Source organism: Hevea brasiliensis, chromosome 16, assembly GCF_030052815.1.
Source record: "Hevea brasiliensis isolate MT/VB/25A 57/8 chromosome 16, ASM3005281v1, whole genome shotgun sequence".
NCBI classification, from domain to species: Eukaryota; Viridiplantae; Streptophyta; class Magnoliopsida; order Malpighiales; family Euphorbiaceae; genus Hevea; species Hevea brasiliensis.
The window spans coordinates 65890799-65959646 of record NC_079508.1 but is presented as its reverse complement, the minus strand read 5'-3'; the positions used below and the strand labels follow the sequence as shown (position 1 = coordinate 65959646).

The window sequence follows — 68848 nt, the reverse complement described above, 5'->3', positions numbered from 1 at the left end:
ACAATGAGTGAGTAGTTTCTTTATTCTGGAATTAGGAGAGTAACGCTTGTAATCATTATCATGGATAAATATTGAGTTTTATCTATTGGATTTGAGTTTTGTTCCTTGATTTAATGTTTTGTGTTTTTAATGCATGCTATGTGCCGGTACCCACTTAAACATGATATAAGATACTAATTGAAGTACTGAAAGGTGAAGATTAGTATTGGAAAATCAGAATATTTAACTTAGGAAATCTAACCTAGAGATTGGCTGAAATCCTTCGTGGAGTTCCATAATTAATCATAGATCTTAAAGGGTTTTTATTAGGACTAATCACCAACGAAAGTAGGGTTTAACTCTAATTGAAATACACTTTAGGTGCCTTGAGAGAGGATCTAGGATACCTTAGGATTAATTTCCATCAAAGCAACGATCCTCAATCCAATGAATAGACAAGATTGAATCCATAATAAGATTAAAGTGTGAAATCTTAATTCTGAAATTGTTTTAATAAATTGTTTCGTTTCAGGTTCATTATTCTCTTAGTTTTTAACACTCAAGATAAATTAGATTCACTCTCCCATTATATTTGGTAGCCTAGACAATCATAATTGCTGTATAACTTGGCACTTGCTAATTAACTTCCTCGTGGGACGATACTCTACTCACTACTTTATTACTTGTTAGCGATCCATGCACTTACGGGGTTGTAAAACCAGCAAACACTAGGCCCTCTAACTAGTTAAAACTCGCATACTACACATAAAATAATTATTTAAAAATTTGGAGTGTTACATTCTTCCCCATTTATAAAAAATTTGTCCTTAAATTTTACACAAGGCAGAACAATGACACAGGTCACATATCAAATAAATATGGGTATTTACTGTGCATATCCCTCTCTGACTTTCAAGTGCATTTCTCTACAGATTGACTCCTCCACAAGACTTTAACCATAGGGATCTGCCTTGACCTAAGCTGTCTCATCTGATAGTCTACTATAACTACTGGTTGCTCCTCAAAGGTCAATTTCTCATTTAACTTCACTGTGATCGGTTGCAGTACATGAGAAAGATCGGGAACATACTTTCTAAGTATAGAGATGTGGAATACTGGGTGAACATGAGAAAAGTTTAGTGACAACTCCAACCGATAAGCAACTGCACCCATTCTGTCTGTGATCTCAAAAGGTCCTATGTAACGGGTGCCAATTTGCCTTTCTTTTCAAATCTTATAACCCCTTTCATATAAGAGACGTTGAAGAACACATAATCACCCACTGTAAATTCTACATCTTTCTTCTTTAGATCTGTATAACTCTTCTGCCTGCTCAAAGCTGTCTTTAAATGTTCCCTGATGAAAGGAACCATCTCTGAAGTGTACTGCACTAGATCTAAATTATGTACTCTCGCCTTTCTAACTTCTGTCTAACATAGAGGGGACCTACACTTCCTACCATATAATGCCTCATAGGGTGTCATTCCAATACTACAATACTAGAATGATAGCTATTATTATAAGCAAACTCCATTGATGATAGCTGATCATTCCATTAACCTCTAAAATTCATGACACACATGCAAAACATATCCTCTAATGTCTGAATTATTCTCTCAGACTGCCTATCTGTCTAAGGGTGAAAGGCTGTACTAAAGTTCAACTGTGTGTCAAGTGCCTACTGGAGTTTCCTCCAAAATCGAGAAGTGAACTAAGGCCCTCTGTCAAATATTATAGAAGCAGGAACTATATGCAATCTGACTATTTCACGAATATACACCCTTGCATGTTGGGCTATTGAATAAGAGGATTGTACCAATAAGAAGTGAGCCAACTTGGTTAGACAATCCATTATCACCCAAATAGAATCATATCCTCGTGTAGTACAAGGCAACCCAATCACGAAGTCCATAGTAATCATTTCCTACTTCCACTCTGGAATGGGAATCTCCTGTAATTTCCCTGATAGCCTATGATGTTTAAACTTTACATTCTGACAAGTTAAGCACTTGGACATAAAATTTGCTATATCTCTCTTCATACCATTTCACCAGTATGTATATTTCACATCATGGTACATCTTGATGGAGCCTGGGTGGACATTGTAGGGTGCATGGTATCCTCCTGCATAATCTTGTGTCTGAGGTTGTCCACATCTGGCACACATATCCTAGAGCCTTGCATAAAAGCACCATGCTATATTAAACCCAAATTCACACTTTTCTCCCTGTTGCACCCTTTCTACAATTCTCATTAATTATGGGTCTTCGTGTTGAGCAACTTTAATCCTATCCTGTAGGTCTCGCCTTACTAAAAAAGGTGCCAATAGTGCACCCTCATCTGATATATCCAAGATCAGACCCTGATCCATCAACTCATGTATCTCCTGAACTAACGATCTCCTTTCTGCTGATATATGCGCCAAGCTGTCAGAAGATTTCCTACTTAAGTCATCTACCACCACATTCGCCTTACTTGAATGGTATTAAATGGTGCAGTCATAATCTTTTAGAAGTTCCATTAATCTCCTCTGTCTTAGGTTTAAATCTCTTTGTTGAAAGATGTATTTTATCTTTTATGGTCGGTGTATATCTTGCACACCTCACTATATAGATAGTGCCTCCAGATCTTTAATGCAAAAATTACAGCCACTGTCTCTAGATCATGAGTGAGGTAGTTCTGTTCGTGTCTCTTTGACTACCTTGAAGCATAAACCACCATTTTATCGTGCTACATTAAGACATACCTTAACCCAACTCTGGAAGCATCACAGTACACTATATATCCTTCTCCACTTACAGGCAATGTCAACACATGGACTGTAGTTAAGCATTCCTTAAGCTTTTGAAAACTTTCCTCACACTCATCTGACTAGAAGAACAAGACATTCTTTCGAGTCAACCTGATCAGAGGAGCTGTTATTCTAGAGAAATTTTGCGCAAAGCTCCTATAGTAGCCTGCTCGGCCTAGAAAACTCCACACTTCAGTGACTATTATAGGCCTAAACTAATCAGTTATTGCTTTAATTTTCTTGGGATCCACCTGAACACCTTCGCTAGAGACCATATGTCCCAAGCGCGAAATACTCTCCAGCCAAAACTCACATTTTGAAAATTTTACATACAGCTGATGCTCCCTTAAGGTCTGCAGTACCATTTTTAGGTGCCAAACATGCTTTTTCTCAATGTAAGAATATACCAAAATGTCATCTATGAGTACAATGATAAAACAATCTAGGAGCGACCTAAATACCCTATTCATCAAATCCATAAAGGCCGCTAGTGTATTAGTGAGTCCAAAAGATATCACCAGGAACTCATAATGACCATACCTTGTCTTGAATGCTGTTTTTTATACATCCTCATTTTGGATCCTTGGCTAGCGATAACCCGATCTTAGTACTATTTTTGAGAAAAATCTAGCCCCTTACAGCTGATCAAATAGGTCATCAATTCGAGAAAATAGATATTTATTCTTAACAGTCACTTTATTTAGCTATCTATAATCAATACACAACCTCAAAGATCTATCCTTCTTTCTCACAAACAGAACAGGAGCACCCCAAGGTGAAGTACTTGGCCGGATGAAACCCTTGTCCAGAAGCTCTTGCAGTTGCTTCTTCAGTACCTTTAACTCTGCTAGTACCATCTTGTAGGGTGGCATATAAATGGGGCTTGTACCCGGCACAGTATCTATGCAGAATTTAATCTCCTTATCAGGTGGCATCCGAAGTAGCTCCTCAAGAAAAATATCTATAAACTACCTAACAATAGGTACATTTTCCACACAAGTACCTTCAACAGATGTGTCTCTCACTAGTACCACATAACCTTGATAGCCACACTTTAATATCTCTCTGGCATTTATGACTGACACTAGATTGTATGGAGCTATACTCCTATCATCATCAAAACTAAACTCTTCCACGCCAAGAATATGGAAATACACATTTTTATTATTTCTTAATCCTAACTTAATTGCTAACTCCATTACTTTTAAAATTATAACCCTGCGATTGTTTTCCACCAGCACATTCACTATATAGTATCATACTATAGTACTAACCTACAACTCATTTTATGAAATATAGGCTATTTGCCATGGATGATTCTTTCTGTATCTCCTTCTTAACATGACCATCAAAACATTATTGTTCCCTAATATCCTTTGCAGGGAATTGCTCTTCATGGTTAGATAGGTATTCTTGAACCTATAATTTGTACCTGAACTATCATAGTAGTGAGAAATGAGTGTTGTACCACAATTCTAAACAAGATACTTTACGCATTCATTCTTCTTAATATAGCTACAATTATTGCCTACGTCTTTCCAGACTTCAGCCTCAAATTTACCCATATCTCTTGATCCTCTTCTTTAATTTTTATTATCTCTTATTTTTTTCTCTCATCATGCATAATTGAATCCATTAGGTTGAGTTTTGTTCAACTTACTACCTACTGACTTCGCTTCTTTGTCTGATTAGATAGTTCGAGTTACTGTTGCACACTTTCAGGTTACTACCTACTTTGATTGCATATCTCATTTAACTTTTCTCATACTATTAATAATCTCAAAGGTCCTTGTCCTATTGCCCCTTATTCTACCTTGGGGCAGAAAATAGACAAAATTTATTCCAGATTCTATAACTCTGAGTTCCATGTTCTGGCTCCTAACACTGCATCAACTACAACCTGCTTTGAGTTTTGCAATTTTAGCTCCTATACCATGACAAACGTTGTCCCTAATGTCATCCTTTTCTAAGCTTTCCATATCTTTACCCTTTGTTTATCTTGTTTACCTTTTCTAGAACCACATTTGCCTCCTCTATATCTTAACTCTACTCTTCCTAATCTTATCCTGATTTGGGCTTTTCAATTTGTTCTTTAGTTTAGCTCTATTTTTTTTCTTGACCTAATTGCCATGCTAAAAACTTATACATTTTCACTGTCTCTATCAATCATCTACACCTTAGTGTTATTTAGAATTGGTCCTTAGACCACTATAGCTAGCACTTCCACTGGCATTCATGTTATTTCTCCTACTACATCTGAACCAACTATTTTATCTTTTCCTTATGCACTTATTCTCTATATATATACACATATTATATGATTTATCTATGCTAACTTTTGTCCTTATCCTTTCCTTTACTTGCAGTATACTATTGTCTCGGCAATAAGAAGCTAAGGAGGAACTCAGGGAATAGTAGCCATGCATTCACTATTTGATTTCTGTTTCTGTCCTTTAAACTACATACTATCCTCTACTATCTCCAGGAGGGGATCTATTTGTAGGATTCTATTTTCCCATATCTACTCATTTAGCCAAAACTTAAGATACTGGGTACCCAAACCCGTCATTTAAATCAAAGGCTTTACATCCATCATGATCTGATCACTTATGGCTCCTACAATAAAACTTTTACCCTTTCCAAGATACCTGAATCGATAACTCTCTACCACACTCTATATATTCTGCAGGTCACCATCAACAGCAGTAACCTTCTGTCTCTCTTGAAAAGATAAGACCATACCCTACATCATAATTGACTACAAAAGAAGTATTGTATCTGTCATCTTGCCGCAATTATGTCAGGCTATCTGCTCTCTTATCATACTGTAAACTCCTTCAAGTGTCATTTCACGAGCTATGAATACCATTCATAGTATTCGATCTCCTTTTTAGGGGAGCAAAGTCATACTCGATGCCTTGCTGCCACACAAAGAAGATACTATTTTCATTAAACTTTTGAAAAACGTCCATTGTAATGCCAAAGCTGTCCAATGTTTGCTAGTTTTACAACCTTGCAAGTGCACGGATCACTAACAAGTAATAAGTAGTGAGTAGAGTATCGTCCCACGAGGAATTTAATTAGCAAGTATCAAGTTACACAACAATTATGACTGTCTAGGCCACCGAATATAATGGGAGAGTGAATCTAATTTATCTCGAGTGCTAAAAACTAAGAGAACAATGAACTTAAAATGAAACAATCTATTAAAACAATTCCATAATTAAGATTTTACACTTTAACCTTATTATGGATTCAGTCTTGTCTATCCATTGGATTGAGGATCGTTGCTTTGATGGAAATTAATCCTAAGGTATCCTAGGTCCTCTCTCAAGGCACCTTGGATGTGTTTTAATTAGAGCTAAACCCTACTTTTGTTGGTAATTAGTCTTAATAAAAATCCTTCAAGATCTATAATTAATTATGGAATTCCACAAAGGATTTCAGCGTATCTCTAGGTCAGATTTCCTAAGTTTAATACTCCGATTTTCCAATACTAACCTTCACCTTTCAGTTCTTCAATTAGTATCTTATATCATGTCTAAGCGGGTACTGGCACATAGCATGCATTAACAGCATAAATCATTAAATCAAAGAACAAAACTCAAATCCAATAAATGAAATTAAATATTTATCGATAATAATGATTACAAGCTTTACTCTCCTAATTCCAGAATAAAGAAACTACTCACTCATGGTGAGTTTAGCAAACATAACAAAAGTAAAATAAAAGAACAAAAAAAGCAGCCTAAAGAAATAGAACAAAAAATACCGAAGAGAATTCTCTGCAGCTTTGAACTTGTAGAACTTCGGTTGAGGACTCCTCCTTGACGCTAATGCATTGTTCTTCAAAACGGCTTCAAGAGAATGATGAAGATGTATGTATATGCAAATGTATGTATGAAGATGGTGGCTTGGGGATTGGATCCTTTCTCTGTTTTCTGTTGCTTCTATTTATATTCAATGTCCTAGGGTTAAGTTTTTAGAGTCCCAAAGGCATCAAAAGTCTGTACTGAGTGTAAAAACTGGAGCTAAAATAAAATCAAGAAACTAGTTGTCTGTTGATACACGGCCCGTGTGTCACTACACGGCCTAGGGCCGTGTAACTTACTGGAACTTAAAGGCTGCATCTCGTATTTGGGCAGAAGTTTACACGAGTCTTGGCTAGTTACATGGGTCCACTTACATGATTCGTGTTCTGTTGTTCTTCTGGAAATTCTTCGAGCTTTGCCAGGCAGAATCTTACACGGGTCTCCGCAGGTTACACGGGACGTGTTACATGGCCCGTGTACTGTGTCTCTTCTTTGACTTCATTGTTTATCTTCTAGCAGCAAGTTACATGGGTCTGTGGTATATTACATGACCCATGTAAAGTGTATCAGCAATAATGCTATTCTTCTTGAGTTTTTCCAAGCTTCCTTTTTTACTCCTATGCTTTGGAACTCCCTCAAAACACTTGAACATATGTAGAAAACATAAAATTTAGTGCAGGGTGATAAGATTTATAAAAGTTAATGAATTTGATGATTATGCATGAAATTACCTATCTAAATGCTACGAAATGTTATACAAATATGCTTAAAAATATTTATATAATATTGGAGACCAGATGATCTCACTCTGTAGGTGCTACCTTTACTTGTGACTATATTGAAACCTCTAATCTTATGGCAACTCCTGATATAACTCTAGCCCATGCTAAGGTAATCAAGTTACTGACTTTAACTACCATTTAACTGTGACCTTTGATATTTTAACTCAAGGGTTTTAAACCCCTAACTAAGAGTTCCTAACTCCTTTACAGATATAGAACTTTGTTCTGGTATATCTATACCAAACCAGAGGTTACTTGCAAACACTCTCATCATGGAATACCGCGGGGAAGCATGCAGCTCTACACAATAATCTCATGTCAGTATTGTAATTTGTAGCTTACAACACAAACATCGAGAACATTGTATAGTTATTATAGTAGATCCTAACAGACCAAGTTTTCCAATCTCTTATCTCTCTTGAACCCACTGGTACCAAAAAGTTACTCTGATAGGGATATCCACTGACGACTATTAGCAGTAGTACCCTTACCCCTATCTAGGGCAATTACACACTCACAATTCACCTTTATGTTCTCATGCCTTGTACTAGATAGGTACGCCACTTAGCCTCATATTGGGAGAAACACAACATCTCTTAGAGCATGCAACCCGATGGCAGACTTCAACACGTCTACTAGCTCTAGTCCACATTACCATGCACTCCACAAAAATTGAGACACTAAACTAAAGTACTCTTGTACTACCCAAGGAATAACACAGGTCTAGAAATAAGGAATTATAGAAAAAGACGAAATAAGATCCTATACTCTGTATGTGATAACTCTGTGTACACACTTTCCCATAAATCTAAAGCCTAAGCTCTGATAACAACTTTATCATGACCCAAATTCTGGGCCGGACTAGCACTAGGGCTTGGGCTAGCATAAGGCCCCTAAAGCCCGTAGTAAGCCTAACTATTCTCTAGCCTAACCTTAAAGCCCATATCTAAGCCCATTTTCAAGAAATCAATCGGAGAGAGTCCGATTATAAATTGGACTATCAAACGGGGAGTTTTTTAAGCGTTCGACCTGTGATCACAATATATATATATATATAAGGGGAGCTCAGCTCACCCTCACAACTCATAATCAATTAGTTTAATCAAATGGGAGTCCAGTTCCCTCATCTAAAATATATGTCCATCCCATTCAAATATACATGTATATTATTAAGTTTACAATCTCAATTAATAATCTTTTACAGCCCCAAATCAATAAAATATTTCTGGCACGCGCGGAGTTCTAGAGTTTAAATCAATAACATAACATAAATATAAATATAGCAACTAGTAGACTTGCGAGGAAGAAAGCAAGTAAGTCACAAAGAAAAGCTCTTCTATAGCCTGAAAAAAAAAATGGTGAACAGAAGTGAGCGTTTGACTTATAGAGTAAGATATTGATATTATATAGAATTTCTTTAACTATCTAAGTCTAGTGCATTCCTAAAAATGAAATGCAACATCTTTACACAATTCAAATAAGTCAAGTCATAATCACACCAAAGGCAATCTGGAGCACTCATACACCCGCGTGTCAAATCCATACTCACACATATATATATATGGGAGCTGACCCCCTATATAGCTCTCTTAGTTCTAACCTCTGCCAGCGAGATCAACTCAAAGTCAGACTTTTTCTTAATATCCAAATGTGGGGGGCTAGTAAGATCAAGTTGAGTCGTGCCTACCCCGACTTATCCATAATAAGAATAGGGTCCCAGTGAGTCAAGCTCCAGCCATGACTACCTGTTCTACCCATATTCATATACACACCACATGCACATCAACTCACACACGCGACTCCAGGTTGCCATAAAGCATCAACCACAATAATGTCATTAAATACAAATGCAATACAAGACATGCCTAGCCAATAAATATGTACATATATCTATAAGTGATGCATGAACATGCCTTGAATACATAATATCTACTCATTGTAATTCACAAGTCACTGTAGTGGCTGGGTGGAGGAGGAAGATTGACCCGGCTCACCTAAACAATTACATTACAAACTGATCAATATTTCATCAAAACAAAACTTCAAAAGAGTCAAATATAGCCTAGGTTTTGTAAAAAATTTGACTGAATTTTTCTTATACCTAGGACCTACCTAACCAGCAAAGTAGCTTAAATCACACTTCTAAAATTATAAGTCTCAAATTCACATCTCAACAACATCATCTGGCCCTTCCTGGGCCCTCTAACTAGTTAAAACTCATATACTACATATAAAATAATTATTTAAAAATTCAGGATGTTACATTGCCCGTCTATCTGAGAGTGAAAGGCTGTACTAAAGTTCAACTGGGTGCCAAGTGCCTCCTACAGTTTTCTCCAAAACCGAGAAGTGAACTAGAGCCCTCTGTTAGATATTATAGAAGCAGGAACTCCATGTAATTTGACTATCTCATGGATGTACACCCTTGCATAATAGGCAACAGAATAGGTGGTCCTTACCAGCAAGAAGTGAGTTGACTTAGTTAAATGATCCACTATTACCCAAATAGAATCATACCCACGGGTAGTACGAGGTAACCCAGTCACGAAGTCCATAGTGATCATTTCCACTTCCACTCTGAAATGAGAATCTCTTGTAACTTTCCTGATGGCCTATAATACTTAAACTTTACCTTCTAACAAGTTAAGCACTTGGACATAAAATCTGCTATATCTCTCTTCATGCTATTCCTCCAGTATCTATCTTTCACATCATAACACATCTTCTTAGAGCCCGGGTGGACACTGTAGGGTCTATAGTGTGCCTCCTGGATAATTTCATTTCTGAGGTTGTCCACATCTGGCACACATAGCCTAGAGCCTTACATAAGGGTACCATCTACACCAAACCCAAACATACAATCTTTTCCCTACTGTACCCTTTCCACAATCCACATTAATTAAGGGTCTCGATGCTGGAAAACTCTAATCCTATTTCACAGATCTGGCCTTGCTCCAAAAAATGCCAAAAGTGCACTTGCATCTATTATATCCAAGATCAGACCCTGATCTATCAACTCATGTATCTCCCGAATCAATGGTCTTCTTTCCACTGATATATGTGTCAAGTTGCCAGAAGATTTCCTGCTCAAGGTATCTACCACCACATTTGCCTTACCCGAATGGTACTGGATGGTACAGTTATAATCCTTTAGAAGCTTCATCCATCTCTTCTGCCTTAGATTTAAATCTCTCTGCTGGAAGATGTACTTTAAACTTTTATGATCGGTATATATCTCATACACCTCATCATACAAGTAGTGCCTCCAAATTTTAATGCAAAGACTACAGCCACCATCTCTAGATCGTGAGTAGGATAGTTTTGCTTGTGCCTCTTTAACTGCCTTGAAGTATAAGCCACTACCTTACCGTGCTGCATCAAAACACACACCAACCCAACTCTGGAAGCATCACAATACACTGTATATCATTCTCAACTCACTAGTAAGGTCAACACAGAGGCTGTAGTTAGACATTTCTTAAGCTTTTGAAAGCTTTCCTCACACTATCTGACCAAAAGCATGGGACATTCTTTCGAGTCAACCGTGTCAGAGGAGCTACTATTCTAGAAAAATTCTGCACAAAACACCTATAGTAGCTTACTAGGCTCAGAAAACTCCGTACCTCGGTGATTATAGTAGGCCTAAGCCAAACAGTTACTGCTTCAATTTTTTTGAGATCCACTTAAATACCTTTACTAGATACCATATACCCTAAGAATGAGATGCTCTCTAACCAAAACTTATACTTTGAAAATTTAGCATACAATTGATGCTTCCTTAGAGTCTGCAACACCATCCTTAGGTGCCAAACATGTTCTTTCTCTATTTGAGAATACACTAAAATATCATCTATGAACACAATGACAAAGCGATCTAGAAATGGCCTAAGCACCCTATTCATTAAGTCCATAAAGGCCACTAGTGCATTAATGAGTCTAAAAGACATTACTAGGAACTCATAATGATCATACCTTATCCTGAATGCTATTTTTGTTACATCTCCACTTTTGATCCTCAATTGGTGATAACTCGATTGTAGGTCTATTTTTAAAAAGTATTTGGCCCCTTACAGCTGATCAAATAGATCATCAATCTGAGAAAGTGGATATTTATTCTTAACTGTCACTTTATTTAGCTATCTATAATCAATACATAGCCTTAAGGATCCATCCTCTTCCTCACAAATAGAACGGAAGCACCCCAAGGTGAAGTATTTGGCCGAATGAATCCCTTGTCCAGTAGCTCTTGTAGTTGCTCCTTTAGTTCCTTTAGCTTTGCTGGTCCCAACCTATAAAGTGGCATAGAAATGAGATTTGTACCTGGCACAATATCTATGTGGAACTCTATCTCTCTATCTGGCGGCAATCCTGGAAACTCCTCAAGAAACACATCTATAAATTCTTTGATAATAGGTACATTCTCCACATCAGTACCTTCAACAGATGTGTTCCTCACTAGTGCCAAATACCCCTGACATCCATGCCTTAACATCTATCTGGTGCTAAGTTGTATGGAGCTACACTCTTGTCACCATCAAAGTTAAACTCTTTCACTCCAGGAATATAGAAATACATCTTTTTATTATTTCTTAATCTCAACTCTTTTCACTAGCACATCCACCATATAGTATCACACCATAGTACTAATCTACTGCTCTTTTTATGGAACACAGGCCATTCACTATAGATGATTCTTTCTGTATCTCCATTTTAACATGACCATCAAAACATTATCATTCCCTACTATCCTTTATAGGGAATTGCTCTTCATGGTTAGATAGGTATTCTTGAACCTACAACTTCCACCAGAACTATCATAGTAGTGAGAAATGGGTGTTGTACTACAATCCCAAATAAGATACTTTATGCATTCATTCTTTTTGATATAGCCACATCTATTGCTTATAGCTTTTGAGACTTCAGCTTCAAATTTACCCTTATCTTTTGATCCTCCTCTTCAATTTTCATCATCTCTTCCCAATTATTGTGCTCTACCTGTAGGATTTCACCGCACTAACTTCTTATTGTACCACTACTCTGCTTAGCATATAATCTCATAATTTACTATATCTGTTTACACTCCATTTTTATTTCATACATAGCATCATTATCTTATGTCCTTATCTTCTGCAGTATTCTGGAAGATACCTCTCACTTTCAAATCCTTTCAGAACTATCTCTAATCTTTCATTCATTACTTTAATCTTTGTGCTTCTTAGTAATTTGTGAGTAAAATTTATACCTGTCTTGTCCTCTACTGTTGTTCTGTTACTTATTATCAAACTGTCACTCATGTTTCCTCACAAAGTTACCCAATTGGTCACACTGAAAACACTTGCCTAACTCCTAATTACAAACTCTAGGTCTCACCATTCTGAATTCTAACATCAAATCTCTGTGCCATTATTCCTCATTCTTTTCTCTCATTAGGCATATTTGAATCCATTAGGTTGAGTTTTATTCAGCTTACTATCTACTGACTTTGTTTCTTTGTCTGAGAAGACAGTTTAAGTTACCATTGCACACCCTCTAGTTACTACCTACTTTGATTGCATACCTCACTTAGCTTTCCTCATACTATTAACAATCTAAAAGTTCCTTGTCCCATTGCCCCTCATTCTACCTTAGAGATAGAAAATAGATAAAACCTATTCCAGATCTTACAACTCTGAGCTCCATGATCTGGCTCCTAACACTATATCAATTACGACTTGCTCTAAGTTCTACACTTCTAGGTTTTATAACTTAATAAATGTTCTCCCTAATGTTGTCCTTTTCTAAACTCTCTATCCTTACTTTTCTATTTATCTCATTACCTTTCCTAGAGCTGCACTTTGCCTCCTCTATATCTTGACTCTACTCTTCCTAATCTTTTTCTAATTTGGGCCTTTCAGTTTGTTCTTTAGCTAACTCCTTTTATCTTACCCCAATCCAAACTTTAACTATTCTATTCTTTAGCTCTATTCTCTTTCTTGACTTGACTGTGATGTTAGAAGCTTATATCCCTTCATTGTCTCTATCAAGTCATCAACACCTTGATGTTACTCAGAATTGATTCTCTAACCACTCTAGCTAGTACTTTTACTGGCATTTAGGTTAACTCTTCTGCTGCATTTGATCCAACTATTTTATTTATCTTCTGCACTTCTTTTATATATATACATATTCCATGATTTATCTATGCTAACTTCTGTCCTTATTCTTTCCTTTACTTAGAGTATACTTTTATCTCGAGCAATAAGAAGTTAAGAAGGAACTTAAGGAATAGCAGTCGTATATTCACTGTGTAATCTTTGCTCCTATCCATTAGACTACATACTATTCTCTACTACCTCAATGAGGGGATCTACAGGGATTCTATTTTCTAATATCAACTCAATTAGCCAAAACTTAAGGTATTGGGTACCATAACCCGTCATTCAATTCACAAACCTTTCATCCATCATTATCCGATCACTTATGGTTCCTATAATAGAACTTGTACTCTCTTCGGAATACTTGAGTCAACAACTCTCTACCATGCTCTATAGTCCCATCTGGGACACTATTCCATAAGTCACCATCATCAGTAGTAATCTTTTATCCCTCCTGAAAGGATAAGATCATACCCTACATCATAACCGACTGTAAAAGATATACTGCATCTGCCACCTTGCCATAACCATATCAGGCTATCTGCTTTCTTATCATACTACAAACCCCTTAAAGCATCATTTCAGAGGCTATGAATATATCATTCATAGCATTCGGTCTTCTTTTAAGGAAGCAAAGTCGTACTCTGTGCCTTAATGTCACACAAAGAAGATACTATTTTTAACTAAACTTTAAGCAGAATGTCCATTGTAATGCTAAAACTATTTAGACCCCATATAAGAAATCAGATGATCTCACTCTGTAGGTGTTACCTTTACTTTATGACTACACTAAAATCTCTACTCTTATGGCAACTCCTAATATAACTCTATTTTATACTAGGGTAACCCAACTGTAACCTTTGATATTCTAGCTCAAGGGTTTAAACCCCTAACTAGGAGTTCCAAACTTTCATGTAGAAATAGAACTCTGTTTTGACATAACTGTACCAAAATAGAGGTTATCTATAACCACCCTCATCATGGTGCACTAAGGGAAAGCACACAGCTGTACATAATAATCTCATGTCGGTATTGTAATCTGTAGCTTATTGTACAAACATCGAGAATATTGCATAGTTACTATGGTACATCCTAATAGACTAGGTTTTCCAATCTCTTTGCATAGTTATTGTGGTACGTCCTAATAGACTAGGTTTTTCAATCTTTTATCTCTCTTGAGTGAGCTATCCACTGACGACTGCCAGTAGCATTACCCTCACCCCTATCTAGGCCAACTATACTGCCATAACTCACCTTTATGTACTCATGCATTATGCTAGATAGATATGCCACTTAGCCCCATTCTGACAAAAACACAGAACTTCTTGGAGTACGTATTCCCATGGTAGACCTCAACACGTCTGTTAGCCCTAGTTCACATCACCATGTATTCCACGAAAATCAAGATACTAAACTAAAGTACTCTTATACTACCCAAGGAATAATGTAGAGTCTAAAACAAAGAATTACAGAAGAGGACGAAACAGGATCCTATACTCCGCTTGTGATGACTCTAGGTATACACTTTCCCATGAATCTAGAGCCTAAGCTCTTATACCAACTTTGTCACGATTCAAATTATGGATCGGACCGACACTAGAACTTGAGTCAGGATAAGGCCCCCAAAGCCCATAGTAAGCCTAACTATTCCTAGCTCAATTATAAGGCCCACAATTATAGTATAATTTTAAAAAAATAAACAGATAGAGTCCGACTATAAATTGGGCTATCCAACGGGGAGCAATAGCTCACTGGACCTATAATAACAATATATCTCAATTTGGGGGGCTCAGCTCACCCTCACAATCCTCAAAGAAATACATATAATCCAATGGGAGCTTAGCTCCCTCATCCAAGTATAACCACATAATAACCTTTACAACATCCAACAGAATAAGTTATTATAGTCCCAAAAAGTTTAATACACTAATGGTCCATGCAGAGTTTTTAGAATATAAAAAAGGAAATAAGAACATAATAAATCTACTTTCGGTAAACCTACAAGGAAGAAAGCAGATTAAACTCAAAGAGCTCTCTTGTTACTTGAGGAAAATAGTTGAACAGGAGTGAGTGTTTGACTTATAGAGTAAGATATTGATTTTAAATATAATTTCTATAACTATCTAGGGCTAATATATCCCTAAGGATGAAATGCTACATATATCAATACATTCAACTAAGCTCAAACAATATTCGCATAATGAATAATTTAGAGCACTCACACACCTATGTGTCACATTAATCAAATATATATATATATATATATATATATATATATATATATATATATATATATATATATATATATGACATTAATCAAATATATATATATATATATATATATATATATGGGAGTTGATCCCCTACACAGCTCTCTTAATTCCAACCTCTGCCAGCAAGATTAACTCGAGGCAGACTTTCTTTTAATAATCCAAATGCGGGGGTCAGCGAGATCAACTCAAAGACGTACTCACCCGACTTATCACAAAAAAGATTGAGCCCCAAGCGAGACTAGCTCAAGCCAATTTGCCAGTCTTATGCATATCCAGTACCACACCTCACGCACGTCGACACACACACATAGCTCCAAGTTACACTAAAGCGATACCCACATCAATTTCATCAAATAATAATGCAACATAAAGCGTACTTATAATACCTATATACATATAATTATAAGTGAATGTATGAGTATGTCTTGTATGTATAATAATATTAAAATTATAAATAAAATCAATATCTACTCACAAATCCATCAGATATCACTGTGGGGGCTGGGTGGAAGAAGAATGTCGATTCTACTAACCTAAACAATTATATTAATACATTCATCAGTATTAATACAAAATAATTATCTAAAAATTTGGGGTGTTACAAAGTGTAGGTAAGTGGGATTCCTATTATCACTGGGAAATGGGAATGCACAATTTCTGCGGAAAATCATGCCCGTTTTGCCTTACTTCTTTCACAACTTTGTCACCTACCATTCGCCACAAATTGTGGCGTTTTATATAAATGTTTTTGTTTTTCCCTCCCACCGCTAGGTGGAGTTGTCTATATATGTTTTTGTTTTTCGTTGGTTTTGTGTTGTTAAGTTGGGCTTGCTTGATAAGGGATTGGGAAGACCTATTCGTCCTTCGTGAGTTGATTCATCTATGGGAGAGTTTCATGCAGATTGTAATATCTCCCACGTCGTGTACTGGCTTAGCCACTAATAATGACCCTAAAGGCTCTGAGATGCTATGGAGCTCTACCCCATCAGCCTCAAATGGTTGCAAACAATGCCTTTGCTGACTTTTTCGGCCGACCATGGTTTATGGCTCCTTTGGTCCTTTAAGCTTTTCTCCTAGTTTGGGCTTAGCTTAGGAGAGAATACTTGGTTTGCGACCTCTGCTTGACTTGACTTAGTCTGCTTAGCTTAACCTTGCATGGTCATTGTTTGGTGGAGGTCCACCGATTGTTCTTCCCTTGAGTGGCGCTGGGTTGCTTTTACTTGAGAGAGTTGGATCCTCATTCGTATGGCGATTGGAATGGTGAGAATTCTAGTGTTTTCTTGTAGGCCTTTTGTTTTGGGCTGGATGTGCTGGGCTTGTGTAGTTAGCAGACCATATTTTTTGGACCATGATCCATTATTGTATTTAACTTCTGTTTAAAAGGCTTAATGAATTAATTACCTCTCGGTGGAAAAAAAAAGAAGTGTAATGGGAATTGGGCCTTATGAACTGCCCCAAAAAACCGAACCTAACTCAAAAAACGGCCGAATCTTACACGTTGTCTCTGCTGTAGTAGCGCCAATTGGGCCCATCTGAACCTGGGAGGAGTTCCAAACAATTACTAGTTGGAAAGGTTCGCTAAATAATTAATTTTATTATAATATGAGACTAAGTAACAATTTTAATAAAAAAGCCGTGCACTAAGACGCATGTCATATCATGCACCCGCACGTACGGTAACATTTTCACTAGGGTTTTTAAGATTCGGTCGGGACTTGCTCTCTCTTCTCTGCCGCATTGGCTAGGGTTTTCGACTCTTTCTCAAAATTCTCACTTTTGTCTTTCATTTTTCTCATCACTTCCTCTCCATTTTCTCTCCTCCCAAACCTAGCTTACCCAATACCATTCTGAAATACTCTATCAATCTTAAATCGTTTCATCACTAATGGGTTTAAACAAGCACTAGAGGGTCGTGGTTGCTGTTTTTAACTTGACAAAGTTAAAAAGAAGAGTTTCAATCTTCTGTTTATTTATCAAACTACTGAAAGAAATGGCAACCACGAACCCTTTCGATCTCCTTGTCGACGATGACAATGAAGACCCCACTCAACTCCTTGTGGCTGCTCAGCTCAAGTTTGAGAAGCCTAAGAAACTGTCCGCCCCTGCTCAGCTTCAAGCTCAGCCGGCCAAAAGTGCTAATCTTCCGACCAAACCTCCTCCTCCAGGTCAGGCTGGTGAGCGTCGATTCACTTTATATGCTCGTCTTTTTTCGTTTGTAAATTTCATTTTGGCTTTTAGGTTCAAAGAAAAGGTTGGGCATTTATTTAGTTTTTGACATTTTGGGGTTTTTTTTATTGGTTTTGTTTTATTATGTAGTGAAGAAACTGTTTGTTTAGCTGTTTTTGAAGCTCATGCTGTTGAGATATTGATTTAAGTTGACTTTGGTTGATTTTTATTTTAGTAATCTGTTTAGGTTGCTGAGAAAATGAAAAAAAAGAAAGAAAGAAGATAATAAGTTCATAATCCTCCTCATTGTTTTACTCTTTTTTTGCGGTCTTTCTCGTAAGATTGCATTGATAGAGTCAAACTCCCATGTGTCTCATGTTTGTTTGTTGAGTTCTAATTTTAATTGGAGCTGTCTTATGTGCGATTTGAAGTTCTGTGGTCCATTATCGCAGTAGCGCTGTAATTTCTGGAGATGACTTTTAGGATACTTTGTGTTTTATGCTATTCAAAGCTGCATGAATATTGTTCCATACTAACGAGACAAAAATCCTCTCTGTTTCTTGTGCTTTTGTTAAATTTTATTGCAATTGAACTGAGCATGCACTTTATGGAATATTTGTTTGCCATCATAAGTGTGGGTTGGGTTTAATTTTATATTTGTTTCTAATTTATTTAGCGTATTTTAGCCCCAGAGTACTAGACAATCAGCAGAGGCAAGGCAAAATTACATTGAATAAAAAGCAATTTAAAATATATTTTAAGACAAGTTTGAACTTTGAATTACGTAGCTTGTGGTTTTGTAAGCTTTTGTTGCACATTTTGGTGCCTTGTGGTTTTGTAAGCTTTTGTTGCACATTTTGGGTTATTGTATGAAATTATTGCATTATTTGTGGAAGAAATTTGCTGGAGATTTATGTTGTATGTATTATGTTTTTTCCAACATAATGTGTTCATGTCATGAATAGTGAGGGAGGCAAAGAATGAAGGTGGACGTGGGGGGGCCCGAGGTGGTGGACGTGGCTCTGGCCGTGGGCGTGGAGGTGGCGGTGGATTTAATCGAGATTCAAATAACAGTGAGACTACCTTTGGCAGCAACAATGGATTTTCTAGAGGGTACAGACCATCTGAAGAGGGTGACACTGGGAAGCCATCTGAGAAGCGTGGCTATGGAGGCCCTCGTGGTGGCTTCCGTGGTGGTCGACGAGGTGGTTTGAGCAATGGGGAAGCTGGAGAAGGTGAACGCCCTCGTAGGTTGTATGAACGTCGCAGTGGTACTGGTCGTGGGTTAGTATTTGTTGTTGAAATAATCATTTTGTTGTATGGCACATTGCACATGCTTGTTCATTTATTAGAGTGAATAATGATTTTTCTTTGTCCTTTTAAAGGAATGAGGTCAAACGTGATGGAGCTGGCCGTGGTAATTGGGGAACCCCCACTGATGAAATTGCTCTGTGAGTAATTTATAATTTTGGCAATCCAAACAGTTCCTGCAATTCTTGATGTTGTACTAGAGCTAATATCTCTAGTGCTAGGCATGTGTATTTACATCTATGATTACTCTTTTTTAAAGGGAAACTGAAGAACCTGTGGTTGAAAATGAAAAGGACATTGGTTCTGAGAAGCAGCCAGGAGAGGAGGATGCTGCAGATGCCAACAAGGACAGTCCTGTAGATCAGCCTGAAGAGAAGGAACCTGAGAACAAGGTACAGTTTCTTTTCTGGACCTTGTTTTGTGTTTATTTCCTGAAATTTACTTTTTCAGTCTTATTTCAAGAAAATTTTAAATTATTTCAATTGTTATTATGATTTTCTTGATGTCCATAGTACTATACCATAATATCAAGCTGACAGTTGTCAGCTAAAGGAAAGAAAGATTGGTCAAAGCTAGATTATCGTGCTTTTCTTGGTTACAGGATTCAGTGAATTTGGGTATGATATTACAGAAGTTGAACAGACTTTTTATGTCTCCTTAGTTGGGGGTCAAAATGTGCTAGATTGGTGGATGATGAAGCTGGGGTTTCATATTTGAATTGTTTTACTGCTTATTTGATTTTTTTTTGGTTGGATCTAGCTTTTGTCTTGGTGTAGCATGGAAGCATTTCTCTTCAAGCTTTTGTTTCTTGTCTCTTGGATAATTTATTCTTATTGTGCCTATTATTTATTTATTTATTTATTTTTTATAGATGCGCATGTATTTTTATATCAAAGGATATAAAGTTCATACAGGCAGGATCATGACAAAAAATGAAGGAAATTTACTATTTACTATTGCCTTTTGGTTATAATGTGGATTTTGTGTGAAGATATAAAGTTCATACAGACAGGATCATGACAAAAAATGAAGGAAATTGATTACTTACTATTGCCTATTGGTTATGAAACTATGAATGAGGATTTAGTATTCTGAGTGAAGTAACAGATGTTGTTTTACTCTGATATGCATGTTATAATGTGTTGATAAAGGTTACTGAATGTACATTTGAGTTATACTACATTTGGATACTTTGTTTTGCTGTGGTTGAATGATCTAATTGATTAAACTCTTCAGTCTGCCTAGGGCATAATTGTGCTGTTGTTTAAAAATACAATTGCGCAGTATGATTTTTCCTCCTAATTGTAAAGTTTTTAAAAAACAGTTGTGTATATTTCCTATTCTGTGCTAATGTTTGGTATGCAAGTAATTGATTTTTGTTTTATCTGATAGGAGATGACTCTGGAAGAGTATGAGAAAATTCGCGAAGAAAAGAGGAAAGCTTTGCTTTCTACAAAGCCAGAGGAAAGAAAGGTTGATGTGGACAAAGAGTTTGGCTGCATGCTTCAGCTTTCAAATAAGAAGGGCAGTGATGACATCTTTATCAAACTGGTATGAACAATATTTCATGATACTTTTGTTTATAAAGCATTAATAGACGTATTGACTTGCTCTACATGGTTGTAAGGGTTCTGAAAAGGACAAACGAAAGGATGCTGACAAAGATGACAGAGCAAAAAAGGTGTGCATCTTTTAGTGACTCTTTCATGCATTGACCGGTGTCACTGTATTTTTTACCATGGCCTGAATGTTGTGACTGCTTATGTGCTTCTATGTTGTGAGTTGCTCTGTTTTTAGCATATGCATTGGAATGTTTCAAGACTTGATCGTTTTGGCCAATCCAGAGTTTATTGCAATGGAAAGGACAGTAATTGGTTGTGTGTACAATTTCCATGATGGCCAACATGTGTGAATTTTTTGAGTAGTTTTTGACAAAATCTTTCATCTATTGCCTTCATTTTCATAACAGTAACTATCATTTCTGTTCTGGTTATTCATCTTTGGGTAAGAGGTTGGTGTTTTGTGCTTTGCTTCGGTTTTATTGGTTTTTTTCATGCGAACAGTTATTGGAATTCCCACTATGTTTTTGTTGGCATCACAACATGCTGTATCACTATTGATCAGTAGTATGATCATTTTGGACAGGGAGAATGTTTATCATGGCCACAACTTTTTGTTACATGAAAGACAGGAGTGATGGCCTAATGTTTTGGGCCCTTGGTTCAGTCATGGCCAGAGAATTTTCTTTTTTTTTTTTTAATGTTTTCATTCATGTTACCATTATATAGGGAAGCATCTACTCAACCTTTGTTTTTTTTTTAAATTTGCAGTTGGTTGCTTTTAGGTTCTTTTATTGATTGGATTGCAAGTCTCTGTCATAATCATTGCATATTATGTAATTGAGTGCTTCAAATATCATTTTCAATAAATTGGTATTTGCTTTTAGTCTGTCAGCATAAATGAGTTCCTGAAGCCTGCTGATGGGGAGAAATACTATAACCCTGGTGGCCGTGGTCGTGGACGCGGCCGTGGTTTAAGAGGTGGATATGGTGGAGGTAACATGCGTGATGCAGCAGCCCCCTCAATTGAAGATCCTGGTCAGTTCCCCACCCTGGGTGGCAACTGAGATCTTACATCCATATTTCAAAGTCGTAATGGTTGGAATTTCTTTGCAATCTGCTTAAGAGTAAAAGTTGAAGGTCATCAACCGGAAATGTTATTTCCTGCATTAAAAAACCGCCTTTTAATATTTAGTCTTTGGGTGTAAATTTTAGATATTCCTCCATGGGTGTCTCCCTGTGATTCCTTCTCGACTTTGACATGCATTCATACTCCTTTTTATTTTTGTTTTTATTTTTTATTTTTGGGTCTAAGTTAGGGAATGTGGAGTCATTATTGTCTTGGACTGAGTAGTGGCATCAGTTTTGGTTTGTAGTAGGTGAAGAGTAATTTTTAGTCTTTGTGATTATTATTTTTTTTTAATTCTCTATGTTGTGTTTCTTATAGCTATTTTTCATTAATGCTTCAAGAGAAATGAATTTGGTTCGTTGTTGGTTAAAAGCAAAGTTCTCGCTTGTGAAGGTCTGCTTTGGCATATGAACTTGTGGCATGGTTAACTTGACTAGATTGGGAATGATGAATGCCATACCCTCAAGTCTCTCGAACGCAATTTGGTACACTTGCTTTGGGGAGAAATTATATCCTCATCCGGTGATTTTATGCAGGTTTGCGTATGGAATATTAAATCAGATAAAATGCCAAATAAGTGATAATGAGTCTATGTAATAACTGGTAATGGTTCTTATAAAATGCAGTTATGTAAATGTATTAAAAACATGTAAATGTATTAAAAACAGTCACTTTATTTTGACAGAAGCAAGCCTTTTTATGCATCACCAAAGTTAATCCATTTATTTTTATAAGTAATTTTACTTTTATATTATTTATAAAAAAAAAAAAATCTAAATGGATAAATAAAACGAATGGAGAAATTGTTATGCTATACTCGATCTATGCCTGAAGTACCCCTAAAAGCAGTGTAACTGGTTGAGCTCGTTTGTTGCTTGACAGGTAATAGTGAAGATTGAAGAAATAGCCAAGTAAATAATAATTGACAAATAAATTTAATTCTTTGATTTGCGTGTAATCGTAATATATTGTCATTAAACTAAAATTATTTTTGAGTGAAAGGTAGAAATACAATATTCAAATTTTGATCCATATCAAAATGGGTAATGTCATAATGGGTAAACTTATTTATTATAGTAAAAAAATCTACAAATGCATGAGAAATGCGATTCGAATTTTCTTCCATTTGATCTTCTTGCAAATGAATGAACTGTGGGTAAGTGGGATTCCTACTATCACTGTGAAATGGGAATACACAATTTCTGCAGAAAACGATGCCCACTCTGCCTCCCTTCTTTCACAACTTTGCCTCCTACCATTCGCCACAAATCTCTTCTTTCCTCCTCCACACTCCAAAACCCAGATGCCAGACCAAGCAATGAGTTCAGTTCATCATCGCCTATAAGTAAAACCCACATGGTTTCTTCCGCTAACATATCCCACAGATCCACCTTTTTCAACAAATCTACACCACTTCATCGCCGTAAATGCAATGATGTCATTTTATCAAACCAGATGATTTCTAGTTATATCAAGGCCGGTGATTTGGATTCTGCTCTCAGTCTGTTCGATAACATGACGGTTAAAACGACAGTTACTTGGAATTCAATTTTGGCTGCCTTTTCTAAAAAGCGCGGGAAATTGAATGAAGCCCGAGAACTGTTTGATAAAATTCCTGAACCAGACACAATATCTTATAATACCATGTTAGCCTGTTACATGCATAATTCTGATATGGAAACCGCTCGAGCTTTTTTCGATGTGATACCCAATAAAGACACAGCTTCTTGGAATACAATGATTTCGGGTTTTGCCCATAAAGGGCAAATGGACAAAGCACGGGAATTGTTCTTGATAATGCCCAACAAAAATGTTGTTACGTGGAATGCCATGATTTCAGGGTACATAGCACGTGACGATCTGGATTCGGCTGTAAAATTGGTTGAAATAGCACCTGTTAAGAGTGTGGTGGCTTGGACGGCGATGATTACTGGATACATGAAGCGTGGGAGGATTGAATTAGCAGAGAGATTGTTTCAAGAAATGTCGACAGAGAATGTGGTTACATGGAATGCTATGATTGCAGGTTATGTTGAGAATTTTAGAGCCGAGGATGGAGTGAAGCTATTTAGAACAATGATGGGCTTTGGCATCAGGCCTAATCCATCAACCTTGAGTAGCCTATTGTTAGGGTGTAGTGAGTTGTCTGCTTTACAGTTGGGAAAACAAGTTCATCAGCTAGTTTGTAAGTCTCCCTTGTCTAGTGATACGTGTGCAGGCACTTCGTTGGTTAGCATGTATTGTAAATGTGGAGATTTGGAGGATGCTTTGAAATTGTTTCTTGAAATTCCAAGGAGAGACGTAGTCACTTGGAATGCGATGATTTCTGGTTATGCTCAACATGGAGCGGGTGAGAAAGCTCTTAACTTGTTTGATGAGATGAAAAAGGCAGGAATTAGGCCAGACTGGATCACCTTTGTTGCAGTATTATTGGCTTGCAACCATGCAGGTTTTGTAGATCTTGGGGTTAAATACTTTCTTTCTATGGTGAGCGATTATGGGGTTGAAACTAAGCCGGAGCACTACACATGCATGGTTGACCTTCTTGGTCGAGCTGGGAAGTTAGATGAAGCTGTAGATTTGATAAAGAAAATGCCTTTCAAACCTCATGTCGCTATATTTGGAACTCTTTTGGGTGCTTGTAGGATACACAAGAACATAGAGATGGCTGAGTTTGCTGCCAAGAACTTGCTTGATCTTGATCCAACAAGTGCAACCGGTTATGTTCAACTTGCAAATGCTTATGCAGCTCAGAACAGATGGGACCATGTTGCCAGGGTTAGGCGTTCAATGAAAAGCAGCAGGGTAGTGAAGACCCCTGGGTACAGTTGGCTTGAAGTTAACAGCGTAGTTCATAAGTTCAGATCAAGTGATAGGATTCACCCAGAATTAGCTTGCGTACATCAAAAACTGAACGAATTAGAGAAGAAAATGAAGTTAGCAGGATATGTGCCAGATCTTGAATATGCATTGCATGATGTGGAAGAAGAGCAGAAAGTGCAGCTTTTGCTGTGGCACAGCGAGAAGCTGGCAATTGCTTATGGCCTTATCAAATTGCCATTAAGGACACCAATACGGGTGTTCAAAAACTTGAGAGTGTGCGGGGATTGCCATCGTGCTATAAAGTACATATCTGCAATAGAAAGAAGAGAAATTATTGTCAGAGATAATACAAGGTTTCATCATTTCAAAGATGGATTTTGTTCTTGTGGTGATTATTGGTAGCAAATATGATATACATAAGAACCAACTTTGGTGAATAGATCTAGCATGTTCGAAAACATAAAAGGGAGCACCATTTCATAGTTTTATGAGAAATTACAAATAAATTGATTTACATTACAATAAATAGACTTTATTACAAGAATATCCTGTAGTAAATTTTTAATATCACTAAAATTAAAATCTTTTTTGAATATTTTATTTATAATAAGTTAATAAATGTATAAATATTTTAAGAGATTTTTTCTTCTCGATATATTTTCTTCTTTAAAATAAAATTATACCTATTAAATTATTATTTTAATTAACTTTAATATATATATATATATATATATATATATATATGTAATTTAAAATTTAATTAAATATTCTCAAGTTTGACTTCAACTCATTGTGGGTTGTAGCAGCAAAAGAATTTTTTTTTGTTTTACATGAGAACATGTTACTTTCCGAAAAAATGACAGCCCCCACTAACCTATTTATTTATTTATTTAAATATAGTATTTTATCTCATTAAAATTTGAAATTTGCCCCACTCAACTTTCAGGTTTGCCGTCTTGCTTCCACCAACAATCTTGGATATTTCACATTAATAATAGTTTGCCCTATTAAAATTTTAGGTTTATGCTAATAATTTTGATTCATTTATTCATTTTTTTTAGTTATTTCAATTTAATAATATTTTCTCACTAAACTTTTATATTTATCTCTGCTGAATTTTTAAATTTATCCCAAAATAATTTATGCATATAACCTCGTTAACAAATAGTTTTGAATTTGCCAATGATTGCGTGGCAACTAAATTAAATGAGTGAAAACTGGTTTAACTAGTTGAACTCAGTCCAAATCAACTAGATTACTAGATACTCAACTGATTTATCTTCTGTTTCGTGCGTCTGAAAAAATAGCTTCTTCGAATGCCTCTGTCCTATCTTCATTCCCTAGTGGTGGATTTGAATTTGACTTCCTTCTCGGATCCTATGACCTAAAAGAAATTTTCTTTGAATGCAAAACCTACCCCAGTTTAAGTTGAAGGCTCAAGCCTACAACATGAAATCCTAATAGAGATAGCTTCATGCTTGAACCTGTGACTCGTAGGAGGAGAAACCTTCACGTTGTAAATTGAGACTAGAGAAGCTTGTATCACCGCAGCTTGATTGGCAGGATTGACACTGGTGGAGATTTCTTCTTATTGACGCACGAAAGGAAACCAAACAATTGAATCACCTGATAGAAAGGTACCAACCCAAGGGTTCAGGTATAGAGTCAAAACCAAAAATCATAAGACAGAGGGGTGGCAGTACCGCAAATCCACAGTCGAACCTTCACCTGAGGAAGAAAAGCCAAAAGAAGCATCGAAAGGGACCAAGTCACAGCTTTACGCCTTAAAGGAAGAGACCCAAGCCAAATGCACCCATAATCGGGAAGGACCAAAATAGCATACCAAAAAAGTAAGGATAGCACCAAGGCCATGTCTCCCGAAAAATAGAGGATGGAGGGCATTGTTTGACCATCTCACTCTCATCTATGCTTTAAGAGACGGGGAGCCATATGAACGCCTTTGAGAGATACCCCTCCTCTGCAAGAACCAACAATTGAACAAGAACACACTTAGCAAGTCACAAGGATATATAAGATAATTTATAATATATTAATTATATATATTATATTTATATTATATATAAATAAATATAAAAATAATAATAATAAAATTTAAAATATTATATTATTTTTATACTAAAATTAAAAAAATATATATATATATATATATTAAAATTATTAATAACCACATATATAATAATTCTTGTCTGACACATGACACTCTTTTATTGTCTTTTTTAATATTATCATGTAATATGTAAATTATAAATTATTTAATAATTATTTTATTAATATTGTAATAAGTAGTTATTATTATAAAATAATTTATAATATATTAATATATATTAATTATATATATTTATATTTATATTATAATAAATAAAATTTAATAATTTATATTATAAAATTTTTATTAAAAAATTTAAAAGATAAAAATAATAAAAAATAAAATTTAAAATAATTAATAAAAAATTAAAACATCACATTATTTTATATATTAAAATTAAAATATATATATAAATTAAAATTATTAATATTCTCTAAAACAAAATAAAATGAGAGGGTTTTCTTTCTTAAAAAATGAGAGAGAGAGAGAGAGAGAGAGAGAGAGAGAGAGTTAAAAGCTGGAAAGAAACGATTGCGCTAATCTGACAGTCCGATTTGACGACGATGCTTTAAACAATTAATTTTGTGAATTTATTCCGCGACCTCTGGTCGTATGTGGAGGCTTGCGTTTTGCGGCCAGAGAATTTTCTTACCAATTTTTCTTTTTTTTTTTTCAAAAAGCTTTTTGATGTACAAGGTTAGTCCATTAGAAAAGTTTCTCAATTAACACCATTCAGGTCCTGCCAATCTATTGTACCTTTTTTTTTTTTTTTTTAACTATCCCCTAATTCTTTTCTAATCAGTCAGACTTCAAAATGTCTGGCGCATTGACAAGATATAGTTTTTAAGGAAGAAAAATAAACAAAAGAGCGAATCATAACATGTGGGAGATGGACACAAACAGAATAAGATAAATACTGGTATTCACCAATATTCCTAGTCTGTACAAATGTTTCTTTAAATAAAATTACATTTAAAAGAATGGAGGTTTTAACAGTGTTGAACAACTGAGAAGAACAAAAACCACAACAAATAAATTTCTTATCTAAGCATTAAAAAAGAACTAGTTTTACATGCCGCAAAGAACATGGTTAATATCATAAGCCCACTAAAACATATTCCCCTTTAAGAAGAGCAGCAACCAGACTTCTGATTGACAGGCTGTCCTCGAATCTGCACAGTTGGAGGCCTTGCATTGTTCATTGCCGGTTGGCTTGCCATCCTGAAAACAAGAATCGATGCAACGAGATTAAAGAATTAATATTCTAAAACATGAACATTAATTAAAACTACATCAGCAACACAACTAGCTAAAAAAAAAAATCATCATAGGAGGAACATGTGATGTGTGAGCGCTTCAAACTAGTAAAAATGTGACTCAATTTGTATGATCAGTGCTCCAAACTCGTAAATATGCGTCTCAATTTCACTGTCTTCAAACCATACAAACCATATAACATAAAAAAGAATGTTAAGAGCACCTATTCTTGATTTCAGCAGCCATGGCCATGAAAGCCTGCTCAACATTTGTGGCGTTTTTAGCACTTGTCTCCATGAAAGGGATGCCAATTTCATCAGCAAATGCCTGAAGAATGAAAAAGGCAAGTTTGGTGATATGCCTTCCAGGAAAAAAAAAAGCAGGCAAATGAAAGAATCTACAAGGCTGATGTTACCTTTGCAGTCTCATAAGAGACAACTTTGTTTGCTGTGAGGTCACTCTTGTTACCAACAAGTAGCTTATTCACGTTTTCACTTGCATAGCGATCAATTTCACTCAACCATTGTTTGACATTGTTGAAGCTCTCTTGGTCCGTGACATCATAAACAACCTAGCCAAAAGGTCATAAAAATGAGATACTACACAAGAGAAGCAAAAAACAATGACACTATATGAGTAAAAGAGAAAAATGAAGAACTTACAATAATACCGTGGGCTCCTCGATAGTAGCTGCTTGTAATTGTCCTAAAACGTTCTTGCCCAGCTGTGTCCCACTGCATGTTTAACATAGGAGAGTTTAGGAAACTTCTGGCACATTAACTTACTAATGCACCATATTATTCGGGGAAAGGTCAACCAAAGGCATTTCAAATAACTAACATTTACATTATCAATAAAGAAATTCTCATAATCACTCCTCCATTCCCCAAAAGAAAACATTATATGTTATATACTATATGGACACTGGAATTTCAAATCATTATTGCCATCAAACCAACCTAGATGCTGAGACTTAAAACTAAGAAAAACATAGCAGATTTGAACAAAATAACTTGTAACAAAATAACTTGATAACTCACAATTTGGAGTTTAATAGTTTTCCCATCCTGCTCCACAGTGCGGATTTTCTACACAATGCAGGACAATACAAAAAAAATCAATTATGCAGGTAACATGAAATGAAATGGCAAAGTCAAAAATGTATATAACAATTACTTACAAAGTCAACTCCAATGGTACTGATGTAGCTCTCCAGATATGAATCATCCTTATTACCAAAACCATAATGAGTATAATCAGAAAGTATGTTGAATCATCTTTACTACTAACCATTTCATTCAATAACCAGCAACCTCAATTATTTATTGTAAACTCAAATTCATGGTTTTCTTAAATAAGTTAAGCTTCAAAAATAAAAGCATCACCAAACCAAGCTATAACTAATTAACTATCACTCCGCTCCAATCTTCTATGCAAATATCATGGATAAGAAAGTTATCAAGAGAAAAAAACAAAAATAAACATAGATTACATGACAATTGACAGAAACTTACAGCAAACCTCAGAAGTAGACAAGATTTGCCGACTCCCGAATCCCCAATTAGCAAAAGCTTGAACAAATAATCGCTGCAAATTAAATAATAAAAAATGATTATAATTGAATTCCTTACACACCAACGAAACCAATAAATCACAAACGCGGTGGAGAGGTCAACTGATCTAAAGTCAAAGGACCTAGATCTAAGCAATCAAGCCAACAACAAAGCAAACAAGTAATTCAATCATCAAGTTATTCAAACAAAGGACCAAACAAAAACAACTAAACCACATATTAAGAAATTACAGATATATAATTAATTAGCGAATTAATTTATTCCAGATCCAAGTTAATTACATCTATATTAGACATAATTTGATCAAGATGCAGAAACTGAAATCTAAAGGTGAGAGGGAATCAAGGTGGATAAGATTATAACTTACTATTCAGGATTCATGATTCTGTCGTAGATGGATTGATTAAACCTCGAGAATTATGATGAGATGCCAGAAAGTGAGGGAAAAAGCTGATTTCTCAGGTGATAGATTGAACGGATGAGAAGCAACTCGCTAGAGAATTTGAACGAAATTAAGGATTATCGCCCCGAAGGAATAGGGATTTTTCGTAAAAACAATAGACAAGAGGAGGGATCGGGAGTTGAGCAGGTATTTAAAAGGAGCCGATTTTGTCGGAATTTATGGGAAGTGGCTGTGACGTGTCAGCAGTATCAAATGCTTGCCACGTGTTCTGCATTGTGTATAATAAAAATTACGAAATTTACCAAAACAAAACTTGAATTCCTATTTCTTTTCGATTGAATGTTGTGAAATTTATGAAATTTAAGTACCGTTTGTCGTTGTTATTGGAATTGTTATTAAAAAAATTAATTTTATTAAATATATTAATTAAAAAATATTAAAAAATAATTAAAAATTAAATTTAATTAATTTTAATTATAAAAATAAAAAAAATAATAAAATAATTTTTTTTAAATTATTTTTTTTTAATATCATATAAAATAATATTTTTATTCAGAAAAGTAATTTCAAATTCTGAAATTTAATATCAAACGAAGCTTTAATTGTAATTAGGGTTGGCACACTTCAAAAATCACCTATTGAACTCTCGATTTAAAGTTAATGAAATTATGGGTTTAAATTAAATTATCTTGAGATGATTTAAAAGATATTTTATAAATCATTAATTTCGTATCAAGTCTCGATTTAAAATGATTTGAAGTATGACTTGAAGAAGAATGATTCAAAATAATTTAAAACAATTTAAGAGTGATTAAAAAGATTACGGAAAAAATTTTATTGGTTTGAAATGAAATTATATTTTTAAAAATATTTTAATTTTTTTTTAATTTTTTGATAAAATAAAATAAGTAAAAAAAAGAAAATTTAATTTATCTTTAAAAAAATAATAAGAAAAGATTTATACTTAATTAAAAAAATTAGAGATGAAATTAATTTTTTTTAAATAAATTAAAACAAAAAGTGCTTAACTTAATTTTACCTGTGTTTTTTTGAGATTTAAAGGAATTAAAATTTTCAATTTTATTGCTTGTTATTTTTTTAAAAATCGTACAACAAAAATTGATGATTAAAAAAACATAAAAGAGAAAAAAAAAGTAAAAATAGAGGGTATTATAACTTTAATTGAGGATATAAAATAATAATAATAAAGTAAATGAGATATTATTAAAAATTTTAGTGAGGGTATAAAATAATAAAATAGAAATTTTTAGAAAGTATTGAGAATTAAAAAAAAAGTAGAAAATAGTTATATAGATAAATTAAAAGGATATTGAAAATTAAAAAGTGTGTAGAAAATAATTGTGTAAAAAATTTATTATTTATATAAAAAATTAAGGGTGCAACAAGGTATTTATTGAGTTTTTTTTTTATTTAAATAGTATATTTGATCTGATTTAAAATTATCGATTTGATTCGATTCGATTCTTAAAAATATGAATAAAAAAAAATCATAAAAGGGTAATTCCGATTAGATTTGAAGCCGATTTCGATTTTAATGAAGCCGGTTCTGATTCAAACCAAACCATTGCCACCCTTAATCGTAATTATTTATTTCAAGCCCAATCTTAAATCAAAACTCCATTGCTTTTCAAACTTTATTGTTAATTTTTTTAAAAACAAATTCAAGCTTATCCAGGTGGTTAATCAAAATTAAATAATTTTAAAACTATTTTATTTAATAATATATATAAATAATGATTTTATATATTTAAAGTTTATTTTTATTATATAGTTATTTTTAAAAATATTAAACTAAATATTTATATTAACATTCATTTCGATTAATTTATGAGATTTTAAATAAAATCAAGGTAAAAAATTATATATAAAATTTAATTAAGCCATAAAATCAGGGTAAAACAAATTATACACATATACAAAGATAATATATACTCAGCAAGTGCATAATGGCTATGAAAATAAATACATATCAGTGTAGCTATAAAAAGTTATTGGCTCAAATTCATATAGAAATGAGTTTAATAATTATTAAAATAAATATTTATATTTAATTTTTTATGTTTATTATATATATTTCAATTATTTTATATAAAATTTAATATAAATATTTAATTTAATAATTATTAATATTTATATAAAATTAAATTTATATTAAATATATTTATGTCAAATGCAAAAAGAAAAAAAAAAAACTTCCTTAGTTTTTTATATTTTCAAAATTTTAAAATATAAAGAGAGTTGAAACAAGGGAGATTTTATTTGTTGACCTGATCACAGATCAAAGAAGTGAATTAGTAGTGGACTTGCAGCGGAATAGAAGTTTCCATTGAGTTTGGGCTAAGCTGCTTCGTACCTGCGTCTGCGCGCACATGTGTACGTCTCGCTAAATGACACGAGACGAAACGCCGCTTGTGCCTAAAAAGCGCGTTTGTAATCGCAAACTAATCATAGACAGAGATGGCCACTCGGATTCCAATTCAGTTCCGAATTAAACGATTTCGTTTTGTGGTCTGAGACACTAAATCAAAGAGGCAAATTTTCATTGTTTCTACACCTATTTAAATTAAGAAAATTTAATTGTTAAAACAATTTTTTAAATTTCGATCCAAATTTATAAATTTATTATTTAATTTAATTTCAATACGAATTTTGACAAAACCGTTTTTAAGTTTGAAGTTCAAATCAACTCTCGGCCGCATCTACTCACACAGATTCTAACGAGGACAGAAAGGATACCTATCAATGGCTTATCATTAGAAAAGTTTAATCCAACGCGCTCGTCAAAGGCACGTGACCGTAAAGCCTTCTTCAAGTTGATTTATACGGGTCAAAAATGGTGGCTTCAAATGGAAAGTTCGAGATCCGTCACGTTTTATGGGTGGGATTCCAATGCCGAACCCATTTATAAGGCATTCTTCATTAATTTTTCTTGCGTCACCTTATTCTATTTCATTTTATCATCATTAACAAAAAATTACTAATAATTATTTCAATTAATAAAAATAATTATCTTTATGGACCATAAACATGGCTTATAAGTGAAAAACTTATTTTTAATCCATTAAACACAAAAAGCATAACTAATATTTAAGAAGAGAATTGAATATTTTTTATGTGAATTTTACGATTATTAGTTTAAAGGTTAAATATTAAATTTTATTTTTATCGATTTTAAATAATAATAATAATTAATTTCTTAATATTACATAAATAATAAAATAATATTATGCAATTAATTGAAATAAAAAAGAAAAAAAAAATATTTTCCACATTCTTTAAAACTAGAATAATATTAACGCCTTGCGCATTATTAAAATAAAAAGATTATTAAAGAAATAAACGAATGAAAAATAATAAAAAGACAGCATTAAACTATGATTAAGGATGGCATCAAAAGCTTAGCCCCGCGTAGCTTAGTGACATAAGACAATTCTCGAAATGTGGCTAGGCCAAGTTCGAGGCTTCCTCTCCTTTTCCTGTGCCTTGACCAAAAAAAAAAAAAAAAAAGGATGGCATAAAAAAGATAATGCGTTAGTGGTTTCTCATATTAATTAGCCGAAGAATAAAATTATAAACAAAGGACTTGCGTCTGGGGGAATCGTCGCTGAGAAAGAAAACGCACATTTTTGTAGTGAAGGAGGAGAAGATGCAGAGATCATCGAGCAGTTCTTGGGTGCCTGATGAGTCCTTCAAGGACACCAACACAAAGTACACAGACAAAGACCAGCAACAACTGCCCACTTACGATCCTCTTTCCCACGTCGCCAAGAAGGAGAGGTCTCGTCTTAGATCTGCAGAGAACGCAATCCATCTCATACCTCTTGTTCTTGTTCTCTGTGCCATCATCCTATGGATCTTCTCCAGCCCAGGTACTAAATATGCTCTCTGCTTCTCAATTGCTTCAATTTTTATTGACTTCTTGGTCTAAAAGCTTGAATCAATTGATTTACCAATATGTTTATAGCGGTCGTATTTTGCTAAATAAACACATCCTTTTATAAGTTTTGAAGTGCAGAAAATTAGTGTAATATCGTTTGTTGAACAACTTTAATTCATGGCTCTTTGGTAGTTGGGAATATGTTAAATTGCTACGTCGGCTAACTGGGTAAGGATAGAAAAATTTTGTTTGCTGATGTTCTGATTATACTTTTTGGTTTCTACATCCGAGGCCTAAAACGGGTAGTTTGGGATGGATGCAGAAATCTTTCATTTTGAGGCTTACAAATAAATGGGATTTAGTTCTGTTCATTAACTTTGCTTTCTTTCTACTCAAGTGATATCATATGTGATTGGTAGAGGAGCTAGATTGCTTAAACTTATTGTTTTCCAGATGCTTAATATCTATATTGTTAGGTGCTTTATCCTTGGATGGCAAACATTTAAACTCGGTTAGACCTTTTATTATTATATTTTCTACTCCTTCAGATCCAAGTTATGCTAGCATCTTCTAGATGATCCCGTTCGATGAATCTTTGCCCTCCTCTCTCTCTGTCAGGGTGCCTTTTACTAGATAGATTGGATTCTTACATCTTTTTTAGTTCAAAAACACAAAATTATTTGTTCCATCGAATCCAACTGCTCAATCTTTAAGTTGCACATTATTGGCTTACCTATATATATGGGCTTTGGTTCTTAATCAATTAATTTCCCAATGCCTGGTTCACCTGTTATTTATTCTAATGATGTGAAAAAGGCTTTGAATAATTAGATCTCGAAGATATGCAGTTCTCACCTTACTTTATATTGCAGATTTGTTGTCAGAAACCTACTTTTTGTTGATGGCCCCATTTCAATGTTATTTTTATGAATTGATAAACTATGTAATCGTTATATTATTAGATTCCGTGTTTTTTCAGAGAAATATATATTGGTTTTTACCAAATGAAGATGATATTAGATTTAATGAAGAGATTGTTATTTCCCAACTCATATGCCATTCTGAATATGATGTTAGTTAAGGACAGACTGATTGATACTTACAAAATTTACTTACTTGGATTATTTTCTAATCACATGGTTCAACAATTGTTGGCAGAGTCAAGGGTTTGAAGTTTGGTGGAAAACCTATTTTAGCATCAGTTCCTAGAGTGGTTCGCCATAGAGCATGAAAGCTAGAACACTTCAATTCAACAAAAGCAACTGGTTTATTACATCTCGCCAAAGGGATTAGCATACAATACAAGCAAAAGCACTACTGCTGGGCTCTTCTGTTAGACTGATTTAGTTTGTTAATATGGAAAAGCAGTTAAATTTCTTTTTGCACATTTGACCCATTGTATGTAGAAGTTTTATGATATAAAGGGATTTTTTTAAACAACATTTCAATGCATAAATTAGTTTTGATTGAACGAGCAAGGATGATATGTCTTTGGTGTAGGCTGGAGAAATTGTTTTGTTGTATGTTTCATCAGGCATGGGTCTGGTTTGGTTTATCCATTTGAGGGACTCAAGCTTTAGTAGCTTCCTAGTGAGGAAAATTAGAGGTAAGATGCGTAAATGCCATTCAGTGACCCACGAGCTACGCAACTAATCAGGGGAGAGCAAAAGAAAGGTTAATTATGTAACGCTAATAATACAATTTATATTTCTATCACTGTTAGAATTCTGAAATAATAAATTTATCAAGATCTCTATACAATGACTTAAAGCGTGGAGAGCGGCTTCGCATTCACTAGCAATTCGGATCCTTGACATCTCATCGTTGCCCTAAAGTTTCAGAAATTTGTCTTCATTAGAGATTCACAATCAAAATTTGTATGTTCCATAATTGGTCCAAGCCTAACTAGTTTCGGTATAATGATATTGTTCCGAACAGAACAAACAATTGGGTCCTCCCACTGCAAAAGCGATCCGACGAGATTTGCACGTATGGTTAATGGGAAGATACGGGGCCATCGTTCACTTCCATATGACCTGAAAGCATCTTCTATAGATGCAGGTTCAGAGTTGATTGCATTTGCAAGCTTTCTTGCTAGAACTACAGAATCCTCCAATGCACAACAAGCACCTTGCCCCAGATTGGGAGTCATTGGGTGCCATGCATCTCCAACCAGCACAATCCTTCCCGTTGAAGCAGAAGGGCTTATGGCTGGCCACAGCCAACGATCTACGAGGGGAGTTTTACTGACTGTTTCATCTGGGGATAGATCTATTAAGTTCAGCAGCTCAGAAGGCCAGTTCCTGATAAGTTCCTTAGCTTGCTTCCTCAACTCAGATGGATTGGTAATTTTTGGACCTACAATAATACAATTTCTTCGATAGTCAGAATATATGTTAACATAGACCAAAGTTTTCTTAGCCTGGAATCATATCATGCAGGATTAATTAGGAGTGCAATGACCTGGAGATGGGCTGTTGAAGCAGATAAACCAGTACACTTTTGTTGGAGAAACAGGAACATATCCAGCACGTAATCCCCTTCCATAGACATAATTCACTCTTGGTTCGAATGGATGCCCATTGGAATAAACTCCTAGCCCGCGGAATGCACAATGCCCTACATATTTAGGTTCGGAGAATCCCATCCACTTCGCAACTGGAGATCGAATGCCATCACAGCCAATAACAATCTATAGAAAGATAAGTAAGTGAGGATGGACAACTCGGACAATAAATTGAATCAGAAAAACTTGACATTCCATTCGACCAATCAAACCTTCGCAAGTAGCTGGTTTCCATCCTTCAGTTTCAGAAGAGTCTCTCCATTTTCACTTGTCTCAATCTTTTCCAGCCCTGAAGAGAAATGGACTGCTTCTGTTGGCAACTGATTGGCAAGAGTTTCCAGAAGTATTCTCCTCTCCACTGCACGAACTTCTTGGCTGTGATATCACGTAATTAATCAGAAAGCAAAAAGTAGTACACATTGAAAGCCTAAAGAACAAATTATAGAAATCCATGCTAGTATGGAGAGGCAAAATTCTATACCTTTCATCTTCATCTTTAAACCTGAAGGAGCGAAGCTCCCTTCCATCTTCCGACTTCACCACCATCCTGCACAGCTGATCACATGAACAAGTTCAAGCAGAAAAAATAGCGTATGGTTAATAAGCACAACAAGACCGTGTAATACGAAAACATATACCCTTGAATTTCAAGAAATTGGCTCCTGAGATGACTACCAACTCCGATTACGTCCAATACCCTCCAACCATTTTTGAAAAGGGTGAGTGAGGTTCCACCAGTTCTAAGTGATTCTGCCTGCTCCAGCACCATTGATCGAATTCCGAGCCTAAACATAAATAGTTCCGCTAGTGTTAGGTATATGATAAAAGAGAATGCTGATGGCTGAGGGTTTAAGCTAATCTGACCTCTGGAGAGACGCTGCAGTGGCAAGGCCAGCAATCCCAGCACCCACGATGACGATGTCCTCCTTGCTAACATCAGATTTTACAGCTCTAGTAATTGACAAAGAGGTGGTTCTGGTTCTGGTGCGGAGAAGAAACCAAGATTGGGCTTTTGGGAATTGTGGAGTAGGAGGAAACTGAAGAGTAGATGATGAGAAATGGGAGTTGAGGAAGGGAAGCGAGGAAGAGGCTACCGCCATTGATGATGTTGGGGGCACAGCAAAAGCAGAGACCTGAGAGGGAGAGGAAAAACAAGTGGTGGAGATGAAATGGTTGGCGTTCAACTAGATTTTACCCGGGAATAGAAAGATACTTTGACAAGCTTTTCTGGTTATGGTTGGCAATTCAGCCCATGTTTAGTTCTGCTCGGCTAAATTTTGGGATTCGAGACACCCAAACATTGGATTTGGGCCGTGGAAATTAAAATTTTGCCTGACATATTTTTCAAAGATATATATCTTGTATGTAATTCCTTTATATTCTTATTAATAAATAAATTGATTTATTTATTAATAAATTTTAATAATTAAATTTATTTTATTAATGTTTAGTTTTATTATATACTTTTTTCCATTAAAATATACTCAATTATTTTTATTTTTATATACATTATTATAATATACATTATTTTTATTTCTTTACCATTCGTGTTTATAAATCAAATGAACTCAATATTTAATTTATTAATTAATGCATAAAAATCATCCAAAAGGTGAAACATGAAATTCAATAAATTGCTAATATACTTCTTTCTAGTCAAAGATAGAACCATCTCTTTAATTTGCAAGCGCAAACCCCTAGAGTTTCTATTTCTTTTATCATTCTATTTTAAAAAGCTTCTTCAACACAAAGCAATAGAACTAGTACAAGTAATTAATTAGCCGAGTCTTCGGTATGAATTGAGTATTCTCATAAATTTTAATTTCTTTTATATAATTTATTAAATTTCAATTTTAATGGGTCTCACTCTAGAATTTAAATTGGCAAACCAAAAATCTAATCATCAAAGAAATTGGCAAAGCTTGTTAAAATTATATGGTTTCTTCAATGTGAGGTCAAAATTACTTGCTTTGTTGTTATTTTTCTTAATTTTTTTGCCTGCTACTTTATTCTTGGAGATTAATCATGGAATAAGTGAATCGTGTGATGGAAGAAGCCTTGGATGCAAACTCAAAATTCTTCGATGTCCCAAAGGAGGAGAAAAGGGAGGTTGTGTCTGACGATGTCTTTAAGCCAGTCAGATTTTGGAAAGTTCGAACGGATAGAGGAAATGAAAATTACGAGTAACTTTCTGAAGCTCTATAAGCACACCCACTTGAAGATTAGATTGGATTCACTCTTTTCCTTCATCTCTTCAATGCTGTCTGCTCCTTGTGCTAGGATCAATAAAAGAACTACCATTATTACGAGCTTGTGAGCTTCTATATTATGGTGATCATTAAAGATGCCCTTTTCTTTCTTTCCGTTGTATATAAAAACAATTTTAAAAAAAGAGAGAAAGAGAGAGAGAGGGATGCCCATATCTGACCATATCCATACCCATGTTATTGCATGTTTCAAGGAATGAAAATTAGGCAACTAGGAAAAATGGCTCTAGCTGCACCATGGTCTTAGTCTGATACTAAGTTTGAGACATCTTTCTCCCCTCTTTTCTAACCAAAAGTAAAAATGGCTTGAGCTTTATTAATCTGATTAGTGGATGAACAATTAATTCATAAAAAATTAGCTTCCAGGAAAGTAATGGCAGCTTATTGTATGGAAGTAACGAGACTAGCCATTGAAATATTTGATGCTAAAATAGACAGTTTGAACGTGAGTGCAACATGTTGGAAACCCAAAATGGAACAAGGAATGCAAATCATGGATGTATATCCTCGATCAACAATCCAGTTAGGGACAGAACCACATTCTGACTATTGTATAATCACTATCTTTGTACGGTGTAGTCCTGGCCTGCAGATCATGAAACCCAGTGGTGTTAGAGAGAAGACTGTTCCAGAGCTTAAATGTTCCTCGCAAGATGAGTATGACAGTATGACAAAATTTTCTCATGGGAGAAAAAAAAAATACAAATATAGATAATTAAAATATTCTATTTAGAAATGATGTGAATAGAGTAAAATAGTTTTTCAGCTAGTAATCAGTCTATTTTGATTTTAGACGAACAAGGAAAACTTCTGCAATATTGTTTATTGGGGAATTTGTTACCTCTAGCCCACAAAAGATATTAAATCACTAAATATCAATGGAGGAAAGCTTTATTGATAGAGCAGTATTACTCATACTTAAGTTTCTAATCAAAATTTATGTTGTATTATAAATTATCAAATAACCCAGTCAAATATTAAAAAAATAAATAAATAAATAAAATCCTACTAAGATGAGAAAAATAAAACTTCAATAATAAAAAGAAACAGGACATCATCATTAGAGAGAGAACCTCATATCTGCATCTAAATAATAAGAAACTCAAATTTATTCTAAACGGATATATAGATATGATAGTTTATTAGAAAAAAAAAACTAGTAAAAAATAATAAAAGAATAAGAAATTCGATTTAGGGGTAGCCAACGATAGCCGCCTGAAAAAAAAAAAAAAAGAAAGAGAAAAGAAAAAAAGAGAGAGAGGAGAGAGTAGGAGAATTGAGATGAGAGAGTTGGAGACGATTTCTTGAAAGTCAAAGTTGAAGATCACCTCTATGATATGGTTTTGATAAGGTCGTGATATTTATGATAAGATCTATTTTTTTCTATTTAATTTAATGGAGTATAAAATGAATATTCTTAAAAGAGATATATAGAGATGTTCAAATTTTAAATTTTTATAATTTTTAAGATTAATAAAATTATTTATAATTGACAAATAAGGTCTATTTCTATAGAGAAAAATAATTTAATTAAATGAAAGATGATATTATAATTAAAATTAAAATTAATTTTTTTATATAATTTATTGATATTTTAATTTTAATTTTCGATTCTTAAAAAAATGTTAGGTACTACAATAAAACTACACCATAATAATAATAATAATAATAATAATACTTAATCACGAATAATGTCTAAATAAAGATAATTATAATATAATTATGTGTGTGTGTATATATATATATATATAATGTGAAAAAATATGTAAGTATAATTAATTATGATTATTGTTAGCTTTTCCGACAGTAAATTGTACAGAGACATCGTAGCTTCACAAACGCTGTCTTGCTCAAATCAATTTCAATTACAATTACAGCTAGAAACGACAATCAAATTATCACTTGTTGCCTCTTTGCCTTTATGGAAACCAGAAAACGCTGCATCCCTAATAAATGACCCACCGCCCATAAGTACATGCATATACTCAACTTGAATATATATATATATATATACAATTAATATGGTGATGCTAATGTCAGTGATTATACAGATAATACCTGAAGTTTAGGTGGCAATTGAATATTGATTATATTATAAATATTATAATAATAATAATAATAAGGATGATTAGTTCAAATGCTAATTGAACACACTTGCTTTCAACATAATAATATACCTAGGAATCTAGCTTATAGGAAAAAAATTTGAAACTGGCCATAGATCGTGGCTTAGTTCCATTTTGGCCGCCATATTTGTTCAAGATCAATTAAGATATGCCTTCCTTTTAACCATTACAACTAACCAGGGGGAAGTTAGGTACACCAGCAAACCAATCCTGTGCAACCTATATTAATCAACGAATCGAATTTCGACACCTAATTTGCTAATAAATAATAACAATGTCCAGGTCATCTATTTTCCTCATTTTTCAAACTAGCGTGGACTTTTTTTCCTTTTTTTCTTTAAGGTAAAAAATAATTTTTTAAATGGGCAATTATTAAATAAGGAAAATATTATAAAAAAAAAAAATATTTTTGTTTCACATAGTAATTAGTATATCCCTATAAATACAGTATTAATAAGCTTTTGTGTCCATATTTCCAGAGATGGCAATGCCTTACTTCACTAACAATGGTGTCCCTAAATCCCAAATTGAAGCCATCCAAACTGTTCCACCCTTCCAGGTGACTGACCCACGAGAGTTTCGCCTGATATCGGTGGCGGAGACTATTGGGTCAGGGATTTTCACGGGTTGCCTTAACATAGTCCTTTATTATAATAAAGCTATGGAGAAGGATTCAGGCTGGCTTGTTGCTGGATGGATTAAGGAGTCACTAGGGAGGGCTTTGAGGGAGCAGCCAATGCTCAGCGGACGTCTAGGGAGAGGTGAAAATGGTCGTGGAGAGCTTGAGATTGTGTCCAACGATAGTGGGGTTAGACTTGTGGAGGCAAAGATTAGTGTCACTTTGCGAGAGTTTCTTGATTTGAAGGAAAAAGAAAAGGCAGAAGCTGAGCTCGTGTTTTGGAAGTATATTGATGAACAAAATCCTCAGTTCTCTCCGCTACTTTTTGTTCAGGCAAGCGAAATTACTTTTCTTTTTAATTTTATTGTCCATATATTCCAATAATATTAGTAAGGGTTTTTTCAATTTCTTCTTCTTTATTTTCCCTGCAGGTAACCAATTTTCAATGTGGTGGATACTCAATTGGGATCAGCTGTAGCCTTCTTCTGGCAGATCTTCTGATTATGGATAACTTCCTTCTGAAATGGGCAAATATTCAGAAAGACATGCTTTCCAAAAATGATGAAGTCAAGCTGCCCTTATTTTACCTTCCTAATCTCAAAACAGCTAGTTTAGCTGCCAATCGCACCTTTAGCCCTGCTTCAATAGAAAGGTGTGGCCAAACTATGATCTTTAGGATCACAGGGGAAAATGTGGATTTGAAGAATGAATCAAGCAAGAAACTTGCATTGCTCTGCATGGAAGAGGCAGAGCAAAAACTTGGCAATAAAATAATTTCATCTGAGTTCTCTTTTCTAATGAAAGAATCTCCTACGGTTATGCAGGTAGAAAATTTCAAGAAAATTGAGCGTGTGAATTCCCATTTGATGAGTGATCAAGTGATGATAACTTCATCAAGCTTGAAGGATTATTTAGAGATTAATGAGATTGCTTTCACAGAAGGCAATAAACCTGCTCAAGTTTCATATTGGGCTGGAGCGGTTAATGATGGACTTGCAGTGGCAATTCCATCTTCTAATGAGGGTGTTTCTGAGCTCAACTTTATAATCACATTCCCCATTGAGAAGGGGATTTAAGTGAGGTCAGGTTTAGCCATTGTTCATTTCTTAACTTTGATTTGGAAAATATGTATTTGGATTATTGCATGGGCAAAAAGGAAATATGGGTATGTACTTGAGAAATCAAGGATTTGCTTTTATTTAATCAATCCTTTCTTGTCTTTCTTCAGAAATTCATTTACTTCAACACTTAGCTTGATGCACAAATTCTCGTGCTCATACCAACATGGAAAATGACAATGATGAAGTCAAAGATTTATTTTCGGGGTTAAAAAGGATACTTCATATATATCTATTTATAATACTTTTAAAGGAAAAATAATTTTTATATTTTAATAAAATTAATTATTTAATTATTATATTTAAAAAATATATATATACTATTTAATTCATATATTTTTAGTCCGTTAAACCTATTAATTTTATTGTTAGCCAAAAGATTTTAATGATAGTCATCCTATTATTTAATACATTTGTTGTATACTGCGGAAGCGTATAAACTGTAAAAAAATAAAGCAAACACACAAAACACCAATATTTATGTGGTTCATCTTCTCAACATAGGGTTATATCTACGGACATATCATATTCCACTATCATCAATAAATAAATCATCATAGCTCCTAGCTATACTAATCATTAACCCAATTACACTCAAGAGAACTCATATTATATAACTGCTCATAGCAAATATATTAGTTAGTCCCTCTCAGTCTTCTCTAAATATAACCCAATATATTTACTATTTTAACTACTACACCATAAAGGGTGTTTTCAACTATATGGGCAAGAGTTTTCTTACCAATAGATAAAATTTCATTCATCTTAGAATTTTATGTCTTTTCTTCACCTCAGGTCGAAGTCTCTCTTCACTTGCAATGAGCAAAAGCTCATCTTCAATGGGCAGAGCCAAATCTGTAGCAATTGGCAAGGCTCCTCTCTACAATGGGCGACAGCCTCACTCTATAAGCTGAAAGCCAAACAACCTTTTTCACCATTCTCCTATTTATAGTATTAATTCCCTCAATTCTAATCTAATTAGGAGTCCCACTCAATTTAGGAATAACACTAAAATATGAGTTTTACTTTATATAAGAAATATTCATCTATATTATTGAGGAATATTTATCATACTCAAATTAGAAAAAGATCTCTTCAAATCTTACTATGATTTTGAGTTATAATTCTAACAACATCTATTTTAATAAAATTAATTAATTAATTTTTATATTTTAAAAAATATATTAGTTAATTAGCTTTTATAATTTAATTTTATTATCTCTTTAGTCCCTTCAGTTTTTTATTCAAATTAACTCTTTAGAGTATACTGTCAATTTTACTCATATAAATGATTTCTATAAGTTTAATTTAATTGAAAATGAAAATGTAAGCAAGAGTTTGCGTCCTTTAGTGACGATTATATATAACTAGTCTTAATAATTATTTATCTAATTTAGCTACTTCATTAAGAGCTTTGATGACTAATGCGTGCGGATGCAATTATTGGTTTCAGGTGTGCGTTGCTTGTCACATTTACAGCAGCCAATGAGCCGCTCAACAAATTGCACTAAATATACTTGTGACACTGCACCGTTTGATGGATACTTGGCCATTTAAAAATTAAAATTGGCAGCTTGCTAAAATTTATGTGTATGACTTTGGCTTTATTCCCGTCTTAAACGAGGCCAGCTTTACATTTTTGTTATGTACCAACCAATTCAGTTTTAACCATTAGAGAAGCTATTATTAAAAAAGTCACAGGAAATATCACGATGAGTATAAAAAAAAATATTATATATGAAAGAGAGTGAATATTAAGAATTTAATTTTAACTTTTTATATATTATAAGATAGAAATTTAATTATTAAACTATTAATTTAATGTAATTTTTTTTCTTAACTCAGCATTAAGCAATTACTTTTATCCTACATGGTTGTAAGCTATCGACTAAATAGATTAATCTTCTGAGAATCATTAAAGTTATTGGTTGGCAATTAGATTTATTTATTAAAGTTGGTATATTAAACGACAAAACATGCCTTTAGCTTGTCCAGAGAAGAAACTTCAAAGCGAAAAAGACTTGTAATGGTCCTTGGTTGAGTTGTATGATATATTAACATGGTTTTTCAAGAGTTTATTTGTGCAAAGATATGTTCATTATTTTGGCATTTTCTTTTTTATTTTTATAAAATCTGATAATTTATTAATAAGAATAGATGAATACAATATAATCTTTTTATAATATATATATATATATATAATTAAAATTTTTTATTCAAAAATTATTTGGATAAAAAATCATAACTTTACACGTAGTGATTGGTTCTTTTTCATTTTAGATGAATAAAAAATATTTTTGTAATATTAAATTTTTGAAAATTTATTTCTGTAATCTACAAAAGAAATTAAAATACCAAGCATTAATAAAAGAGAAATATTGATAGAAAATTATTACCTGAATATTCAAAGTCTTTAATAAAAAAAAAATTCATATTGTATTTCAAACGGTTAAATAGTCCATTCAAAAGAGAAAACAAAACTCTAATAATGAATAGAACAAAACTTCAATATTGGAGATATAACTTTATATTTATTCTTTACGCACACAAATTTAAAGAAAAAAACTTAAATTTATTTCAAATTAAACAAATGTCAGAGTTTTTTATAAAAAAAAAAAAAAAAAAAAAGGGAAAAGTGATTTGGAGAGAGTTATCTGTGAAAAATTCACTGTGGCCATTCAAAAGAAAAATTTTAAAGAAGAAAAGAAAATAGAGGAGAGTAGGAAAAAAAGAGAGAATATAAAATTTATTTTCAAAGTTACATAAAACCATAAACTGTATTTTTAGTATTTTCAATTAAAGCTTTCAACCAATAAAACGTCATACATTAATGTTTGATAAGGACCCACTGTGGATTGATCCTCCTCCATTAATTGGCCAGTTAGGAGCTTGCCTGCATTGGTTGTGCACATGTGGCTTATATTTTCCAATGCAAGTTATGGCATCCACCCATGCTTTTTCTGAGTGCACAAAAGCAAAGAACCGCATAATTGATTGTCAATTTGAAATACCTGAGATGATTCTCTTGTTTGCATGTTTTGTTTGGGCATTTGAAATACCATTTCATTGAGAAACATAGAAGACATTAATTTGCAAACTCTTGTTTGCATATAACTGAGATGATTTATTTTATGAAATATTTCAAATATTATGTCTAATTCTTTGACGAAATGTTTTCAGGCTGGATGCTAGCATTCTGAAAACAACCTGCTTCAAATGGTAATATTTCATATCTTCTCTGCTTATCTTAAAGCACCATTTTGTCAAATCGATGTTATTACCAAGAAAAATTTGGATCATCAATGAAATTATAGCAGAATTTAATGACCAAAAGAGCTAAAAGAATTTTCTAATGTGGAATTCTCAATGGATTGCTCAATTCTGTAATCATTCACAATTGAAGTAGCTAAATTTGTTTGAATGGTTTGAGATGCATGGGAGCTTCTAAACTCTTGCATGGTGGTATATGTTATGAATTTGTGTTAATAACACCTGCAATGTGTGTAAAGGGTGAGAGCACTTCTGCAAGTCTGCAATTCATTGTTCATGGATTATATTTGTTAGATGATTACATTTCCCTTCCATGGCGGTGTTAAAACACCAGCAAGTCATTGAAGAGCTTATGGAAGAAAATGAGAAGCTTCGTCAGGTACTGGTGGAAGACCTGAAAGTATCACCCAGCAAGCTTCATTCCAGTTACTCGCCTAGAAGTTAATCTACACATGTGCTGATTGTTTTGAGTGCCGAAGAAAACAAAGAAAAAATTGGATGAAGTCAAATATAAATATCACTGGAGAAGACATTCAAGTTCTGGACTGCTAAGATCTTAACTGACGATGCCCTTTACAAACTGTCCAATAGCTTTGGTTTGGCTAGGCCACTCTCGTAGGACAATAATCTGGAGCTGTCAATTATACCTTGAAAGATTAAAGTACGAAGATAAATACAGATTACTTGTAAAAAAAATTGATCAAGTTGGTTAAAATATTGAATATACAAACAGTTGAAGAGCTTTTAAAGTCGAGCCAGAAGGTAATCTAACCTTTCCTTTTTTTTTTTTTTTTTCAAGGTTTTCTTTTTCATTTTTCTTCATTCATATCTGTTAAGCTCTTCAACTTTGAAAAAAGCACCTTTTTTTTTTATTACAGTGGATTTTCTGGTATTTAATTTTCCTGGATGCGTGTATATTGTAGCATTAATATCCTGTCCTGCTTTCTTTTTCTCTAAGATTGGATTGGATACATCTCTTTTCGTTTTTGGTCTCTGTCTGTACTGCTGGGTCGTAATGTTTATTCAATGCTGTGAATTATGAGGCTTAAGACAGGCCTTATTTCTGTCTTAGTTTTGCTGTGTGGTGGAACAGGATTTGTGCTGTGGGTGCTTTTATTTTGGTCGGTGGTGCACTGTAGTGGTTCACTGAGAGAGAAAAATCTAGTTTGGCTTTTTCCGATGACTTTCAGAATTTTTCTTCTAATAGGCCTAGGCTTCTAAGACAACTTTGGGTTTTAAATTGATTTTATTTATTTGATTTTGAGTCATAACCCATCTCTTGTGATGCTTCAAATTTAATGAAATTTTATTTCATGATAAAAAAAAAAAAAGACTGGCTTTATTTCATTCAGAAAAAGAGTAAATAATATGGGCAAGTGTAATGCAAGAGTACAGCAGTTCACCCACCATGTACCCATCCACAGATGATCAATCAAAAGAATTTGGTGCGACATCCATATTTTGGTTAATGCTTTATAGTTTTATCAAAATTTTTGAATTTTTTTATATTCTGCAAATGGCATTTAAATACTGTCAGCTTTGACAAATTTCTGCATCATTGTTGTCCTTTGCATCAAGTAACTGGTTTTAAAAATCGTGTACAATGATGCACTCTGTGGGGTTAGGCTGCTGGGGAGCTTTGCTTGCAAACTGGACTGTAGTTTGTTTATTTGTTTTTCTTTGGCCCATAAGACTATGGACTAGTCTCAAGATACAATGTACCAAATTATCGTGCATAAATTGATTTTCCGGCTTTTCTTACTGTAGAAATTTCATAATTATGTTAGTCTAATCAATATGTCCATGTATCTTTTTTTTTTTTCTTATTTTACTTTCATATGTATGTTAATATGTCAATTGTCAAGCCAGGAAAAAAAAAAAAAAAAAAACTCATGTACAAAGCAAACAATTGAGTGACCCACTCTCTGGTGGGGTGGTCGCCAATGAAACGACAATTCTTTGTAAACAGCCCTTAAAACATAGGAAAAACCAATGCACCAGTAGGGTAGAAGAATTTTCCTTCAGCCAAATGTCTGAAACTTGTATAGTCAACATGATATTTGTCCATCATAATTAAATGTTGAAGGCTACCATGCACATCAAAGTAGAGCCTTAACAATTTTGTTTTTCCGTCAGTTTATCAGGTGGCTCGATAGCTTTGAACCTGTATGAGGAAGTTAGCTTCCCCGCCTTTTTTAAACAGTGTTAGCTCTTCCCTTTTTCCATTATCTATCTCATTCTTTGAAATATATTCATCAATATTTGACGGATGAAAATCTAGAGCACATGATTTAAAGATTTCACAGGAGAAAAAAATCATGAGTGTGCTATATGAGGTTCACAAATAAAGAACAGGACTCGTGAGTATTCGAGTAGGTGTCACTGCAATATAATTATAGGAAGGGCTCAACCGTCAACGTGTGGGCTGAGTAATCGTGTCAACGGTGACTCACTGACTGGTAAATTTTCTGTGCTTTTGTAATGTTGTAGAAAGGCAAGGGTTTCAGTTTAACCAAGATTGCTTTAGTATCATCACCTCCCTTTTGTAAAACTTTATGTGATTCCTAATTATTGCCTTTTTTAAATTGGAATCCTATGCTTTTTTATGTCTTTTTTCTCTGAAACGACACCTTTCTTATTTGGCATGAGATTCCTATTTCTTATTAAATTAATTTATTCTCTTAATTTTACCTACTTATCATGCAATGAGCAATATTAACATCATGATCTCTCTCTATTATTATTATTGTTATTGATGAAAATATGACATCAAACTAGTGGATTTGGTTCCCTAAAAAGAGTTGTTGTGTCTGGTAAGTGTTTGTATCTATGTCAGTTAATCTTCCATTAACACTTAAGAAAATGTAAGCGGGGCTTGGAGAGGGGTCATCTGGAGTCTTTAGATAAGAATAATGTGCTCCAAAGGAATAATGGACACATGGACAGAATATAGAATGATGGCTTTTGGGTCATCATTTGTCTCGCTTTGTCTATGTTAGGGAATGTTACAAATTATTTCATAATTGCTAACAATATTGTTGGGTTGTTACTATTTTTCTAAGAGCAATCTTATAGACGACTGTAATTAGACTTGAGGTGCCTTAAGCACAAGATGAAAAGCATCCCTTTCCTTTCCTCAAAGAATTTCCAAATACTGTTGAAGGTGAAGAATGTTTTGGGTCTAAAAAAATCTCTTCCTTTATGCATTTCTCTCCATTCAGTCACTCACCTTTTGTGGGGCAAACACAGCAAGTGCACATCGCTTTCCTATTCATTCATTTATCTGAGGATATCCCCACCATTGCCAAAGCCATAACCCCATTCTCCTTTATCTTCCACTCTTTCTCCCACAACACCTCTTGACTCGATAAAAGTCCAAAAGTACAGCTTCCCATTTCCAAAAGCCAAATGCTCTTTCACCTCATCTTTCCTTCACATAATTCTAGCTCGACAGCTAGCACCTAAACTTTTCCCTCCCTCCACCATCTTTTCTTCACTACCCTCCATCCACATCTACCCTCTTCAAGCAGCTAGCCACCTAACCTTTTTTTCCAAATAAAAAAGTGTTTTGATTAAGGGTCTAGTCCTTTCTTGTTTAGCACTAATCAAATTATTTACAAACATAAAGATGTATATGGGGTTCTTGTTTTCTTGACATGAAGTAGAGAAATTTTTGTTCTCATGCTTATTATAAACAAGAAGCTCTCTCAAGCAATATCACAAAGTAATTAAAAAAAGCATGAAAAAGAAAAATTTTAGCACATTGAACAATAGCAAGAATCACAGCATCCCTTATTCAGCTAACATCAAAATTCTAGAAAAGAGCTGTAACATCCAATTAAATCTCTAATCACAAATGCAGCTCCAAGAATAACCAAACCAAACCCAAAATTAAAAGAAAAAGAATACACAAATAAATATCTTAATCTACATCGTATGACCATCTGGGTTTTAAGCAAATAGCACCACAAGTGCAACTCCTCCAAGCAGTGATAACAAGGCTGCCACCCTGCTTCCATGAACAAAAGCTCCTGAACCCGGTGTCGATGAGGCGGGACCTGGAGTTTGGGCAGCTGAAGGAGTTGGTGTTTGCGACCTGGGGCCAGAAGATGTTGTTGGTGCGATGGGTGCAGGAGGAGTGGCAGTCAATTCTGATGGTGGTGACCCAGGTGCAGTTGGCGATGGTGGGCTTGATCCTGGACTCGTTGTCGGGGCGGTTGCTGGTGGGCTTGCTGTTGGGGTAGCTGAAGAAGGAGGGGACGATGTTGGTGAAGGTGACACTGGGGTGACAGCAGGGGAAGGTGTGACTGCTAAGGAAGGAGGGGACGATGTTGGTGAAGGTGACACTGGGGTGGGAGCAGAGGAAGGTGTGACTGCTGGGGAAGGAGGGGTTGCAGAACTTGTAGGTGGCGTTGCAGTAGTTGCGGGTGGGATTGTTGGCGGCGATGATATTGGGCCTTGAGCAATGGAGGAGGATGCTATGAGACCCAGTAAGAAGGTTGCCATGAGCATGGCACGCGAGAGAGCCATGACTCGGTTTGCAGCCTCTGAAGTGTTGCTCTAGAGGAAAGTCGGAAGAGAGGGATGGACGTGTTCAGAAGAGGCAGTACAGAGGAAGAAGATAGAGGTTGATAATGTTATATAGAGGCAAGCTCGGGAAAGTTTGGGGAATCATATGCTCCCCTCTCAGTGCATGGACATTTCGTACTACTGGACGTTAAGACATTTTTTCCTCCCTTTCTAGAGGGTTTACACGTATAGAATGAAGTATATCTAAAATTCTTTATTTTTATAATTTTTTTTTAAAAATTTTTTAACTTTTAAGTTGAATTCCTGAAAAAAAAAAAGTCGAAAAGCTTTTATTTTGTTGATTATTAAATTTATAAATTAATTTAACTAATGATACACTTATTTAATTTTTAAAATTTTACTATAATTTTATTTAATATTTTCAATTATTTTAATAATAAATATAATTATAAATTATTTTTTATTAAACACATTAATTATTTATTAATTATTTATAAATAAATATAATTATTTAAAATTTTAAATATTTAAAGGTTATTAATTTTTATAAAGCATGTGAAACAATTTCTTGTACATTTTTGAAGAACAAATTAAGAAATAAAGATAAAATTAAAAAAAGAAAAAGGCAAAGAAATTGTGGTGGAGAGAGCTTGACTAATCAAAATAAAAGGTGTTGGGTGGACATTGAGTCGGGTAAATGTGCTTCAAATTTCTACACAAAAGAATGGAACCATTAGCAAATAGAGGTATGGGATTTGGATGGAGTGGAGGTTTGCACTTGCAAGCAGCAGTGGGTTTGCCCCACCAAATTAAAATCATCACGAGAACCACACCACCACTTCATCAACCATTAGAACCTTCTGCACAAATCCCTCTCTTCCAATGTGCTACGCGTACTCTCCACTCGACAAGGGGTAATTACAACAATTGAGTATAATATTGTCCATTTAAAATCTCACGCTTTGATGAAAACGAAATTAAATTCCATGAGTTAACACTCTCTTTTTACAAAATAATTAGAATTATACGCAATAACCTAACTCATAATTGCATGCATTTTAGACTTCACGGTCTCTAATATTATAAATACCATGTCTGTAATCTTTTCATATTTTGTTTTTTTTCTGCAGTTTACAAAATCAATCATCGACCCAGTTTAATTAAAATATGTTTATATTTCTATATGTATGTGGGAGGGCATTCCAGTACTATCATTTCTTAGAGGTATTGATATTATGCAAATATTTATTAAAATAAAATAAAATATAAATATTATATTATCACATAATATAAATAAAAATAATAATATTTTAATTTTAATCAAAACACTAAATTATATTTTAAAAGCCTTTACCAAATAAAGCTTTAAACATGATTATTTACAAATTTTATTGATTACTTCCTCTCAATCTTTTTAAAAAGACAATATTATATCCTTGCTTTCAAAATTTTAATTATTGAAAAAAGTATTTTATAACATATAAAATAATGATACAAGACAACTACTTTTTTTTTGTTTTTTATCAATTAACAAAATGTGCCTCCTAAAGAAATCACATAGTAGGTCCTATCCTTATAGGGAGAAGCGAAAATATTATCATAATTAGGGTAGTGATGTTGCAATCTATCACTCACATTCATTGGCCTACAATTCCCAATTAACATGTAATCATGGACTTTTCATATGTGGCTGTGGAATTTTTAACAACTCTTTCTTTAAGCCAATATATCTTGATTGCTATTATAATCAGTCTCACTTGAGAAAATACTATTACGGCTTTTGGTTCAGATCTCAGACCGGAGAACAGCTTACCACAGCTTGTCTGAAAACGCCATGTTGTTTGCATGCAGAAAGGGCACTAATTAAATAGGTAACAAAGCATTTTCCAGCAAGGTGCCAAAGGATTCAAGTCAAGAGGGTTTATTTTTTCATTCAAAAAAATCCTGCTTCACCCCACCAACATTTACAAGTTGCTGTATCATTTGCAATTTCCCTTTTTTTTTTTTTCAGTGACTTCGAGCCCATGACCTCTTGCTGTGATTACTCTGCATATTTAAAAAAATTATTTCTAAAAAATGATAATTATGAATTGTAAGATGATTTTTTAATCATTATTTTATCATAATTTTTCAAATTACCAGATAATTTAAAATTTTTGTACTCTCATTTTATCCTTCTATAATTCATTCTCTCATGAAAATATTATATTTTTATTAGTATAGTGATTAATTAAAAAAATGTCTTTAATTATTATTATGATAAGATTATTTATAAATTAATATTTTATTTAAATAAATATTTCAAATCATTTATACATTGAAACAGTAATAAAGAATAGTTTAATAATATTTTTTATTTATTTTACTATATTATATTATTTAATTAATAAAAAAATAATATTAAATTATTTTATATCACATCACTTTTCTAAACATGTTAATAATAAAAATTATATAATATAATACGATATAATATATTAATAAATTGCTCTGCACTCAACACAAATAGAGGGTTAATCACTCGAACCAATATGAAGCCTGTTGATGTAACAACATTTTACTTGGGGCTAGACCATAGTTGCTTCGTTCGCTCGTCCCTCCTACGAATCACGATTTGGATTACGCATCCCAGAACACGGTTTTTTGGCGTTCTAAATCAATCGCTAAAATTGACATTTAAGTTCTCGCTCTGCATTTGATTCTGCCCGAAAAAGAAAGAAGAAACAGTGACACCCAAAACCCAAAAAAGAACCCTAAAACTAGAAGGAGCAGAAATCACCTGCAAAATATTAAGCTGTTTTGATTGTGTTTTTTTTTTGTCTTTTTCTACACTTATAGAGATATACATCGTTTCGGTAACTTTTTCTTTTCTAAGTGAGTGGGTAGAATTTGAGAGTGTTTAATATATAATAAATATTTCTAATTAATATATTACTAAAAATGTAAGAAATTTTAGAAAATATAAATATAATTAATTTATATTTTTAAATATTTAAAATTATATTATTTTAATATTTAATAATAATAATAAAATAAAATTTTAATTTTAAATAATATATTTATTATGTTAAAAATTATTATATTAATTAATTAATATTTTTAATTTTTTATAAATATAGTATGCCAAGTAAAATTAAAAAATAATTAAATATAAATATAATTTATCTATTATAAATAGAATGGACATATAACGAATCGAATTAACATATTACGAAAAAAAATTAACATATTAATTAAGTCTACCTTTGCTTATATTATATTTCGTTAAGTGGCGTATCGCATCGCGTATTACATGCCTGTACCGCGACACAAGAGTACCGCGTTCCAGGTAGCTATAGGCTAGACTTTCTTGTAAAATCAATCATTTCTTGCACTCGAAGGGAAAAAGGATGATAATGAAAAAGAAGTGGCAACGGAGAAAAAGGAGAGGCCTGTTGCTCAAGCCTCATTGGCTCTTCTGTGTTTGTGCTCAGTTATAAAAAGAAAATAAGGTAACAGTTAATCAAGCGAAGCTGTTAATCATATGATTCTACATTATAACACGGAAGCCAACACTACAGCATATAATTCAGCAAAAACACTAACCTAATAATGAGAGTCATCTTTCCAAAACTGATAAAACTCTCCATATGATATATTCAGTATACGTATATTACAGAAAATTCACAGAGTAAATATTACAAATTATGATAATAATTCGACTTAACTCAACTCAACTCAACTAAACCTTTATATGGATTCTCTTTATTCACTCTAAATGATTTTAGGTTAAATCCTCATAAATGTATAATGCTTCTAGGTCATGTTGTATTATTCTCCTCCAAGTCAGTTTAGGTCTAACCCTTCTTTTCTTTCTATTCTCTAACCTAATATGCTCTACTTGTCTAATTGAAGTTTCCATATGTCTACGTTTCACATGACCAAACTACCTCAATCTCCATTCTCTCAACTTATCCTCAATTAGCACCACTCATACCTTTTCTCTAATACTCTCGTTACCAACTTTATCCAGTCTAGTATGGCCACTCATCCACATTTACATTCTCATCTCCGCAACTCTTATTTTAGATACATACGACTCTTTTAGTGCCCAGTACTCATTACCATATAACATGGCCAGTCATATAGCTGTACAGTAAAATTTTCCTTTCAACTTATTAAGAATCTTGCGATCACATAAAACTCTCATAGCACGTCTTCAATTCAACTATCCGGCTTTAATCCTATTACTAACATCCTCTTCACATCTCCCATCTACTGGAAGGATTGAGCCGAGATGTAACAACCAGAGAGAAAAAAAAAAATGAAGATGGGACTTTTGGCGTGTGACAGTGGAATTCCACTGTCACAGCCAGCTTTTTATAAAAAAAATAAAAAAAATAAAAAAAAGTTGAAAATCGGGAGGAGGAAAACACCCCCCCCCCCATTCTCTCTTCTCTCCTCTCCTTCCCTCTCTTCTTCTTCTTTCTTTTTCCGGTGACCGGCCGGCGACCTCCCAAGCGACTCCCCACTCGGCCGGCTACCCTCCGGCGACGGCAAGAGACACCAGAAACGGCAGCAAGAGAGGGAGGAGAGAGAGAAAACGCGCGCAAAGTGGGCAGCGACTTTTCGGCGCGATTCCGGCTTCATCCGATGTCCGATCGAGGCCATTCAGGTAGCGTTGGAAAGCTTGTTCCGAGAGCTTTCTTTTGATACCAATTTTGCAGCAAATGGAGGTCGGATGAGTGAGATATGGAGGAGAGAAGTTTCGGGTTTTTCAAGCTTTTTCGTCAGATCTAGGACGATCCGATCGTTGGATCGACGATCCGAGACCACATATGGACTGAGGAAAAGGAGAGGAACATGGTGGTATGATCAGATCCGGCAAATGTCACCGGCGGCCGGCTACCGTGCGCGGTGGTTCCGGCGGTGGCTCCGATAGGCTATGGAGGTGATTCAACTTCCAAAGGCTTCCTCATAAATTTTTGGAATTTTTGAGACACAAATAAACTTCGGGTAAGACAATTTTTATTATTTCTCTGTCTGTGGAGCATAAATATAGTGTTTCTTAAATAGGAAAAATTGGAGAAAAATTCTAAGAAAAATATATGATGAAAGTAAAATTATTTGGAGATATTCTATGGTGTTTGTTGAATTTTTGAGTGATTGTAGAATATTTTTGAAAAATATAGATGGAATTTAGTTAGATTTTTAGCATATGGGCATATAAGATTATTTGAAATTAAGATAATTAAATTTTATATAATTGGTTGAAGCTTGAGGATAGAGGTTTAAATATGTGAATATTTAATTAGATTGAATTAAGAATATGTTAGATGTTGGAAACTTATGGAATCAAGTCAAATTCTTGAATAAAATATTCATGGGTGATTAGAAAATTATAATTCATTTTGCAATAGCCTTATAATATTATTAAGGACCGCGGGGCAAAATTTTAGAATTTTTAGAGCTTGTTTGAGTGGATTTTTAAAAAATGTCAATTATAGGGACTAAAACGTAATTTTTAAGATTTTGAGTATTGTCTGATTTGGAGGGCCCAGGAGGGGCCATGTGATATTGATGAGATGTGGTTGTGGAAATTGAGAATTTAGAAGTGTTATTTGAGCCTTTTTGCAGGTAGGGTAGGTCCCAGGTATAAGGGAAACTCTACCGGATTTCCGGCATGAATTAGGCTGTCTATTGCCTCTTTAGAGTTTTATCTTAACTTAGTACTAATAAATTTATAATTTAATTATTAGGTGATCGAGGTCAGCTATTTTTCTGCATCCAACAGCCACAATAATCATCGGTGTATTGTGAGTAAAATATTAATTTTAATTGTAATTTCGATATTATTATATGTTTAAGCATGCCCATGCATCACTTATATGTATGTATCTATGTAGTTAAGCTCTAGGCACGTTTTATGTTGCATTCACAACTGTTAAAGTGCCATGGATGTTGTTGTGGTAATTTGGAGCAGTGTGCGTGCGTTAGCGTGCGTGTGATGTGGTGTGGACTATGGATAGGACGGGTAGACACGGCTTGAGATCTTCGCTGGGACCCGATCCTTCGGGGGTAGTCACGGCTTGAGTTCTTCGCTGGGACCCCGATTTGGTTTATTAAGCGAAAGTCCGGCTTGAGTTCTTCGCTGGCACCAGGTTGAATTTAAGAGAGTTGTATAGGGGATCGGCTCCCATATATTATGGTTGATATTACTAAGTGTGTGAGTGCTCCAAATTACCTTTTTGATATTATGATGTGCAATTGTTGTTGATGTTGCATTTCATTCTACAGGGTGCATTAGCTTTAGATAGTTATAGAGATTATGGTTAAAATTGATATTTTACTCTCTGAGTCGAACGCTCACTCCTATTCAATATTTTTTTCCAGGCCACAGGAGGAGTTATTTTACAGAGCAACCTGTTTTCTTCCTCGCAGGTTTAACGTCGATTATTTAATTGTTTTACTATCTTTTCTAAATTTAAAATCTAGAACTCCGCATGTGTTAGTAATAGTGTGGACCTTGTTAGAAATTGTGTTAATTTAAATTTTTGAGATTTATAAATGAAGATTTGTATGGTATTTAAACAGTTTGTAAATGAGGTAACAGGGTTGAGCTGGGCTCCCCTGATTTTAGTTTTCTGAAAATTTCTGGGCTAAGTTGGCCCGAAATGAAATTAGAACAGTTTAATTTAAATTATCTTATATGCATATTGGGTCTAAATTGTGGGCCTGGTTATGGATTTGAGGAATAGTTAGGCTTACTACGGGCCTCGGGGGCTTTAAGCTGGCCCAGGTCCTAGTGCCGGTCCGGCCCATAGGTTGGGTCGTGACAAAGTTGGTATCAGAGCTTAGGCTCTAGATTCATGGGAAATAATATAATTGGGAGTGTAAAAGGAGTCTTGTTCGGATGTTACATACGGAGTATAGGATTCTGTTTCGTCTTTTTCTGTAATTCCTTGTTTCTAGATTATGCGTTATACCTCGGGAACTATAAAAGTGCCTCAGTTAGTGTATTGATTTTCGTCGAGTACATAGAAAGGTGAAATAGAGTTAGCAGACATGTTGAGGTCTATCATGAGGATATGTACTCCAATAAATACTATATTTTTGTCAGTATGGGTTTAAATGATGTGCCCATTTCGTGCAAGGCACGAGTATATAAAAGTGAGTCTTGAAAGTATAGTTGGCCTAGATAAGGATGAGGATACCACTGCTGGCAATCATTAGTAGATGATCCAGTCAGAATAAGTTTTTGATAATAGAAGATTCAAGAGAGATAAGAAATTGGGAGACCTAGTCTGTCGGGCCGTATCTTAGTAACTATACAATGTTCTTGATGTCTGCTCTGTAAGCTGCAGATTACAGTACCGACATGAGATTATTGTGTAGAGCTGCATGCATCCCCGTGGTGCTCCATAATGAGGATGTTTACGGATGGCTTCTATTTTGGTATAGTTATGCCAGAACAGAGTTCTATATCTGCAGAGAATTGGGAACTCCTAGTTAGGGGTCTAGAGTTAGAATATTGAAAGATCACAGTTGGGTGATAACTAGAGTCAGTGACTCAGTTACCCTAGCATGAGCTAGAGTTACAGTAAAAGTTGCCATCAGACCAGAGGTTTCGGACTAGTTGCAAAGTAAAGGTGACACTTATAGAGTGAGATCATCTAGTCTTCAATATGGAATTTTGGATCGTTTTTGTAGTATGACAAACATTTTACTTAGAGCTTAGTGAGAATAGTATACCTTGTGTGTATCAGTATGGAATAAAGTACAATCCTACTACCTAGAGAAGGTCGAAATTATGAATTGATGATTTACAGAGCTATGATATGATAAAAAAGACATTAATTTGACATGGTTTTGGGCAATGTGGTAAATGTAGTATCTTTGTTGCAGCAAGTTAGGGTATAGTCCTATCTTTTCAGAAGGGATCGAAAGTTATTACTAATAATGGTGACCAACAAAATAGTGCCCCAGATGGGACTATAGAGTGTGGTAGAGAGAAGTTGGCTCGGGTATCTTGCAGAGGATACAAGTTTCATTATAGGAATCATATATAATCAGATCACCATGGATGTAAATCCTTTGAATTGGATGACGGGTTTGGGTGCCCGGAACCTTAAGTTTTGGCTAATTGAGTAAACATGGATAATAATAATAATAACAAATAAATAAAATTACTGCAGAATCAGTTCTCGAGGTGGTAAGGGTATTATGTAAGCTAAAGGATAAGAATAGAAATCATACGATAAAGGTATAACTGCAATTTCCTGAGTTCCTTTCTAACTTCATATTGTTCAAAATAATAGTATAATCTAATTATAATAGTGTTAAGAGTAATAAATTAGCGAAGATAAATTGTAGAAGGCCAATGGATAGAGAAAGTGCAGAATGAAGGCTTGGACAATTGGTGCCAGATCCAATATAATCTAAATGCTAGGAGAAGTACTAGCTAGAGTGGTCAAAGGACCAAATCTGAATAGCACAGGTATGTGATAACGTGGTAGAGACTCTGAAAGATATAGTTAGCAGGTACAGCTGTCATGTTAGGAAGAAGAATGGAACCAGGGATAGAATAGTTAAGTTCTATTTTGGGTAAGACAAAAGAAATAAATGAAAGGACAATCTGAAGGGCGCATAATAGAAGGAACAAAGTTAAGATATAGGGTAAGCTAATTGTTATTATTGGCAAGGTGAATGACAAGGATGGAGAACTCAAAATGGAACCATATTAGTGAGAATAGTGATAGAGGTGTGGAATCTAGTAATGTGATACTCATAGCATGATGTAGTTGAGGTAGTGTCAGGAGCTAAATTATAGGGCTTGGAGTTTCATGATTGGATCATACTCTATCTATTCTCTATTTTCTAAAGTGAAGTGGATAGCAATGGAGCAAGATTCTTTTAATTTGTTAACAGTATCAAGAAGATTAGGCGAGGAATACAATAATAATGAGCAAAAGCTAGAAGGTGTGCAGTGGTATTGCGGATTATCTAATTAGGCAGAGACAAAAGAGTTAGTAAGTAGTAAGCTGAATAAAAGTCAATCTAAGGGATCAAATAGGTATTATGAGAGGAAAAGAATGATAGACAATGACACATAGGCTTTAGGTTAGACCTTTGAGATAGTGAGAAGGTAGTTAGGGGTTCGTTATGAATGATAGGCAAACATTTTTAATGTGACCAACAGAATCACTTTGCAGTGAAGCAATAACGACAGGACAACAGTAGGGGTAGAATGAGAAGTGACAAGTATAGGTGGTTATAAATCACTAGAAAGTTCAAGGATCAAATTAATGACCATAGCTAAGGGTGAAATTAGTGTTGGAAGAATCTATTAGTAAGAGAAATCTTTCAGGAATCAACAAAAGTTAAGGGCACAATATAAATGATAATAGATATGAATCATAGGTCGAGTATAAGTAAAGTTAATAAATTATAAAATATTATGTCAGGAAGGACAATGGTACGGTAAAGGGTTCATGCAGATGATACCTTATAGGTAGAGCACAATTGTGCTAGGAGATAATGAAATTTGGAGAGAAAAACCAAGAAACATAGGTTAAACATTATTATATGGACAATCGAGCGTAGTTGAATATAAGAGAATATTTTTCTTTCTTTTCAAGTTTAGCTCGTGTTTTTTATTCTAGAGCGTTATATAAGGAGCAGAGACTGAGGCAAGGAGACCTAGTTATTTGAGATTTTGATAGGCACCAATTCATATACAATTTCCTGATATGAGAATGACAGTAAGTGCATACCTAGTGTTAAGTATGAAAGGACGATCAGAGTAATGACAGGAGTTAAATTGAGTTAGCTACTAAGGCTTGCGACTGTTTTAAACTATGAGCTAGATGAAGTACTATTTATGGATGAGTTTCAATAGATGAAATTGTTGCTGATGGGTAATTTGAGGTTGAAGTTTAGAAAGCTATGGGCAGTATATGTGATTATATTAAGGAGAATGAACACGTGAAGTATCTTGTTTGGAATTAAGGCATGACACATATTTCCCACAGCCGTGTTAGTTCAGATGGAACTTATAGTTTATGGGGCTCCTATTCATCCAGGATAAGCAATTTCCTACTAAGGCTGGTAGGGAATGATAATGTTCTGATAGTTAAGTTAGAAAAAGGGGATACAAGAAAAATTTTCTATGGTTAATTATAAGTGTTACAAAAGGTGAAGAATGTGCTGGTAGGAGAAAATCGTAAGGTTAGAATTCCTGAAGTAATAGAACTAATAATCAAGATAAGACTAAGAAATAAAATGAAAGTTAAAGTTGATGATGGGATGGACATTCTTGAAGGAAAAGGTGTAAGGATGAGATAGGACTAAAATTAAGGAATAAGTACAGCAGGTTGAAAAGATATCAACAATACCAAAAATAGGAAAAGGGAAGTGGATAAGATGCAAAGGACAGGAAGAAAGCTCGATAGAGCCAGTTATAATGATGAGGATAAGGAGGAATAGGTATGCTAGGAACACACTAAGGGATGTTTAAAATAAGTTATTATGAGATGATAGATTAAAGGAGTAGTGGAGCCTCGATCTGAGTGCCAATGTGTCAGAAGTAGGCCACATACTAAGAAGCTAAAGGAAGAAGTCTAGATATTTCCATTCCAGAGAAGGAGTGAGAATTGATAAAGTCACATGGATTGAGTTGTCAGGGAATATAAATACTTTTGTTACCTAGAAGGAGAGACCCAGTTCACTTTCCAATATTGATAAATGATACACTTGGCCCTTGGAGGAGACTCTACCTGACTGGTTACATAAGATGGACAGAGGTTGGTCTAAGTACCTTAGTAATGACACAAAAGGAGATTAAAAATTTGAAATATCATGGGAGTGAGAAGATTTATAGGTATTGACCACTGAGGTCATAAGAAGAGTGAAGATCTCGAACAGGATGTGTCACACCTTACCCCTCTGTAAGGCATAACATGATCCCGTAGAATACCAAATGAACTACCGAACTTCACCTACCGATAATTCATTAAGTATCCTATAAGGGATTTTAAAACAATTTTCTTATCTTTGACAAGTGGTGAGCATTTCTAATAAGTATTAAAAAACATTTAGTTGAAATTAAAACTAATTAATATTTTTGGCCATTTTAGTTTTCCGCAAATTTTATAAAAATTTTGACAGAGTTTCCTCTGTATTTTGAGAAAACCGTTCTTCGAATACCTGTAAAAAGCACTTCTAAAAGTTTTTCTCAACCACTACTTCGGTTTCACAATCAAACTCAGTCAATTTCTCAAAATTCACAAGTTCAATAGTTCTCAAAATACTGTCAATCAATATTATTCATATTTCATTAAAAACAAAATAATTTATACACAACCTTACAAATTTATATCAAAAGAAACATAAACTAAACTTTATTACAAACTTCATACAAATTTGTGTACAAGCTGCTCAAGACTCATTTTTACATATCCATACATTTATGTGCAATATATACATCAAAAGAAGTATTTACAGTTAGGGTATAAATTATACCCGAAGGCTTCAAACTGATGGTTCCTCACACCTCAGCAGCTCAATCTGCTGCTCCTCTATGCTCTGTATCTGCGACAGCAATAGAAGCTATCGCTGAGTACTAGGACTCAGTGGTACACAACATACTGAAATAATCTTTATGCAAAACTTAAATCACATTTATTCAAAATTTTGGCTAAACATGCGCATTAAACACAAAACATAAATCATGAGATTTTAATACGAACCAAGTTCATTTCAAAGTATCAAAATACATTTCATAAAACCCACAGTTAGATCATGCCATTCGAAACAAATAGAATCTCAATAGCCAGAGGCTAAAGAGAAATCATATGAATCTCGATAGCCAAAAGCTAAAGAGAAATCACATCACAAGGCTAGCTAGCTCAAATATATGGATATTCATTCACATCCTCTTCTACTGGCACACCTCAACACGTCTCCAGAGAAGGAATCAAAATTCGAAACTAATTACCCCACTAGTCGTGCTAGTGAGGTGTTCAAATATGTGGTCATGACACTGTGGTTTCAAAACTTATCTTAACAATTTGCTAAACATTGTCTTTTCAAATATACATAATAACTTTCAACAATTTAGATCAAACATCATAAGAATTCCATAATCCGATATTTGATATTATTCAAAACGATATGCAAAAGATTATTATAAAAGTATATGTTGTGCACAAACCTCAAACGAGTCGCCTGTTGGCCTTGACTCGACTCCTCGGGTTCTATCCCGATATTCTTTTCCACTGAAACACGAAATTTTCCAATGTTTCAGTACTAAAACTTAAAATAAATCCAAAATAAACTTAACTTCACATTTACCTAGCTCTAACGTGCTAAATTCGACGTTCTTTAAATTTTGTGTTTCGGGTTACTATTCACTTCACTATTCAAGTCAAATAGTTGACTTTCTAAGACTTAATAGGTATGGGAACTCCAACTTCACCCACATACCACATTTTGGTCATTAAACTTGTTGGTTTTGGTTATTTTCTCAAAGCTTAGGTCATTTTGGCAAAATTGCCAATTTTCGGTTTTGGTTCTCCGAAGTTACACTATTCTATTGGTCGATCTACTGTTGGAATTTAACAAAACTTCCTTCATAGAAAATGTTCCTTATTTTCTTAAGTGTATTCTTATTTTTGGATCACCTCAATCGGAGTTTTGTAGCTCAAGTTATGGCCAAAATAAGTTTCTCGCTCACGTGCAATCGCTCATGCTGCAATTTTGGGTTCTGGCAGATTTTGATCCAACTTTGGTCAATAATTTGATCAAGTTAAGTTCATAATTTGATCTCACTTTCTTCATATGAAATTTTCTACTATGTCTTAGGTTTCCATCGGTTCAAGAATCGCCTAAATCCGAGTTTTCTAGAGGGAATTATAGCCATTCAAACATTGCTGCTCACTGAAAATTCTGCAGAGTTGCAGGTTTAGTAACCTAACTTTGCTCAATAATTTGAATGGGTTAATGGCATATTTTGGGGTGATGTTCTTCATGAAAGTTTTAGATCTATATGCCCTATAACCCCTGGCCAAATTTCAGTTCAATTTGACCTGTCTAACTCGAGTTATGACCAAATGAACAGTTACTATTCATTTGGTCAGTTTAGTGCAGTGGCAGCCTGCAATCAATTCACTTTGGTCAATTGTTTCACCAAGTTTTGGTCAGTTTTTGGCCATGGTTCCTTAATGAAATTGTGCTCTTTTATGTCTATTTTCATCTCCAATTGGTGGCATATCAATTGGACTTGTAAAATTTGAGTTTTGGTCCTTCAAAGTGGGTTTGGTCATGCTGCCAGCAGCATGACCATTAACCTACGAATTTGGTTTGATTTCCTACCATTCCCACACAATCCATTTGGTCATAATTGACCATTATTTCACTTCACAATAGGTAAAATATGCCATTTATGCATTTCTCCAAATTTTGGTTCATAAACCCTAGCTTCCAAACCCTAATTACACTAAAATGTTTTATTTATTCACATTTAAGCATTTCAATCTTACTATCACTTTCATACAAACTTACTAACACATTTAATTCATTCAAAATACATCAAACTCTCCCACATCCATGGCTGGCTGAAATTCCCTTTGGTCCTCTACAAATGTTTTCTTTTGATTTTAATTAAATTTCTAGATTACTCAAACCTCAAAGATAACCAATAAACTAAAATTTGCAATTTAGCTTGCTTACCTCACTTGAATTTCCTCTTCCTCAATTTTCTTCTTTTTTTTTCCTTTCCTAATCTTGCTCAAACTTCCTTTCAAGGGAAATCAACAAGGTTTAAGGTTGGTAAATAAAATTTCTAGGTTGGGATTTAGAGGATTTATGGAAAGGAACCAAGAATTCCAAGCTTTTCTTGCTTAAAAATGGTGGAACAAAATAAGAAGAGAGGGAGAGGAGAGAGCTACGGGAAAAGCAAAAGAAGAAGCAAAAAAAATGTTTTTGAATTTTTATTTTTATCCATTTTTGAAGACCAAAATTCCCAAATTAATAAAATAATTTAATTAATCTTTTATGACATCATCTTTGACTTTTCTAACTTCTTTCTTTTCTTTTTCTTTTTTTTTTCTCTATTTATTTTTTTCTATTAGTTTTTTAATTTAATTCTTGATTCAAAAATTTTTATTCCTCAGATTTTATTTGACAGTTAGGTCAGAAGTCAGCTCTCGGGGTCAATTGACCAATTTGCCCCTCGCCGGTTCATCCCGGTTTGCAATTAATCCAATATTTCTTCCGGCTCCCTGACCTAATTATTTGACTGGCTTAACAGTTCTTTTTCGTGATTTTCTCTTTTCCACTGTGTTCATAAGGGTCCTAAGGACCGCAGCGTCACTTTTTACGGTTCGAAATTTGAGTTTAAAACGACTTCGCAGTCGTTCCCGAGGAGGTCACTCATCGCTGTGACTCTCTACTCGTTTAACTTCTTATGTTCTGTTTTTCTTATTTATAGTCAACTAATTAAACATTACTAATTATTTGTGTTTATGGCTTCTTAAGTTGTCTTAAGTGTGGTCCTAATCCCCTTAATTGTCCGGACCGACACCGGTCACCGAAACAGTGAAATCTACCAGGCTATGCAAACCGGGGTGTTACAGGATGCCTAGATTAGGTGCTACAGGAAAGCTACTCATAAGAGACCATGGAACAAGGAACATAAGTTATGTCATTGGGGAAAACAGAGATTATTGAAACAAAGGGATGAGGACTGAAATCATCAAGAGACACGTTAGGGCGTAATAAAAGTGAGGTAAGCGCCAAAGTTAATTAAAGTTATCAAATATCAAGTCGAGAGTAATGGAGTTATAATGAATACCTGAGATGACAGAAGAATGGTCAATGAATAGCCAAGAGATAAGAGCATCTCTAGATAGAGATAATGACAAATAGGACACCATAGTAGAATCAGAGAGTAATAGAATATCATATATAATATATGAAGAGTTTGAAGAATAAATGTTTTATCAATTTCTGCATAGCTGGAGGAGTAATGATTGTGCTTGTTCTAATAATCTTCTTTTCCTTATCTCTTGTTTATTCGAAAATTCGAGGATGAATTTTTTTTAAGGGGGGAAGAATGTAACAATCAGAGAGAAAAAAAAATGAAGATGGGACTTTTGGTGTGTGACAGTGGAATTCCACTGTCACAGCCAGCTTTTTATAAAAAAATTAAAAAAAAAAAGTTGAAAATCGGGAGGAGGAAACCCCCCCCCCCCCCATTCTCTCTTCTCTCATCTCCTTCCCTCTCTTTTTCTTCTTTCTTTTTCTGGTGACCGGCCGGCGACCTTCCAAGAGACTCCTCACCCGGCAGACGACCCTCCGGCGATGGCAAGAGCCACCAGAAACAGCGGCAAGAGAGGGAGGAGAGAGAGAAAACGCTCGCACAGTGGGCAGCGGCTTTCCGGCGTGATTCCGGCTTCATCCGACTTCCGATCGAGGCGATTCAGGTGGCGTTGGAAAGCTTGTTCCGAGAGCTTTCTTTTGATACCAATTTTGCAGCAAATGGAGGTCAGATGAGTGAGATATGGAGGAGAGAAATTTCGGGTTTTTCAAGCTTTTTCGTCAGATCTAGGACGATCCGATCGTTGGTTCGACGATCCGAGACCACATATGGACTGAGGAAGATGAGAGGAACATGGTGGTATGATCAGATCCGGCAAATGTCGCCGGCGACCGGCGGCCGACCATCGTGCGCGGTGGTTTTGGCGGTGGCTTCGATAGGCTATGGAGGTTATTCAACTTTCAGAGGCTTCCTCATAAATTTTTGGAATTTTTAAGACACAGATAAACTTCGGGTAAGACAATTTTTATTATTTCTCTGTCTGTGGAGCATAAATACAGTGTTTCTTAAACAGGAAAAATTGGAGAAAAATTCTAAGAAAAATATATGATGAAAGTAAAATTATTTGGAGATATTCTATGGTGTTTGTTGAATTTTTTAGTGATTGTAGAATATTTTTGAAAAATATAGATGGAATTTAGTTAGATTTTTAGCATATGGGCATATAAGATTATTTGAAATTAAGATAATTAAATTTTATATAATTGGTTGAAGTTTGAGGATGGAGGTTTAAATATGTGAATATTTAATTAGGTTTAATTAAGAATATGTTAGATGTTGGAAACTTATGGAATCGAGTCAAATTCTTGAATAAAATATTTATGGGTGATTAGAAAATTATAATTCATTTTGCAATAGCCTTATAATATTATTAAGGACCGCGGGGCAAAATTTTAGAATTTTTAGAGCTTGTTTGAGTGGATTTTTGAAAAATGTCAATTATAGGGACTAAAACGTAATTTTTAAGATTTTGAGTATTATCTGATTTGGAGGGCCCAGGAGGGGCCATGTGATATTGATGAGATGTGGTTGTGGAAATTGAGAATTTAGAAGTGTTATTGAGCCTTTTTGCAGGTAAGGTAGGTCCTAGGTATAGGGAAAACTCTGCCAGATTTCCGGCATGAATTAGACTGTCTATTGCCTCTTTAGAGTTTTATCTTAACTTAGTACTAATAAATTTATAATTTAATTATTAGGTGATCGAGGTCAGCTATTTTTCTGCATCCAGTAGCCACAATAATCATCGGTATACTGTGAGTAAAATATTAATTTTAATTATAATTTCGATATTATTATATGTTTAAGCATGCCCATGCATCACTTATATGTATGTATCTATGTAGTTAAACTCTAGGCACGTTTTATGTTGCATTCACAACTGTTAAAGTGCCATGGATGTTGTTGTGGTAATTTGGAGCAGTGTGCGTGCGTTAGCGTGCGTGTGATGTGGTGTGGACTATGGATAGGACGGGTAGACACGGCTTGAGATCTTCGCTGGGACCCGATCCTTCGGGGGTAGTCACGGCTTGAGTTCTTCGCTAGGATCCCGATTTGGTTTATTAAGCGAAAGTTCGGCTTGAGTTTTTCGCTGGCACCAGGTTGGATTTAAGAGAGTTGTATAGGGGATCAGCTCCCATATATTATGGTTAATATTACTGGGTGTGTGAGTGCTCCAAATTACCTTTTTGATGTTATGATGTGCAATTGTTATTGATGTTGCATTTCACTCTACAGGGTGCATTAGTTTTAGATAGTTATAGAGATTATGGTTAAAATTGATATTTTACTCTCTGAGTCGAACGCTCACTCCTGTTCAATATTTTTTTCTAGGCCACAGGAGAAGTTATTTTACAGAGCAATCTGTTTTCTTCCTCGCAGGTTTAACGTCGATTATTTAATTGTTTTACTATCTTTTCTAAATTTAAAATCTAGAACTCCGCATGTGTTAGTAATAGTGTGGACCTTGTTAGAAATTGTGTTAATTTAAATTTTTGAGATTTATAAATGAAGATTTGTATGGTGTTTAAATAGTTTGTAAATGAGGTAACAGGGTTGAGCTGGGCTCCCCTGATTTTTGTTTTCTGAAAATTTCTGGGCTAAGTTGGCCCGAAATGAAATTATAACAGTTTAATTTAAATTATCTTATATGCATATTGGGTCTAAATTGTGGGCCTGGTTATGGATTTGAGGAATAGTTAGGCTTACTACGGGCCTCAAGGGCTTTAAGCTGGCCCAAATCCTAGTGCCGGTCCGGCCCATAGGTTGGGTCGTGACACAAGATATTTAAAGTGATTACTTTGGGATAGTACCACTCCATCCAAACTAACTACTTCCCTAGCACCAGTTTGGCCTTCACTAAACTTGCAGTGCATGGGTAAATTGCATCAACCGTCCTTGAACTTAGGAGATTATTTCATTTTTGTCCCTAAACTTTAATTTATTATAATAAAATCATTCAACTTTAATTTTGTTTTAAAAATACCCTTTTAACCTACAATGACCAGTTTCCCAGTTATAATATTATCTGATATCACTTTTCTTTAAAAAAAAATGAATGGACTAAATTGCCCCTAAGCTACCTTCCCTCCCATCCTTGCCTCTTGTGAAACACCAAATAACCCTTCTTTCTCTATTTCTCTCTATTTTGATTGGAAATCGAAAATAAGGAAGATTGAGTCCTTATGCTTGAAAGCAGAATCACCCTTTTTCTTGAAGCTCGAAATTTCTTGCGTTTCATTTCACGCTTTTTCAGTTTTTACCTCTAGCCTTCCTCCATCCTCCGCCTCTTTCTTCTTTCCTCTCTACATCTATTGATCTCTATTCCCACCCTCATGGCTTGTCACTATAGCCCATACCCTGCCTCCAATCACTTATCAATTCATCATATGTGGCTCATTTTTTATGCCTCAATCTCATTCTACACCGGTATCACTCATCTTTTCCTCCAACCATGCCGTCGCATGTCTCATCGCCCAAACCCTTTAGCACATCATTACGTT

At 34.4% G+C, this 68848-nt stretch overlaps 7 protein-coding genes and 1 long non-coding RNA gene across 11 annotated transcripts; 6 read left to right on the top strand and 2 right to left on the bottom strand.

Moving 5' to 3' along the window:
• The first annotated feature begins 17487 nt into the window (after positions 1 to 17487).
• On the top strand, positions 17488 to 22584 carry LOC110634435 (RGG repeats nuclear RNA binding protein A). 3 transcript variants are annotated; one of them, XM_058138079.1, is made up of 7 exons: positions 17488 to 17936; positions 18903 to 19221; positions 19323 to 19388; positions 19508 to 19640; positions 20641 to 20799; positions 20876 to 20929; positions 21695 to 22230. In XM_058138079.1, exons 1-7 carry the CDS (start codon positions 17762 to 17764, stop codon positions 21872 to 21874), a joined length of 1086 nt encoding a protein of 361 aa, XP_057994062.1. In that variant the 5' UTR covers positions 17488 to 17761; the 3' UTR covers positions 21875 to 22230. The 3 variants fall into 3 exon arrangements, with proteins under 3 accessions (XP_057994062.1, XP_021639118.2, XP_021639113.2); XM_021783426.2 differs by lacking the exon at positions 21695 to 22230 and adding an exon at positions 22330 to 22584 and having other exon boundaries at positions 17489 to 17945; XM_021783421.2 differs by having other exon boundaries at positions 17489 to 17945.
• Positions 22585 to 22709: 125 nt separating this feature from the next.
• On the top strand, positions 22710 to 25294 carry LOC110634427 (pentatricopeptide repeat-containing protein At4g16835, mitochondrial). Its single transcript, XM_021783412.2, has one exon. The coding sequence runs from the start codon at positions 23122 to 23124 to the stop codon at positions 25159 to 25161; it is 2040 nt and encodes a 679-aa protein (XP_021639104.2). The 5' UTR covers positions 22710 to 23121; the 3' UTR covers positions 25162 to 25294.
• A 2462-nt stretch (positions 25295 to 27756) lies between these two features.
• On the bottom strand, positions 27757 to 30292 carry LOC110634460 (GTP-binding protein YPTM2). Its single transcript, XM_021783467.2, has 8 exons — positions 30065 to 30292; positions 29638 to 29710; positions 29304 to 29351; positions 29164 to 29211; positions 28786 to 28857; positions 28539 to 28694; positions 28347 to 28450; positions 27757 to 28087 (listed from the first exon to the last, which is right to left on the bottom strand). Exons 1-8 carry the CDS (start codon positions 30076 to 30078, stop codon positions 27991 to 27993), a joined length of 612 nt encoding a protein of 203 aa, XP_021639159.1. The 5' UTR covers positions 30079 to 30292; the 3' UTR covers positions 27757 to 27990.
• A 3267-nt stretch (positions 30293 to 33559) lies between these two features.
• Positions 33560 to 35469, top strand: LOC110634441 (uncharacterized). Its single transcript, XM_021783436.2, has 2 exons — positions 33560 to 33990; positions 35157 to 35469. The coding sequence occupies exons 1-2, from the start codon at positions 33768 to 33770 to the stop codon at positions 35168 to 35170; spliced, it is 237 nt and encodes a 78-aa protein (XP_021639128.1). The 5' UTR covers positions 33560 to 33767; the 3' UTR covers positions 35171 to 35469.
• Positions 35470 to 35657: 188 nt separating this feature from the next.
• On the bottom strand, positions 35658 to 37781 carry LOC110634440 (monooxygenase 2). Of its 2 annotated transcripts, XM_021783433.2 has the most exons (6): positions 37429 to 37781; positions 37203 to 37349; positions 37046 to 37111; positions 36777 to 36939; positions 36462 to 36690; positions 35658 to 36356 (listed from the first exon to the last, which is right to left on the bottom strand). In XM_021783433.2, the coding sequence occupies exons 1-6, from the start codon at positions 37662 to 37664 to the stop codon at positions 35836 to 35838; spliced, it is 1362 nt and encodes a 453-aa protein (XP_021639125.2). In that variant the 5' UTR covers positions 37665 to 37781; the 3' UTR covers positions 35658 to 35835. The 2 variants fall into 2 exon arrangements, with proteins under 2 accessions (XP_021639125.2, XP_021639126.2); XM_021783434.2 differs by lacking the exon at positions 37429 to 37781 and having other exon boundaries at positions 37046 to 37119; positions 37203 to 37342.
• A 3620-nt stretch (positions 37782 to 41401) lies between these two features.
• On the top strand, positions 41402 to 42807 carry LOC110634425 (acyltransferase GLAUCE). Its single transcript, XM_021783410.2, has 2 exons — positions 41402 to 41909; positions 42008 to 42807. The coding sequence occupies exons 1-2, from the start codon at positions 41439 to 41441 to the stop codon at positions 42650 to 42652; spliced, it is 1116 nt and encodes a 371-aa protein (XP_021639102.2). The 5' UTR covers positions 41402 to 41438; the 3' UTR covers positions 42653 to 42807.
• A 7280-nt stretch (positions 42808 to 50087) lies between these two features.
• Positions 50088 to 50426, top strand: LOC131174699 (uncharacterized). The gene has a single exon (XM_058138472.1). It carries the CDS (start codon positions 50088 to 50090, stop codon positions 50424 to 50426), a length of 339 nt encoding a protein of 112 aa, XP_057994455.1.
• Positions 50427 to 56323: 5897 nt separating this feature from the next.
• Positions 56324 to 57064, top strand: LOC131174496 (uncharacterized). Its single transcript, XR_009144814.1, has 2 exons — positions 56324 to 56634; positions 56867 to 57064. It is a non-coding gene; the product is annotated as an uncharacterized LOC131174496 (long non-coding RNA).
• Positions 57065 to 68848: the final 11784 nt, after the last annotated feature.

Coding starts and splice junctions, on each gene's coding strand:
- LOC110634435 (XM_021783421.2), top strand. CDS start 17,762: ATGGCAACCACGAACCCTTTCGATCTCCTTGTCGACGATGACAATGAA. Junction 19,222..19,322: donor CGCAGTGGTACTGGTCGTGG/GTTAGTATTTGT, acceptor GTCCTTTTAAAG/GAATGAGGTCAAACGTGATG. Junction 19,389..19,507: donor CCCACTGATGAAATTGCTCT/GTGAGTAATTTA, acceptor TCTTTTTTAAAG/GGAAACTGAAGAACCTGTGG.
- LOC110634427 (XM_021783412.2), top strand. CDS start 23,122: ATGGGAATACACAATTTCTGCAGAAAACGATGCCCACTCTGCCTCCCT.
- LOC110634460 (XM_021783467.2), bottom strand. Junction 28,858..29,163: donor AAACTATTAAACTCCAAATT/GTGAGTTATCAA, acceptor TTAAACATGCAG/TGGGACACAGCTGGGCAAGA. Junction 28,451..28,538: donor TCTCTTATGAGACTGCAAAG/GTAACATCAGCC, acceptor TTCATTCTTCAG/GCATTTGCTGATGAAATTGG.
- LOC110634441 (XM_021783436.2), top strand. CDS start 33,768: ATGCAGAGATCATCGAGCAGTTCTTGGGTGCCTGATGAGTCCTTCAAG.
- LOC110634440 (XM_021783433.2), bottom strand. CDS start 37,664: ATGGCGGTAGCCTCTTCCTCGCTTCCCTTCCTCAACTCCCATTTCTCA. Junction 36,691..36,776: donor GAAACCAGCTACTTGCGAAG/GTTTGATTGGTC, acceptor ATCTTTCTATAG/ATTGTTATTGGCTGTGATGG. Junction 36,357..36,461: donor CTTCAACAGCCCATCTCCAG/GTCATTGCACTC, acceptor GTATTATTGTAG/GTCCAAAAATTACCAATCCA.
- LOC110634425 (XM_021783410.2), top strand. CDS start 41,439: ATGGCAATGCCTTACTTCACTAACAATGGTGTCCCTAAATCCCAAATT. Junction 41,910..42,007: donor CTCCGCTACTTTTTGTTCAG/GCAAGCGAAATT, acceptor TTTTCCCTGCAG/GTAACCAATTTTCAATGTGG.
- LOC131174699 (XM_058138472.1), top strand. CDS start 50,088: ATGGGTGCAGGAGGAGTGGCAGTCAATTCTGATGGTGGTGACCCAGGT.